The sequence below is a fragment of the Euleptes europaea genome, chromosome 18 (genome assembly GCF_029931775.1).
Source record: "Euleptes europaea isolate rEulEur1 chromosome 18, rEulEur1.hap1, whole genome shotgun sequence".
Taxonomy (NCBI): Eukaryota; Metazoa; Chordata; class Lepidosauria; order Squamata; family Sphaerodactylidae; genus Euleptes; species Euleptes europaea.
Genome location: NC_079329.1, coordinates 4,511,440 through 4,582,000, shown reverse-complemented (window position 1 = coordinate 4,582,000; position 70,561 = coordinate 4,511,440). Strand labels below are relative to the sequence as shown.

Below are 70,561 nucleotides of genomic sequence, written 5' to 3'. Positions count from 1 at the left end.
AATGGCGAGAATCTCAATTAGCCCTGAATTAATTTGTCAGGTCATCTCTCAGTCACGCGAGGCACCTGGGAAGACTCCAACTCAGAGATAACGTTTATGGCCCATTTGTTGTCAAGGAGATAAATCGTTGGTGCTGCCCCCAATGGCTGTAAAGTCAGGGCAGCTGTTTATCTCCAACCCCGAGACCTTTAAGGCGTACTTCTAAAAACGAAAGTACATTCCACTGTGATTTGTGAGAAGCCGGCTTGTTATTCCAGGCCCCTCAATCTTTAATGCTCCAAAGGTTAATATCAGAGAATACTAGGCCTGAAGCCTGAACCAGTGTTTCATAGAAGGAAAGCAGGGTGCTTTTCCTTCACAGACCCTGGCCACTCCGCTGACGGAGTTATGCAGAAAAAGACAACCCATTAGGCTCGTTTGGACTGAGGAGTGTCAAACAGCATTTGCTGCGTTAAAGCAGGCTCTTTTGCAATCACAGGTGCTAATTGCCCCTGATCCTAATGAACAGTTTGTAGTCCAGACGGATGCGTCTGATTTTGGCCTTGGAGCTGCCCTGCTTCAGAAGGATCCTCAGGGAGAACTGAGGCCTGTGGTATTTTTGAGCAAAAAGTTGCTGCCACGAGAAAGGAACCTGGCAGTAATTGAACGGGAGTGTTTAGCTATTTTTTGGGCCTTAAATAAGTTGAGACCTTACCTATGGGGACAGCAATTTGAATTGCAAACAGATCACTCACCCTTATGCTGGTTGGATAAAGTTAAAAATACCAACCAAAAACTTTTGAGGTGGAGCCTTGCTTTGCAAGATTTTGATTTTAAAATAGTTCACATCAAAGGGAGGGACAACAAGGTTGCTGATCACCTCTCTCGAGCTTATGTGGACTCTGATTTGATTTAAGCTGTTTTAACCCTGTTTTCTCTTCTGTATTTGTGTAGTTGTTTGGATATATAGCCATTTTTGCACAATGCTGCTAGTAAAACCTAATCTACCTCATATATGTTTAGTTTCTGTATTAAACTGTGTAGGTTGTTGTGTGGTTTTAATTGACTATGGTAGATTAGTTTTATGGTAAGATAAAAATAAGCAAACCGCGTATTTTCATCTCCCCGAAGGGAAGGATGTGAAGGAAAAGCACCCTGCTTTCCTTCTATGAAACACTGGTTCAGGCTTCAGGCCTAGTATTCTCTGATATTAACCTTTGGAGCATTAAAGATTGAGGGGCCTGGAATAACAAGCCGGCTTCTCACAAATCACAGTGGAATGTACTTTCGTTTTTAGAAGTACGCCTTAAAGGTCTCGGGGTTGGAGATAAACAGCTGCCCTGACTTTACAGCCATTGGGGGCAGCACCAACGATTTATCTCCTTGACAACAAATGGGCCATAAACGTTATCTCTGAGTTGGAGTCTTCCCAGGTGCCTCGCGTGACTGAGAGATGACCTGACAAATTAATTCAGGGCTAATTGAGATTCTCGCCATTTTATTGGCTAAGATGGCCATAGGCCGCTAAGATGGAGGGAATAAAATGAGCCCTGTTTGGACTTAGAAGCATGGAGGTTTTGGGATGCGCGGGCGCATCCTGGAATCTTTCATCATCTTTTGCTTTGTCCCATAGAACGAATCTATGCTTGACTGAGGAGACCAGCATGCTGACACCCAGATGCTAACTCTTGGACTGTGGTAACTCTTTTGCATATCCAAAAGCTTTGCCAATTTGCCTGATTGCCTAAACCTAAGCCAATTGCCTTTCTGATGAAATGTGTAGTTAGATTATTGAAGCTTTCTTGTTTTGTATGCTAACCTGCCTCACGTTTGTCTTTCTGTAACGAGCACAAACTTTTGAATAAACTTCTAGTTTATTATATTTGATGTGTCTAGTGGTTTCTGTGGTTTTCCCAAGCCTGAATCCTAGTGCCTAGATTGGCTTTGCTCATGCTATCTTTTGTGTAAACCTTTTGGACAGTGTGAACCACTCTGACCAAGTCTTAGCCTGGCAGAGGAAACTCACCTGTATTTGGAGCTTGGCAAGGGTTGCTCTGAGCCCTTTGCCTGGAGGCTCAACCTTTTGACTCAGAGCTGGTGGCAGCGACCCGTTCAACTCAAGGCGGAAGCCGGGAGTTGAACGTTTTGTTTTGCAGATTACCCCAAACCTAAACAAAGTGAGCCCAGCTGGTGGAGACCGGTTGGCGCTCTCTTTGACATTGACATCTCTAGCAACTACAACTACTGCTGTCACTGGATCAGGCAGTCTCCTGGCAAAGGCCTAGAATGGGTAGGAATTATATGCTCTGATGGGAGCACGAATTATTCACCCGCTCTCCAAAGCAGGATTACTATCTCCAAAGACAACGGCAGGAATGAGTACTACCTGCAGATGTCCTCCCTGACAGCAGCAGACTCAGCCACTTACTACTGTGCAAGAGACACAGTTAGAGAACAGAACAGAGAGCCCAGACAAAAAAGGGAAGCTGCTAGTAGACACAGGAAACCTCCAAATGAGTTTAGCAGCATTGTGTCCTCTAGCCTGCTTCACGTATGAACAGAGAATGTTCTTGTTCCTCATACAAAGACAAAGCCTTGTCTTTACAGGGAACTAGGAACATCTTTGATAAGTCTTCCCAAAAATGGGATTTTAGGTTTGGTATCATCACGGTTCTTTCCGTGCTGTGTGGAGTCCAGATGTGCATGTGATCCTGTGCAAAATCTACTCCCATCCACCCCAAAGAGGAACTGTGGTGAACTGTAAAGACGTTCCGATCAAGATGGCTTTTGGGAGAGTTTTCCCAGTGCACCCTTGTGGATTGGTAGCACAGAGGCGAACTCAAAGGATCTGAAAAAAGTCACAACAACTTTGATAAATTATCCATGCAGAGTGCCAGGTACAAAAATCTATAAGGTAGAATTCTCAACGTAGCTGAGCTGCTTGGGAAAGTAGACCAAGGAATTCAGAGCTAGAACATCTGGAGAGAAATTGGGAGGAGGAGAATTTCAGAAGAGTCCTTTTGGTGACCACTTCCCATGCCAAAGATCCATGCCCAATGTCCCCACATACACACACTTCTGTTTACATCTTCCTACTTAAGGCTCTGCTCTGTCTGTTGCATGTTGCAGTAGTCGGGCTTCTACTGATTTTTTTTTTTAAAAAAAGGTGATGTTTGGCCTTTGGATTAAAGAGAGGTTAGAAACACTGAGTTGTCTGACAATATGTTCTGAGGATTTGACATCTATCTTACCACCTGCAGCTGATGAACTGGAAACTGCATTAAGCCATAGGCTTCAGGGGAACGTATCTGGCAAGACACATGCTCCGCCCCGGCTTTATCTCCTAGTCTCTGCTGTTATAGGTAGGAAACTGCCGGGCTGGCTAGGTAGCGTAGAGCCAGCAAGGCCAGGCCAAAGGGGCAGTGCCAAACCAAGCAGAAAAAAAACTGGTCAGGTCAAAGCAAGGTAAGCCCGCAAGGGCAAAGAGGCCGGGGTGTGGCTCCAGCGCCAGCCTGGAAACAAAGGAGAGTTTAAATAACCTTTTTTCAAATGCCCAGACGGTATGCTCTCTAAGTCCAGAGCCATAAATCTAACAGCTCTGCTGGCGCTATGGTCTCTAACCTGACTGCTCCCAAGCAAGAGCTGATGATATCCGTTGAAACATTGTGGAGAGCTCAATTTGCGCTTCGGTTTTTTTCAGCCTTTGTCCATTCTCTAAATATTTTGGAGGGAGAGACCTGATTTCACTCATTGCTACTTTCTTTCATCTCCATCCCACTTTATTGTACCCCCATCACTATCCAGATCAATTGGATTGCATGTATAATTATATAAAGGTAAAGGTAGTCCCCTGTGCATGCACCAAGTCATTACTGACCCATGGGGCAATGTCACATCCCGACGTTTACTAGGCAGACTTTGTGTATGGAGTGCCTTACCGTGGCCTTCCCCCGTTGTCTAGACTTTACCCCTAGCAAGCTGGGTACTCATTTTAACGACCTCAGAAGGATGGAAGGCTGAGTCAACCTTGAGCCGGCTACTTGAAACTGGCTTCCATCAGGATCAAACTCAGGTCGTGAGCAGAGCTTGAACTGCAGTACTGAAGCTTACCACTCTGCGCCATGGGGCTCCTCGTATATGTATAACTATATAGCTATGTACAATGGGGTTTTATTGGTTCTCAGGGGAATTGGATGACATACCAAGTTGTTCCCCTCAATTCTGACCCCTGTGTATATGGGAAATCTTACCATCTTCACCACTTCATCACATTGTGTGAAATATGGAAACTTGCTACTTCCAGAAGAGTTGGATTCTGTGCCTTTTTTATGGCAAAAGACCCCGTGGTGCCTGCCCATGCCTTTCCTGGCATCCACCAAGGATTTTTAGAAAGTGAGCCAGACCAGGTGGGACTTTTGCCTAGCAGGACTTCTGGTCCTGGTTGTTGGAGATTAGATTGGCTGTGCAGATTTTATTTTTAATTGCTTTGGCAGCAGCTGCCAGCACAGCACAAAGATCTTCACTGAAAATGTACCGAGGACATTTTTAAAATTCTTTTACACCAGCAAGGTTCCTCCATGGAAGTGAGCAGAGTTGTGACGAAAGCAGCCCAGGAGTTCCTTTGCTGGGTGAAACTGGTGGGGACACAGATCACCAGTCTCCAGGTGGGGCCTGGAGATCTCCCAGATTTACAGCCAATCTCCAGACTACAAAGATCAGATCCTCTGGAGAAAAGGGATGTTTTGGAGGGTGGATTCTATGTGATTATACCCTGCTGAGATCCCTCCCAAAATCTCAGCCTCCCCGAGCTCCACCCCCAAATCTTCAGGAATTTCCCAACCTGGGGCTGGCAACCATATGGGCACCAAAGGGGTTAGAATCCCTACCTGCCCTCTGTAACTACCACCCACCTCTGAAAACACAGAATCATGGCCACATCCTTGCGTAATAAAAACACAAGCAAATACCCCATGGCAGATGTCCCCCTTTTTTACTAAAGCATCACTCTGCCAGGCCCTTTATCCTGGGGAGGAGATGCGGGGGTGGGGAGATGAGTCCCTTATGCAAAGCACAAGGCCTGAGCTATATCTTCTTAAAGGGGGGGTCTCTCCTAGAACCTCCTGTGTTCCCCAAACTGTCACTTCCTCAACCAGGTGGCCACCTATCTGCAAACATGAAATTCTCCTTTGCTTTGGTCTTGCTATTCCTCAGTCCATCATGTGAGTCTCTCTGGGAGGGAGACATGAAATAGTTCTTCTGCTATTCTTGTATGGATGGATGACAACTGCATTTTTTTCTTGTTCTTCTCACAAGTGTCCTTTCTGAAGTCATCCTGGTGGAATCCAGCCCAGGAACAGCCAAGCCGGGAGAGTCTATCAGGCTGACCTGCGCTGTCACTGGATATGACATCTCTAGCAACTACTACTGGGGCTGGATAAGGCAGCCTCCTGGCAAAGGCCTAGAATGGCTAGGATATATATATTACAGTGGGAGCATGTACTATGCACCCTCTCTCCAAAGCAGGATTACTATCTCAAAAGACAACGGCAGGAATGAGTTCTACCTGCAGCTGTCCTCCCTGACCGCTGCAGACTCAGCCACTTACTACTGTGCAAGAGACACAGTGAGAGAACAGAATGGAGAGCCCAGACAAAAAAGAGAAGCCAGTTGTAGACACAGGAAACCTCCAAATGAGTTTAGCAGCATTGTGTCGTCCAGCCTGTTTCACATATGAACAGAGAATGTTGTTGTTCCTCACACAAGGACAAAGTGTGGTATTTATAGCATACTAAGAACATCCATTTTCTTTTTTGCACTGTGGGGTGTCCAGATGTGCATGTGATCCTGTCCAAAACCTACACCAATCCACCCCAAAAGAGGAACTGTGGTGAACTATAAAGACATTCCGATCAAGATGGCTTTTTGGGAGAGTTTTCCCAGTGAACCCTTATGGACCGGTAGCACAGAGGCAAACTAAAATGCACGGGATCTGATGGAAGTCACAACTTTGATAAACTTTGCATGCATAGAAAACTAAGAACATCTTTGGAAATGATTGGGTTTGCCCTGTAACATGGTCTTGCTTTGCTTTAGCCTCCTTGAGTAGAAGGTGAGGCATGATTTTCATTTTTTTTTCAAAAATATTTATCTCTGATGAATACCATGAACAGGAACAGAAGCCAATAGCAGTCTCTCTTTTATGCCCTTTTCTCCTGAGCTGTATGTAAATGTTGGACCAGCTTCCTGTTTAGATCAGTCTCATGTTCTCCTTAACCTAGGTCCACCCAGAGACACAACCCTTCTTTGCCTGATCCCCTTCCATCTCAATCTGTCTCAAAGCATCGGGAAGACATGATGTTTTGGGTTCAGCTTGCTTTCTTTTTCATGCTCTTCCGAGGTAAATTCTCTTCTTTTAGATACTGAAGACCGAGAGGTGTAATTATGCTGCAGGTCTGGTTGTAATGTTTTATTTTCTTTCCAGACGTTCTGTCAGAAATACAGCTGGTGGAGTCCGGAGGTGGTCTCAGAGGACCCGGAGGCTCCATCCACCTCTCCTGTCAAGCCTCGGGGTTCTCCTTCAGCAGCTACTGGATGAGCTGGAACAGACAGGCTCCTGGGAAGGGGCCAGAATGGGTGGCACGGATATCTACATCCTCATCTAGCACCTACTACTCAGATCGGGTGAGGGGGCGCTTCACCATCTCCAGGGACGACTCCAAGAGCCTGCTGAAGCTGCAGATGAATAGCCTGAAACTCGAAGACACTGCTGTGTATTATTGTGTGATAGGCACAGTGAGAGGAAATGAATCTGCAGCCAGGCAAAAACCCAGCCCCTTTATCCTGAAAGGGGGTGTGAGGGAGGGGAGGGGAGATGAGCCCCTTATGCAAATCACAACTCCTAAGCTATATCTTCTTAAATAGTATCCTTTTGTTCACAAAACCGGCACTTCCTCAACAGCTGGAAGGTGGTAGCCTATCGGCAAACATGAAACACTCCTTTGCTTTGGTCTTGCTATTCCTCAGTTCTTCATGTGAGTCTCTGTTGGAGGAGAACATGAAATAGTTCTCCTGCTGTTCGTAAGTGGATGGATCTCAACTGAATTTTTCTCTCGTTCTTCTCCCAGGTGTTGTTTCGGAAGTCACCCTGGTGGAATCCGGCCCAAGAACAGCCAAGCCGGGAGAGTCAATCAGGCTGACCTGCACTGTCAGTGGATACGACATCTCTAGCAATTACTGGTGGGCCTGGATAAGGCAGCCTCCTAGCAAAGGCCTAGAGTGGATAGGACAAATACATTACGGTGGGAGCACACGGTATGCGCCCTCTCTCCAAAGCAGGATTACTATCTCCAAAGACAACAGCAGGAATGAGTTCTACCTGCAGATGTCCTCCCTGACTGCTGCAGACTCAGCTACTTACTACTGTGCAAGAGACACAGTGAGAGAACAGAACAGAGAGCCCAGACAAAAAAGGGAAGCCAGTTGTAGACACAGGAAACCTCCAAATGAGTTTAGCAGCACTGTGTCGTCCAGCCTGTTTCACATATGAACAGAGAGCAGCGGAGGCTAATCTGGTGAACCAGGTTGGTTTCCCCACTCCTACACACGAAGCCAGCTGGGTGACCTTGGGCTAGTCACAGCTCTCTTAGAGCTCACTCAGCCCCACCTAACTCACAGGGTGTCTGTTGTGAGAGGGGAAGGAAAGGTGATTGTAAGCCGGTTTGAGTCTCCCTTAAGTGATAGACAAAGTCGGCATATAACAACCAAGTCTTCTTCTTCTTCTCATCATACATGGTGGCGGTAAGGATTACAAGGTAATTCTGAAATGGGCTGCAAATACTTTTAAGCACACCCAGTGCCAGTGCTACATATTGTGTACATTGCTATGGAAACACCACACATATATACATCCTTAGTGATTCTTATCTCTGCATTAAACATGCTGAGGTTTCCTCCTTCACATGACATGGGGAAGGGAAAAAGAAAAAGAATAACTTGCATTGAGATGTAAAACAGCTTCTGAGTAGGGCGTTCCTCAAAGAAGGTTTGTGGAACACATAAAGGACTTGAGAAGTCATCCCACCGATGATGAGGTCACCTGGCTGATTCCACTCACGTGGAACAGGGAGGGCATCATTTGTGGGGCACTTCTCAGCATTCCCTTTGCATGCCACATGAGGTAGCAGAAGTAGCAACACTACTAACACCAACATCTGGTAGCAAAGCTTCTCTCGGGAAACAGATTGTCCTGTTCCCATCTCCATCCCCATGACTGCAGTGGTGAGAATTAACCAGGATAAAAGGGGCAGAAATGGACTTAGCCAAGATAATTCTTCGGGAGAACAACACCCTAGAATTTTACCTCAGCAAGGTTAGAAAAAGCCTGGAATGACAATCAGCTACACCAATTTGAAACCAGAGTTACACAAATCATGGGGGACTTCAACAGGATTCAGACTGGCAGGGCCTGGCCTACCTCTTACTCCTAATTCCAGTTTTGAAAGGCTTGTGGACTTGTTAATAACTACTCTCTAGTTTGTATATCAGTTATTTTTCTAGTAGCTTCTGAAATGCTGGCACAAAGAATAAATTACGGTGATTTAGAATATTTCAGAGGAACTAATTGCCTCTTCAAAAGTTGGGCTCTGAGTAGAATCACTTTTACCAAAGGGCTTTTCTTCTCCTCTGCTCTTTGGGTGGACCACTGGTGGGAGGTGGGTTTGATCTGGTCAGAGGAAGCAAACTCACAAGTCCCTCTGGTGACAGTAGACCACTACGTTTGTGGATCAGAAAAATCAATAATACAACTGGCCATCCTGTCCCCTCATCCATGAAAAGATTAGAAATGACCAAAATTGTTGCTAAATGTCATAGCAAATCCCTCGTTGAAAGTTTGTTCGGATCTCTGGGATGCATCCTGGCCTGACTAAATCCCAAGCCCCCATCACATTTTCGATGATAACCTTGTGGGTGGGGGGAATGATAATAAGACCAGTTGAAGATCCTGCCAAAAATACACCCTCTGAAACTGGCCCTCAGGAAACTCTGGAGTGCAAGCTTTATTCTCCTTAACCAAAAGATGGCAGCAAAATGCTCACGAGTTTGTCTATCTTCAGTTCACAGAATCCTAAACCTTCTTTCACATGCCCAGACGGTATGCACTCTAAGTCCAGAGCCACAAATCTACTCTGTTGGCGCTGCGATCTCTAAGCTGACTGTTCCCAAGCAAGAGCTAATGATTTCCTGTGAAGAGCTCAATTTCCTCTTTGATTTGTTTTTTTCACACTTGGCCCATTTTGGATGGAGAGACCTGAATTCATCCATTGCTAGTTTTTTTCCCCACCTTATCTCACATTTCCCACACTGTTCAGATCAATTGGACTTTCATGTATACCAATATACATGGGTTTTTAGTGGTTCTCACTGGAACTGGATGATATTCCAACTTCTTCCTCTTAGCTACCTTTAACTTTACCTTTATCCCTTAGAAGCTCCTTGATCCATTGATCTTGAGCAGCATATATCTAATGTTTGAGGGATATAAGGACTGAAACAAATCTTGCCACTGACAATGTAGCCTTGGGATCCCTGTCACTTAATAAAATAGGCATTATGTCAGACACCGAGGCATTAGATTTATATGTTAAAAGGGGAAAGATATAACGTGATCGAAGTTCCTCGTAAAAGCGGCATTCCAAGAGGGCATGGGCTAATGAATCGATAGAGCCAGAAGAGTAAGGACAGGTCCTGTCTGCATACGGTATATTCAAAATTATGTCCTCTTAGTTACAACCAATTTGTATATCCAGAATCTCATCTTCACCACTTCATCACATTGAATGAAATATGAAAACTTGCTACTTCCAGAAGAGTTTAATTCTGTGACTTTTTTCAATGGCAGAAGGCTATATCTAATATAGGGGTCCCAAACATGGCGTTCATGGGCACCATGGTACCTGCCAACAACTTTCCTGGCATCCACCAAGAGTTTTTAGAAAGTAGGGCAGACCAGGTGGGACTTCTGACTAGCAGGACTTCTGATACTGTAGATTGGAGGTTAGATTGGCTGTGCAAATTTGTATTTTAAATACCTTTGGCAGCAGCTGCCACCACAGCACAAAGATCTTCACTGAAAGGTTCCTCCATTGAAGTGAGCAGAGTTATATAGAAAGCAGCCCAGAAGTTTGTTTGCTGGGTGGAAATGGTAGAAACACAGTCACCAGTCTTCAGGTGGGGCCTGGAGATCTCCCAGAATTACAACCACTCCACAGACTAAAAAGATCAGTTCCTCTGGAGAAAAGGGCTGGAGGGTGGATTCGATGGCATTGTACTCTGCTGAGATCCTTCCCCTCCCCAAGCTCAACCACCAAATCTCCAGGAATTTCCCGGCCTGGAGCTGGCAACCGTATGGGCACCAAATAGGTTAGCATCCCTCCCTGCCCTCTGTAACTACCATCCACCTCCAAAAACACAGAACCATGGCCTAGGGATGCCAACCTCCAGGTACTAGCTGGTGATCTCCTGCTATTACAACTGATCTCCAGCTGATAGAGATCAGATGTCCCTCTTTTTAGCTAAAACATCACTCTGCCAGCCCCTTTATCCTGAGAAGGAGATGCAAGGGTGGGGAGATGAGCCCCTTATGCAAATCACATGCCCTGAGCTATATCTTCTTAAATGGAGTCTCTGCTAGAATCTCCAGTGTTCCCTAAACGGGCACTTCCTCAACCACGGGCAGGTGGTCACCTATCAGCAAACATGAAACACTCCTTTGCTTTGGTGTTGATATTCCTCAGTCCTTCATGTGAGTCTCTCTGGGAGGAAACATGAAATAGTTCTCCTGCCATTCATATGTGGGTGGATCACAATTGCATTTTTCTCTTGTTCTTCTCCCAGGCGTCCTTTCTCAAGTCACCCTGGTGGAATCCGGCCCAGGAACAGCCAAGCCGGGAGGGTCTATCAGGCTGACCTGCGCCGTCACCGGATACTCCATCTCTAGCACCGGCTACTGCTGGCACTGGATAAGGCAGCCTCCTGGCAAAGGCCTAGAATGGGTAGGATGTATATGTTACGATGGGAGCCTGTACTATCCACCCTCTCTCCGAAGCAGGATTACTATCTCCAAAGGCAACGGCAGGAATGAGTTCTACCTGCAGATGTCCTCCCTGACTACTGCAGACTCAGACACTTACTACTGTGCAAGAGGGAGAGAGACAGTGAGAGAACGGAACAGGGAGCCCAGACAAAAAAGGGAAGCTGCTAGTAGACATAGGAAACCGCCAAAGGAGTTTAGCAGCATTGTGTCCTCTAGCCTGCTTCATGCACGAACAGAGAATGTATCGAATTAATGACATTATATTACTTACCAAAAGCATCCTAACCATAGGTCCCTTGGTCTGATGTATGATTCTGCCCTGCAAATGTACCCTAGCCATTTTTAAAAAATTCTTTTTTTCCTCACAGAGCTTCTTTGATGGAAGCAAGCACAGTTTAGAATAAAGCAACCAAGGAGTTCATTTGCAGGATGAAACAGGAGGGCGCAGAAGGGGTTAAACACCCCCTCCTTGCCTTCTCTTGGGCCTTCTGTAACTGCCACCCACCTCTGCAAACAAAGAATTAGGACCACATATTTGTGAAAGAAAAACACAGGCAATGGCCAGTCATCCCAAGAGATGTCCCTCTTTTTAGCTAAAGCAGCACTCTGCCAGCCCCTTTATCCCATGAAGGGGGTGTGGGGGAGGGAAGATGAGCCCCTTATGCAAATCAAAACCCCTAAGCTATATCTTCTTAAATAGTATCCTTTTGTTCACAAAACCAGCACTTCCTCAACAGCTGGCAGGTGGTCACCTATCAGCAAACATGAAATACTCCTTTGCTTTGGTGTTGATATTCCTCATGCCTTCATGTGAGTCTCTCTGGGAGGGGGACATGAAATAGTTCTTCCGCTATTCCTGTATGGATGGATGACAACTGCATTTTTCTCTTGTTCTCCCAGGTGTCCTTTCTCAAGTCACCCTGGTCGAATCGGGCCCACAAACAGCCAAGCCGGGAGAGTCTATCAGGCTGACCTGCGCCATCACTGGACACTCCATCTCTAGCACCGGCTACTGCTGGAACTGGATAAGGCAGACTCCTGGCAAAGGCCTAGAATGGGTAGGACGTATATGTTATCATGGGAGCACAAACTATGCACCCTCTCTCCAAAGCAGGACATCTATCTCCAAAGACAACAACCGGAATGAGTTCTACCTGCAGATGTCCTCCCTGACCGCTGCAGACTCAGCCACTAATCTCTGTGCAGGAGACACAGTGAGAGAATAGAATGGAGAGCCCAGACAAAAAGGGGAAGCTGGTCATAGACACAGGAAACCTCCAAACCCTCCAAATGAGTTTAACAGCATTTTGTCCTCTAGCCTGCTCCACATAAGAACAGAGAATGTTCTAGTTCCTCATACAAAGGCAAAGCAGGGTCACCAGCATCCAGGTGGAACCTGGAGATCTACCAGAATTACGACCAATCTCCAGAGTACAAAGATCAGTTCCTCTGGAGAAAAGGGCTGTTTTGGAGGGTGGATCCTATGGTATTATATCCTGCTTAGATCCCTCCCCTCCCCAAACCTCACCCTCCCCAATCTCCATCCCCAAATCTCCAGGAATTTCCCAGCCTGGAGCTGGCAACCATATGGGCACCAAAGAGGTTTGCATCCCTCCCTGCCCTCTGTAACTGCCATCCACCTCTGAAAACACAGAACCATGGCCTAGGGATGCCAACCTCCAGGTACTAGCTGGAGATCTCCTGCTATTACAACTGATCTCCATCCGATAGAGATCAGTTCCCCTGGAGAAAATGGCCGCTTTGGCAATTGAACTCTATGGCATCGAAGTCCTTCCCCTCCACAAACCCCACCCTCCTCAGGTTCCGCCCCAAAAACCTCCCGCCAGTGGCAAAGAGGGATCTGGCAACCCTACCATGACCATATGTGAAATAAAAAGACAATCAAATCCCCCCTGATAGATGTCCCTCTTTTTAGCTAAAGCATCGCTCTGCCAGGCCTTTTATCCTGAGAAGGAGATGCAGGGGTGGGGAGAGGAGCCCCTTATGCAAATCACAAGCCCTCAGCTATATCTTCTTAAATGGAATCTCTGCTAAAACCTCCTGTGTTCCCAAAACTGGCACTTCCTCAACCACTGGCAGGTGGTCGACTATCAGCAAACATGAAACATTCCTTTGCTTTGGTCTTGCTATTCCTCAGTCCTTCATGTGCGTCTCTCTGGGAGGGGGACATGAAATAGTTCTCATGCTATTTGTATGTGGATGGATCACAACTGAATTTTTCTCTTGTTCTTCTTGCAGGTGTCCTTTCTCAAGTCACCCTGCTGGAATCCGGCCCAGGAACAGCCAAGCCTGGAGGGTCTATCAGGCTGACCTGCGCCATCACCGGACACACCATTTCTACCAGTGGCTACTGCTGGCACTGGATCAGGCAACCTCCTGGGAAAGGCCTAGACTGGGTAGGATATATATGTTACGATGGGAGCACGGGGAATGCACCCTCTCTCCAAAGCAGGATTACTATCTCCAAAGACAACGGAAGGAACGAATTCTACCTGCAAATGCCCTCCCTGACAGCAGCAGACTCAGCCACTTACTACTGTGCAAGACAAGACACACAGTGAGAGAACGGAATGGAGAGCCCAGACAAAAAAGGGAAGCCGTTCGTAGACACACAAAACCTCCAAATGAGTTTAGCAGCATTGTGAACTCTAGCCTTCTTCGCATAAGAATGGAGAATGTTCTTTTTCCTCATACAAAGACAAAGCTTTGTCTTTACAGGAAACTAAGAACATCTTTGAAACTGAGTGGGTTTGCCCTGTTCCATTCCAGTATAATTCCACAATGTGTTCAATTCCTAAAATCAGTTCCAGACTAGGATCACGTCAGCCTCACTGCTGAGTTCCTTCTGGGCATTCGTGTGATGTACATCTTACCAATACATGCAAAAGCTTTGATCAGTCTTTGCAAGAAATGTGACTGTAGGCTCGATTTCAACAAGACATGTTTTGTGCTGTGTGGTGTCCAGATGAGTATGTGATCCTGTGCAAAACCTACACCCATCTGCCCCAAAGAGGAACTGTGGTGAACTGGGCAGAAATTCCAATCAAGAAGGCTTTGGGGGAGAATTTTCCCAATGCACCCTTGTAGATTGGTAGCATGACGGGAAACTAAAATGCATGGGATCTGAAGGAAGTTACAACTTTGATGAAACTCGCGTGCATAGTGCCAGGGACAAAAATCTAGAATGTAGAAATCTCAATGTAGCTGAGCTGCTTGGGAAGGTAGACCAAGGAATTCAGAACTAGAACATCTGGAGAGAAACTGGCAGGAGGAGAAGGTCAGAAAAGTGCTTTTGGTGAACACTTCCCATGCCAAAAGATCCATCCCCACACACAGACAATTCTGTTAACATCTTCCTACTTAAGGCTCAGCTCTGTCTGTGGCTTGTTGCATTTCCAGTAGAAAATTCTGGTAACAGAAATGATCCATGGCATTTTTAAGCAAGCCCCATGACTCAATCATTCCTGGCCTTTACTAGGACAATTCAAGGACATTTTTAAAGTCTGATTTTTGAACGATTGGGTTTTGAATGGTTTGTTTATTTTAATGAATTTAGGCATATAATGATTAAAGGCCTTCTAGTGAAAGTGGACCACTACATTTGAGGATCAGAAAAGCCAATGATACAACTGGCCATCCTCGCCCCTCATCCATGAGAACACTAGAAATTACTGCTAAATTACAGCAAAATTGCATGCTAAATGTCATAGATAATCCCTCGTTGAAAGTTTGGGATTTCTGGGGTGCATCTTGGCCTGACTAAAATCCCTAGTCCCCATCACATTTTCTATGATGCCCTTGTGAGGGAAAATTATAATAAGACCACATGAAGATCCTGGCAAAAATACGCCCTCTGAAACTGGCCCTCAGAGTGGAAGCCGTAATCTCCTTAACCAAAAGATGGCAGCAAAGATGCTCACAAGCTTCTCTATCTTCAGTTCACAGCATCCTAAACCTTCTTTCATATGCCCAGATAATATGCTGTGTTAGTCCAGAACCACAGATCTAACAGCTCTGCTGGTGCTATGGTCTCTAACGTGACTGTCCCCAAGCAACGGTTGATGATTTCCGTGGAAAACATTGTGAGGGGCTCAGTTAGCTCTTTGATTTTTTTCCAGCCTTGGTTCATTCTCTAAGTATTTTGGGAGGGAAGGACCCACACCCCTTTTCCGAGCGACTTGGTGATTGTGGGTCAGGGAGTTTGGACACTCTTTGGCATTTTTTGGTAGATTGTAAAAAGCATGATCTCACCAGAGACAACTGGATCAATATATATTCAGGGGTGGAGACCTGCCCTAAAGCAGGATAGAGTCGAAAAGTTATTGGCTGATACTGATTCAAATTTAACCCTCTCTGTGGCAAAAAAATTATCAATGTGTTTTAATGATACCTCCTTTCAACTGTACTGTTTAGATATTATATTGTTGTATGTTTGGTTATTTATGTATGATGGAATGTATTGAATTTGTTTTGCTCATGACCTGTTGGTCCATGAACATAAAGAATGGAATAAAAGGAGCCACCCCTCCGCAAAAATAGAATTACGGCCACATATTTGTGAAAGAAAAACACAGACAACAGCCAATCCTCCCAAGAGATGGCCCTCTTTTCAGCTAAAGCCGCTCTCTGCCAACCCCTTTATCCTGTGAAGGGGAAGTGGGGGAAAGGAGATAAGCCCCTTATGCAAATCACAACCCCTAAAATAGTGTCTCCATTAGAGGCTCCCATGGTCAGAAAACTGGCACTTTCTCAACCGCTGGCACGTGATCGCCTATCGGCTAACATGAAACACTCCTTTGCTTTGGTGTTGATATTCCTCAGTCCTTCATGTGAGTCTCTCTGGGAGGGGAACATGAAATAGTTCTCCTGCTATTCGTATGTGGATGCATCACAGCTGAATTTTTGTTTTGTTCTTCTCCCAGGTGTCCTTTCTCAAGTCACCCTGGTGGAATCTGGCCCAGGAACAGCCAAGCCGGGAGAGTCTATCAGGCTGACCTGCACCGTCACCGGATACTCCATCTCTAGCGGCTACTGGTGGTGCTGGATAAGGCAGCCTCCTGGCAAAGGCCTAGAATGGGTAACATGTATACATTCCAGTGGGTCTAAGAGGTATGCACCCTCTCTCCAAAGCAGAATTACCATCTCCAAAGACGACGGCAGGAATGAGTTCTACCTGCAGATGTCCTCCCTTACTGCTGCGGACTCAGCTACTTACTACTGTGCGAGAGACACAGTGAGAGAACGGAACGGAGAGCCCAGACCAAAAAGGGAACCTGGTCATAGACAAAGGAAACCTCCAAATGAATTTAGCAACATTGTGTCCTCTAACCTGCTTCACGTACAAACAGAGAATGTATTGAATTAATGACATTATATTACTGCCTAAAAGCATGCTAACCATAGGTCTCTTGATTCTGCCCTGCAAATGTACTCCTGGTTGTTTGTTTGTTTTTGCGCTGTGCAGTGTCCAAAAGCATATGTGATCCTGAGTAAAACCCCAACCCATCGCCCAAAGAAAAACTTTACTCAACTGGGCAGACATTCTGATCCAGATGGCTTTGGGGAGTGTTTCCCCAGGGCACACTCGCAAATTGGGAGGTCAGAGGGGAACAAGAATGCACATGAACGGGGGGGGGGGGGACCTCACACCTGTGATAAACTTCACATGCTTATAGCCGGGTGCAAAAATCTAGAAGGTAGAATTCTCAATGCAGTTGAGCTGCTTGGGAAAGTAGACCAAGGAATTCAGAACTAGAACATCTGGAGAGAAACTGGGAGGAGAGAATTTCAGAAGTATCTTTTGGGTGACCAGTTACCATGACCAACATATTTCCCCTGCACTCCTATGAACATCTTCCTACTTAAGGCTCTGCTCTGCGTGTGGCAGGTGGCAATAGCCAGCCTTCTACTGATTTAAATAACCAAGATGATGTTTGGCGTCTTGATTCAAGACACAGTAGAAGCACTTAACAGGAGAGTGGACTCTGGTACCAAGGCATGCAACAAATCCAGGTGCTAGCTTTTCTCTCTTATAGATCCTATCAACATCATCACTGGGCCCAGCAATGTCAGCCATACTATCTCAGGTTCACACTCCAGTTCATCTTCTAACATGATTTATACCATTACATGCCAGCAATGCCCTTCCACCCTCTACATTGGACAAACAGGTCAGTCCCTGTGGCAAAGACTGAATGGACATAAGTCTGACATCAGAAACCACAACATTCAGAAACCAGTGGGGGAACATTTTAACCTTCCAGGACATTCAGTGGCTACTTTAAGAGTTGCAGTTTTCCTACAAAGGAATTTCAAAGGGAGATTAGAAAGAGGGACTGATGAATTACAACTAATAATGAAGCTCAAGAATGTGCATTCTCTGGGACTTCATAGAGATCTGGGATTCCTGTCTCATTACCAATGCTGATTTCTCCATGGCTGCTACCCCTCTGCCTATCACATTTAACCCAATCACACCTCCTAATGTCATTTACTTGCTTTTGACATTTACATTGCCATTGTGGGTCTAATTCACTCGTCTCTACTTAAGGATAGATGGAATCACATTCTAGCTGTATCTGAAGAAGTGAGCTGTGGCTCACGAAAGCTCATTCCCTGCCAGAAATTGTGTTCGCCTTTAAGGTGCTACTGGACTATGGCCCTTTTCTACTGCTAGAAACACGGAATTGTCTGGCAAGATACTCTCAGTATTTGACATCTATCTCAGCATCTGCAGGTGGTAAATTGGAAACTGCACACCACTAAGCCATAGGGTTCAGGGGAACATATCTGTCAAGACACATTCTCCGCCCCCAGATGTATTTCCTAGTTGCTGCTGCCACCTGAAGCAAACTGCTAGACTAGCAGGGCAGCGTAAAATACTTCCAATTACAAATGGCAATAGCAGTACATTATATTCTGGGGAAGGAGGGTTCTTCTGCATGTCCACTCGAAAGAAGAACAGCTGGTGGAATCTGGAGGGGGTGTGAAACAGCCTGCTGCATCCCTCCGTCTCTCCAGTCAAGCTCCAGAAATTCCTTCAGCAGATACTTCATGCACCGGGTGAGACTGACTCCAGCAAAGGGTCTGGAATGGATAGCATGGATAAGCCCTCATGGCAGCCAGCAACAATATCCTGCCCCGGTGAGAGGGCACTTCATCGTCTGCAAGGACAATCCCTTAAACAAGCTGTCTCTGCAAATGAACAGCCTGAAGTCTGAAAACGCTGCTCAATGTTGCTGCATTAAAGACACACTGAGAAAGAGTTAAGTCTACATCCAAGCCTGAAGCTGGCAACCATATGGGCACAAAAGGGGTTAGCATTCCTCCCTGCCCTCTGTAACTATCATCCACATCTGAAAACACAGAATCGCAGCTACATCCTGGGGAAATAAAAACACAAGCAAATCCCCCGTGACAGATGTCCCCCTTTTAAGCTAGAGCAGCACTCTGCCAGGCCTTTTATCCTGAGAAGGAGATGCAGGGGTGGGGAGAGGAGCCCCTTATGCAAATCACAACCCTTGAGCTATATCTTCTTAAATGGAGTCTCTGCTAGAACCTCCTGTGTTCCCAAAACTAGCACTTGCTCAGCCACTGGCAGGTGGCCGCCTATCGGCAAACATGAAACACTCCTTTGCTTTGGTCTTGCTATTCCTCAGTCCTTCATGTGAGTCTCTGTTGGAGGAGAACATGAAATAGTTCTCCTGCTGTTAGTAAGTGGATGGATCTCAACTGAATTTTTCTCTTGTTCTTCTCCCAGGGGTTGTTTCGGAAGTCACCCTGGTGGAATCCGGCCCAGGAACAGCCAAGCCGGGAGAGTCAATCAGGCTGACCTGCGCTGTCAGTGGATACGTCATCTCTAGCGGTTACTGGTGGGCCTGGATAAGGCAGCCTCCTGGCAAAGGCCTAGAATGGGTAGGACGTATACTTTACAGTGGGAGCACGCAGTATGCGCCCTCTCTCCAAAGCAGGATTACTATCTCCAAAGACAATGGCAGGAATGAGTTCTATCTGCAGCTGTCCTCCCTGACCGCTGCAGACTCAGCCACTTACTACTGTGCAAGAGACACAGTGAGAGAGAGGAACGGAGAGCCCAGACAAAAAAGGGAAGCCCGTTGTAGACACAGGAAACCGCCAGATGAGTTTAGCAGCATTGTGTCCTCTAGCCTGCTTCATGTACGAACATAACTTGTTCCTCATACAAAGGCAAAGCCTTGTCTTTATAGGAAACTAAGAACATCTTTGAAACTGAGTCGGATTGCCCTGTTCCATTACAGTATGATTCCAGAATGTGTTCAATTCCCAAAATCAGTTCCAGACTTGGATCATGTCAGCCTCAATGCTGAGTTCCTTCTGGGCATTCATGTAATGTACATCTTACCAATACATGCAAAAGCTTTGATAAGTCTTTGCAAAAAATGTGATTGTAGACTTGATTTCAACAAGATGCGTTTTGCGCTGTTTGGTGTCCAGAGGGGTATGTGATCCTGTACAAGACCTACAGCCATCTGCCCCAAAGAGGAACTGTGGTGAACTTAAGGCTCTGCTCTGTCTGTTTCAGGTTGCATTTCCAGTAAAAAGTACCGGTAAAAGAAACATTCCATGGCATTTTTAGGCAAGCCGCATGACTCAGTCATTTCTGGCCTTTACTAGGACAATTCAGGGACATTTTTAAAGGCTGACTTTTGAATGGTTGGGTTATGAATGGTTTATTCATTTTAATGATTGTTGGGTTTTGTATGGTTTGTTTGTTTTAATGCTGTATCCATGATTTTATTTTATCTAATTGTGTTAGCCAGCTCTGGAGCAGTCTCTGGAGAGATGGTATATAGCATTTTCTAAAAAAAAAAAAAATAATAACTTTGCTGAAAGATTGTCACTAATCATACAGTCATGATTTTCATTAACACTCACTAATCGTGCAGTTATAATCTTCACACATTTATAATTGAATACAATGTGACTTGCTTTTGAGTAGACCTGTTTAGGATTGCTCCTGTAGTCTTTAAACCATACTCCATATTAACTTGTCCCTCTTGTTCACCTCTGGTCTTAGTATAATAATGTAACATTTAGGGACAAATATACAAACCAGTAGCCCATAACTGGAAGCCAAGATAGAGAAAATCTCCACGGCTACCATATGTTTCCCTGGCTTTTCTTCTCCTCCGCTCCTTAGTTGGACAACTGGTGGGAGGAGGGTTTGTCTGGCCAGAGGAGGCAAACTCACGAGGCCTTCTAATGAAAGTGGACCACTACATTTGTGCAGTGCCAGATTTATATATAGGCTAAACAATCTATAGCTTTGGGCCCCACTCTCTTGGGGGGGCCCAAAAAATTTAAAGGAAATAATAATTATTTCACTGTTAATATACTTCTACTTAATTGTATTTCAGTTCAACAATTACTTTGATAAAATACATATTTTGTTATGTGCAAATGGCTTTATATACCTATTAGGTCCATAAATTACCATATAGCATATATTCAACACAAAAAACAGCGACTTGTTGTTGACAAAGGACAACTGGACATATAAAGGGCCCCATTACCTTCAATAGCTTAGGGCCTCATCAAACCTAAATCCGGCCCTGCATTTGTGGATGAGAAAAGCCAATGATACAACTGGCCATCCTCTTTCCTCATCCAAGAGAAGATTAGAAATGACCAAAATTGTTCCCAAATGTCATAGAAAATCCCTCGTTAAAAGTTTGTTAGGATCTCTGGGATGCACCTTGCCCTAACTAAAATCCCCAGTCCCCATCACATTTTCTATGATACCCTTGTGGGGGAAAATGATAATAAGACCACTTGAAGATCCTGGCAAAAATACGCCCTCTGAAACTGGCCCTCAGAGTGGAAGCTGTATTCTCCTTAACCAAAAGATGGCAGCAAAGACGCTCACAAGCTTCTCTGTCTTCAGTTCACAGCATCCTAAACCTTCTTTCATATGCCCAGACAGTATGCTCTATTAGTCCAGAAGCACAGATCTAATAGCTCTGCTGGTGCTATAATCTTTTAACTTGACTATCCCCAAGCAATGGTTGATGATTTCCATTGAAAACATTGTGAGGGGCCTTTTAGACTCTGGCTCTTTCCTATTGCTACAAAGACTGAATTGTCTGGCAAGATGCTCTGAGGGTTCGACATCTATTTCAGCATCTGCAGATGGTGAATTGGAAACTGCACACCACTAAGCCATAGGGTTCAGGGGAATGTATCTGTCAAGACACATTCTCCGCCCCCAAATGTATCTCCTAGTTGCTGCTGCTATCTGAAGCAAACTGCTAGACTGGCAGGGCAGCACAGAGTATTTCCAATTACAAATGGCAATTTCCAATACATTACATTCTGGGGAAGGAGGGTTCTTCTACATGTCCACTCGAAAGAAGAACAGCTGGTGGAATCTGGAGGGGGTGTGAAACAGCCTGCTGCATCCCTCCGTCTCTCCTGTCAAGCTCCAGAAATCACCCAGTTCTCCTCTGGGTCATTCAGATGTGCATTGGCAAACTGCAGACGGGCCTGTACATGTGCTGTCTTGAGCAAGGGGACCTTGTGGGCTCTGCAAGATCTCAGTCCTTCACGGCGTAGTGTGTTACCAACTGTTTTCATGGTGACTATGGTCCCAGCTGCCCTGAGATCATTGACAAGTTCCCCCCGTGTAGTTCTGGGCTGCTTCATCACCGTTCTCATGATCATTGCAACTCCACGAGATGAGATCTTGCATGGAGCCCCAGACCGAAGGAGGTTGAGGGTTAGGGTTAGGGTTAGGGTTAGGGTTAGGATCTGGCTGGTTGATAGGGGATCAAATACTTATTTCCCTCATTATAATGCACATCAATCTCTGACTTTTGTCTTCTGGGTTTCTGGGGGTTTTCCTGTTGTTATTCTGTCTCTCACAGCTACAACAAACCTACCATTAAAATTAAGGACTGGTCATTTCTTCGTCAGAGGGCAAACGGTCAAATTTAGCAGGGGATCAAATATTTTTTTCCCTCACTGTAGATGACCCCGGTGGTCCCTTCCAACTTACAATTCTATGTACTGGGTGAGACTGACTCCAGGGAAGGGTCTGGAATGGTATCATGGATAAACCCTCATGGCAGCCAGCAACAATATCCTGGCTCGGTGAGAGGGCACTTCATCGTCTGCAAGGACAATCCCGTAAACAAGCTGTCTCTGCAAATGAACAGCCTGAAGACTGAAAACACTGCTCAACATTACTGCATTAAAGACACAATGAGAAAGTGTTAAGTCTACACCCAAGCCTGAAGCTGGCAACCTTACAGGCACAAAAGGGATTCGCACCCCTCCCTGCCCTCTGTAACTATCATCTGCTTCTGAAAGCTCAGAACCACAGCCACATCTTTATGAAATAAAAACACAAGCAAATCCCCCCTGACAGACGTCCCCCTTTTTAACTACGCCATTGCTCTGCTTGCCCCTTTATCCTGAGAAGGAGGTGCGGGAGTGGAGAGAGGAGCCCCTTATGCAAATCACAAGCCCTGAGCTTTATCTTCTTAAATGGAGTCTCTGCTAGAATCTCCCGTGTTCCCAAAACTGGAACTTCCTCAACCGCTGTCAGGTGGTCGACTATCGGCAAACATGAAAAACTCCTTTGCTTTGGCCTTGATATTCCTCATGCCTTCATGTGAGTCTCTCTGGGCCAATCGGGAGAGGGCTGGGGGCAGGGCTGAGAGAAGCTGCGCTGGAGGAGAGTTTTCACACTGGTCCTGCAGCTCAGCATAAAAAGGGGGCTTGGGCCAGCAACAAGCTCCAGTCCATCTTCAACTTTGTCCCACCCACCCGTCCCTCTGTCAAAGATGGTTTAATGGGTTAAAAATGTTTCATCCCAACTTGGCAGTGTAGGCATGGGATTGGATTTGTTTAAGAGGGGCGAGTGGCCTGCGTGCCCCTCTCTGCTATTTAGGGGACCCCAATAAGGGGTTTTTGGGGAGGCTCAGGTCTGGTTACCCAGCTCGGGGGCAGCGTAGTAGGGCCTCCACCCAAGTGGCGGGGGAACCACCAAGTGGCTGAAGCCAAGGTGACTTCCCAGCTCCGCCATCCTCTGCGCCCCTCCCAGCTGGACTGCTGGGAGGACGGGTTACGTCAGTCTGCAAGGTGGCGGCTGATATCCATCCAGTTCCCATGCCATGCCAAGGCACAATACAGCTGTTTGCCAATAAAAAGTTGTGGCCATTCCTCCAAAAGTTAACAAGCTGCATCTGAGATGTCTTTATTGTTAAAGTTTGAAAATAGTAACTGTTAAGCTGCCACTGAAACACTGGTTAGCACTGGGTCAGCAACTAAGAACATCTTTGAAACTGAGTGGGTTGGCCCTGTTCCATTCCAGTATGATTCCAGAATGTGTTCAATTCCTAAAATCAGTACCAGACCTGGATCATATCAGCCTCACCGTTGAGTTCCTTCTAGGCATTCATGTAAAGTACATCTTAACAATACATGCAAAAGCTTTGATAAGTCTTTGCAAAAAATGTAATTGTAGGCTTGATTGCAACAAGACTCGGTTTGTGCTATGTGATGTCCAGATGTGTATTTATTCCAGTGCAAAACCTACACCCATCTGCCCCGAAGAGGAACTGTGGTGAACTGTGCAGATGTTCCGATCAAGATGGCTTTGGGGAGAGTTTTCTCAATGCCCACTTGAAGATTGGTAGCATGAAGGGAAACTAAAATGCATGGGATCTGAAGGAAGTCACAACTTTGATAAACTTCGCGTACATAGTGCCAGGTACAAAAATCTAGAAGGTAGAATTCTCAATGCAGTTGAGCTGCTTGGGAAAGTAGACCAAGGAATTCAGAACTAGAACATCTGGAGAGAAATTGGCAGGAGTCCTTTTGGTGACCACTTCTCATGTCACAGATCCATGCCCAACATCCCCACATACACACACTTTTGTTTGCATCTTCCTACTTAAGGCTCAGCTCTATCTGTTGCATGTTGCATTTCCAGTAAAAATGTCTGGTAAAAGAAGTGCTCCACGGCATTTTTAAGCAAGCCACATGACTCAATCATTCCTGGCCTTTACTAGGACAATTCAAGGACATTTTTAAAGGCTGGGTTTTGAATGGTTTGTTCATTTTAACAATTTTAGGCCTATAATGATTAAAAGCCTTCTAGTGATAGTGGGAGCCCCATGGTGCAGAGTGGTAAGCTGCAGTACTGCAGTCCAAGCTCTGCTCACAACCTGAGTTCAATCCTGATGGAAGTTGGTTTCAGGTAGCCGGCTCAAGGCTGACCCAGCCTTACATCCTTCTGAGGTCGATAAAATGAGTACCCAGCTTGCTGGGGGTAAAGTGGAGACGACTGGGGAAGGCACGGGCAAACCACCCCATAAAGTCAAGTCTGCCTAGTAAACATCGGGATGTGACATCACCCCATGGGTCAGGAATGACCTGGTGCTTGCACAGGGGACCTTTATACCTTTTTACTTTAGTGAAAGTGGACCACTACATTTGTGGATCAGAAAAGGCAATGAACTGGCCATCCTTGCCCGTCATCTATGAGAAGATTAAAAATGACCAAAATTGTTGCTAAATGTCATAGGAAATCCCCTATTGAAAGTTTGTTGGGATCCCAGGGAAGCATCTTGGCCTGACTAAAATCCCTAGTCCCCATCACATTTTCCATGATACCCTTGTGGGGGGAAACGATAATAAGACCAGCTGAAGATCCTGGCAAAAATATGCCCTCTGAAACTGGCCCTCAGAAAACTCTCAAGTGGAAGATGGCAGCAAAGATGCTCACAAGCTTCTCTGTCTTCAGTTCACAGCATCCTAAACCTTCTTTCCTATGCCCAGACAGTATGCTCTGTTAGTCCAGAAGCATAGATCTAACAGCTCTGCTGGTACTATGGTCTTTTAACTTGACTGTCCCCAAGCAATGGTTGATGATTTCCGTTGAAAACATTGTGAGGGGCTCAGTTAGCTCTTTGATTTTTTTTCAGCCTTGGTTCATTCTCTAAGTATTTTTGGAAGGAGAGACCCACACCTCTTTTCCGAGCAACTCTGTGATTGTGGATCAGGGAGTTTGGACACTGTTTGGCATTTTTTAAGTAGATTGTAAACAGCATGATCTCTCCAGAGACAAATGGATCACAATATACATTCAGAGGTGGAGACCTGCCCTAAAGCAAGATATAGTTGCAACGTTATTGGCTGATACTGATCCAAATGTAACCCTCGCCGTGGGAAAAAAAATAATCTATGGGTTTTAATGATACCTCCTTTTAACCATACTGTTTAGATATGATATTTTTGTATGTTCGGTTATTTATGTATTATGGAATGTGTTGAATTTGTTTTGCTCATGACCTGTTGGTCCACGAGCATAAAGAATGGAATAAAAGGAGGCACACCTCTGCAAACATAGAATTACGGCCACATATTTCTGAAAGAAAGACACAGACAGCAGCCAGTCCTCCCAAGAGAGGGCCCTCTTTTCAGCTAAAGCCGCACCTTGCCAAACATCCTGTGAAGGGGATGTGGGGGGAGAGGAGATGAGCCCCTTATGCAAATCACAACCCGTGAAATAGAGTCTCCATTAGAGGCTCCCATGTTCCCAAAACTGGCACTTCCTCAACCGCTGGCAGGGAGTCACCTATCAGCAAACATGAACGTTTCCATTGCTTTGATGCTGATATTCCTCAGTCCTTCATGTGAGTTTCTCTGGGAGGGGAACATGAAATAGTTCTTCTGCTATTTGTATGTGGATGCTTCACAACTGAAGTTTTCTCTTGTTCTTTTCGCAGGTGTCCTTTCTCAAGTCACCCTGGTGCAATCCGGCCCAGAAAAAGCCAAGCCAGGAGAGTCTATCAGGCTGACCTGCGCTGTCACCGGATACGACATCTCTAGCAACTACTGGTGGAACTGGATAAGGCAGCCTCCTGGCCAAGGCCTAGAGTGGGTAGGATATATATCTTATGGTGGGAGCACGAATTATGCGCCCTCTTTCCGAAGCAGGATTTCTATCTCAAAAAATGATGGCAGGAATGAGTTCTACCTGCAGCTGTCCTCCCTCACTGCTGCAGATTCAGCCACTTACTACTGTGCAAGACACACAGTGAGAGAACGGAACGGGGAGCCCAGACAAAAAAAAAGGGAACTATGTCGGGGACTTTTTTAAAAATGTGATTGCATGCTTAATTTATTAAGATGCTTTTTGTGCAGCGCAGTGTCCAGAAGCATATGTGATCCTGCGTAAAACTCCAAAGCCAAAAGAAAAATTTCACTAAACTGGGCAGACATTCTGATCCAGATGGCTTTGGGGAGTGTTTCCCCAGTGCACACTTGCAGATTTGGAACACAGAGGGGAACAACAATGCACATGAACTGGAGAAAAAAAAACCTCACACCTGTGATAAACGTCACATGCCTGTTGCTGAGTACAGAAACCTAGAAGGTAAAATTCTCAATGCAGTTGAGCTGCTTGGGAAAGTAGGCCAAGGAATTCAGAATTAGAACATCTGGAGAGAAACTGAGAGGAGAGAATTTCAGAAGTGTCTTTTGGGTGACCACTTCCCATGCTGAAGATCTGTGCCCAACATATTTCCCCCTGCACTGCTATCAACATCTTCCTCCTTAAGGCTCTGCTCTGCCTGTTGCAGGTGGCAATAGCCAGCCTTCGACTGATTTAAAAAACCAAGGTGATGCTTGGCATTTTGATTGAAGAGGCACTAGAAACACTTAACAGGAGCATGGACTCTGGTACCAAGGCCTGCAACAAACTAAGGTGCCAGCTTTGTTCTCATATAGATCCTAGCAACACCATCACTGGGCCCAGCAACGTCAGCCAGACTATCTCAGGTTCACACTCCTGTTCATCTTCTAACGTGATTTATGCCATCAAATGCCAGCAATGCCCTTCCACCCTCTCCATTGGACAAACAGGCCAGTCCCTGCAACAAAGATTGAATGGATATAAGTCTGACATCAGAAACCACAACATTCAGAAACCAGTGGGGCGGGGGGACATTTTAACCTTCCAGGACATTCAGTTGCTGCTTTAAGAGTTGCGGTTCTCCTACAAAGGAATTTCAAAGGGAGATTAGAAAGAGGGACTGATGAATTACAACTAATAATGAAGCTCAAGACTATGAATTCTCCGGGACTTCATAGAGATCTGGGATTACTGTCTCATTACCTATGCTGATTTCTCCACGCCTGCATATCGCACCTAATGCAATCATGCCTGCTAATGTCATTTACTCGCTTTTGACATTTACATTGCCATTGTGTGTCTAATTCACTCGTCTCTACTTAAGGATAGATGGAATCACATTCTAGCTGTATCTGAAGAAGTGAGCTGTGGCTCACGAAAGCTCATTCCCTGCCAGAAATTGTGTTCGCCTTTAAGGTGCTACTGGACTATGGCCCTTTTCTACTGCTAGAAACACGGAATTGTCTGGCAAGATACTCTCAGTATTCGACATCTATTTCAGCATCTGCAGATGGTAAATTGGAAACTGCACACCACTAAGCCATAGGGGTCGGGGGAACGTATCTGTCAAGACACATTCTCCACCCCCAGATGTATCTTCTAGTTGCTGCTGCAACCTGAAGCAAACTGCTAGACTGGCAGGGCAGCGTAGAGTACTTCCAATTACAAATGGCAATAGCAGTGCATTCTATTCTGGGGAAGGAGGGTTCTTCTACATATCCAGACAAAAGAAGAATAGCTGGTGGAATCTCCCTGCCCTCTGTAACTACCAACCACATCTGAAAACATAGAATCACAGCTACATCCTGGTGAAATAAAAACACAAGCAAATCCCCCCTGACAGATGTCCCCCTTTTAAGCTAGAGCAGCACTCTGCCAGGCCTTTTATCCTGAGAAGAAGATGCAGGGGTGGGGAGAGGAGCCCCTCATGCAAATCAAAACCCTTGAGCTATATCTTCTTAAATGGAGTCTCTGCTAGAACCTCCTGTGTTCCCAAAACTAGCACTTGCTCAGCCACTGGCAGGTGGTCACCTATCGGCAAACATGAAACACTCCTTTGCTTTGGTCTTGCTATTCCTCAGTCCTTCATGTGAGTCTCTGTTGGAGGAGAACATGAAATAGTTCTCCTGCTGTTAGTAAGTGGATGGATCTCAACTGAATTTTTCTCTTGTTCTTCTCCCAGGGGTTGTTTCGGAAGTCACCCTGGTGGAATCCGGCCCAGGAACAGCCAAGCCGGGAGAGTCAATCAGGCTGACCTGCGCTGTCAGTGGATACTCCATCTCTAGCGACTACTGGTGGGCCTGGATAAGACAGCCTCCTGGCAAAGGCCTAGAGTGGATAGGACAAATACATTACGGTGGGAGTAGTACGTACTATGTGCCCTCTCTCCAAAGCAGGATTACTATCTCCAAAGACAACGGCAGGAATGAGTTCTATCTGCAGCTGTCCTCCCTGACCGCTGCAGACTCAGCCATTTACTACTGTGCAAGAGACACAATAAGAGAGAGGAAAGGAGAGCCCAGACAAAAAAGGGAAGCCCATTGTAGACACAGGAAACCTCCAGATGAGTTTAGCAGCATTGTGTCCTCTAGCCTGCTTCACGTACGAACAGAGAATATTCTTGTTACTCATACAAAGGCAAAGCCTTGACTTTATAGGAAACTAAGAACATCTTTGAAACTGAGTCGGATTGCCCTGTTCCATTGCAATATGATTCCAGAATGTGTTCAGTTCTCAAAATCAGTTCCAGACTTGGATCATGTCTGCATCACAGAGTTCCTTCTGGGCATTCATGTAATGTACATCTTACCAATACATGCCAAAGCTTTGATAAGTCTTCCCAAAAATGTGATTGTAGGCTTGATTTCAACAAGTTGCGTTTTGTGCTGTGTGGTGTCCAGAGGGGTATGGGATCCTGTACAACACCTACAGCCATCTGCCCCAAAGAGGAACTGTGGTGAACTTAAGGCTGTTTCAGGTTGCATTTCCAGTAAAAATTACTGGTAAAAGAAACATTCCATGGCATTTTTAGGCAAGCCGCATGACTCAATCATTCCTGGCCTTTAGTAGGACAATTCAGGGACATTTTTAAAAGTTGACTTTTGAATGGTTGGGTTTTGAATGGTTTGTTCATTTTAATGATTTTAGGCATATAATGATTAAACGCCTTCTAGTGAAAGTGGACTACTACATTTGTGGATCAGAAAAGGGAATGATACAACCGGCCATCCTCGCCCCTCATTAGAAATGACCAAAACTGTTGCTAAATGTCATAGCAAATCCCTTGTTGAACGTTTGTTCAGATCTCTGGGATGCATCTTGGCCTAGCTAAAATCCCTAGTCCCCATCACATTTTCCATGATACCCTTGTGGGGGGAAATGATAATAAGACCAGTTGAAGATCCTGGCAAAAATACGCCCTCTGAAACTGGTCTTCAGAAAACTCTCGAGTGGAAGCTATAGTCTCCTTAACCAAAGGATGGCAGCAAAGATGCTCACAAGCTTGCCTGTCTTCAGTTCACAGCATCCTAAACCTTCTTTCATATGCCAATACAGAATGCTCTGTTAGTCCAGAACCATAGATCTAGCAGCTCTGCTGGTGCTATGGACTTTAACTTGACGGTCCCCAAGAAATGGTTGATAGTTGTCGTTGAAAACATTGTGAGGGGCTCAGTTAGCTCTTTTATTTTTTTTTTCAGCCTTGGTTCATTCTCTAAATATTTTGGAAGGAGAGACCCACAAGCAAATCCCCCCGACAGATGTCCCTCTTTTTAGCTAAAGCAGCACTCTGCCAGCCCCTTTATCCTGAGAAGGAGATGCAAGGGTGGGGAGATGAACCCCTTATGCAAATCACAACCCTTAGCTATATCTTCTTAAATGGAGTCTCTCCTGTGTTCCCAGAACCTCCTGTGTTCCCAAAAGTAGCATTTCCTCAACCGCTGGCACATGGTCACCTATCGACTAACATGAAACACTCCTTTGCTTTGGTGTTGATATTCCTCATGCCTTCATGTGAGTCTCTCTTGGAGGAGAACATGAAATAGTTTTCTGCTATTCCTGTGTGGATGGATCACAACTGCATTTTTCTCTTGTTCTTCTCACAGGTGTCCTTTCGGAAGTCACCCTGGTAGAATCCGGTCCAGGAACAGCCAAGCCGGGAGGGTCTATCAGGCTGACCTGCGCTGTCACTGGATACGACATCTCTAGCAACTACTACTGGGGCTGGATAAGGCAGCCTCCTGGCAAAGGCCTAGAATGGGTAGCAAGTATACATTACGGTGGGAGCACGTACTACGCACCCTCTCTCCAAAGCAGGATTTCTATCTCCAAAGACAATGGCAGGAACGAGTTCTACCTGCTGATCTCCTCCCTGACCGCTGCAGACTCAGCCACTTACTATTGTGCAAGACACACAGTGAGAGAATGGAACAGAGAGCCCAGACAAAAAAGGGAACTTTGTCAGGGACTTTGTAAAAATGCAGTTGCATGCTTGATTTATTAAGATTTATTGTGTTAGCCAGCTCTGGAGCAGTCTCTGGAGAGATGGTATATAGCAATTTCTAAATAAATAAATAACATTTTTGCTTAAAGATAGTCTCTAATTGTAAAGTTATAATTTTCATACAGTTATAATTGAATACAATGTGACTTCCTTCTGAGTAGACCTGATTGCTCCTGTGATCTTTAACTCTTAGTCCGTATTAACTGTTCCCTTTTGTTCAGCTCTGGTCTTAGTAGAATAATGTAACATTTGGGGACAAATATACAACACAGTAACCCAGCACTGGAGGCCAAGATAGAGAAGATCTCCACGGCTACCATGTATTTCCCTTTGGTGCTCAGGTAGGTTGGTACAAAAGATACCCAAACACTGCAAAACAGCAGCATACTGAAGGTGATGAACTTGGCTTCGTTAAAACTGTCCGGCAACTTCCTCGCGAGGAAAGCCACGGACAAGCTAATAATGGACAGAAGTCCCATGTAGCCCAGGACGGTATAGAACATGGTAACTGATCCCTCATTACATTCTGCTACAATCTCTTCATCCATGGAATATATGTCTAAATTTGGGAAAGGGGGAGATGTTCCTAGCCAGAATGCGCAAATGCTTGCCTGAATAAGAGAACCTGAAAGGACAATGGAGGTGGTCAGCCTTTTCCCCACCCATTTTCTCATGTTGGACCCTGGTTTGGTGGCCATGAAAGCTACAACCACAGTGATGGTCTTGGCCAAAACACAAGAAACGGCCACTGAGAAGATGGTCCCAAAAGCAGATTGATGGAGGAAACAGGTCGCCTTAGGTCGTCCAAGAAAGAGCAAGGGACAGAGGAAGCAGAGTAAAAGGCAGATGAGAAGCATGTAGGTGATATCCCGGTTGTTGGCTTTGACTATGGGGGTGTCTTTATACTTAATAAAAGTCCCTAGAACCAAAGCTGTGGTCAGGGCAAAAAAACCTGCACTGCAGGCTAAACTGATCCCTAAAGGTTCTTGATAAGACAGAAAAGTTATAATTTTGAGGATGCATCCATCTCGATTCTTGCTTGGATACTGATCATCTGGACATTTGACACAGTCTTCCATATCTGGGGGGAGAAAGGAAGAAGGTCCAGATGATGGGCAAGTCAAAATGACCTAGGAAATTTCCTACCTTGACGGTGGGGATTGCTTTTCATGTTCTTGTTTTGATTGATGGTTCCATAGGTGGAAATGGTCACTGTGGAGCAATCTCGTGCAGCATTTGTCCATTTGGATCCCATAACCCCTAAGGCAGCCTTGTTGGTCTAAAGAGTCCTCTCATCCCGCTTTCATTGGCAGAAAAACTTGATAGGAATGCCACTCCGCTCTGCTAAGTATTGTGATCAGTTTGGAGCACCACAATTTAAGAAGGACAAACTGGAATGTGTCCAAAGGAGGGCAACAAAGATGGTGAGGGGTCTGGAGACCAAGTCCAATGAGGAAAGGTTGAAGGAACTCGGTATGTTGAGCCTAGAGAGGAGATGACTGAAAAGTGATATGATAACTGTAAGGCTTTCCAGCCTGGGAAAGCCAAGGTCAGCAGGGAGGGGGGACAGGGAGAGGAGAGCGAGCGGGGCATTCCAGCCGAGGCCTACACAAAGAACACTTCAGTCAAAGCCTGAACCAATATACCAGCAAAGATCTGGACCACCGCTTTTACGGGCAGAACAGAAAGACAGACAGGGCAGTACCTCACAATAACCATCTTCAAGTACCTGAAGGGCTGTCATATAGATGGAGTGGAGTTGTTTTCTGTAGTCCCAGAAGGTCAGACCAGAACAAACGGGTTGAAATTAAATCAAAAGTGTTTTCAGCTAAACATTAGGAAGACCTTTCTGACAAAGATGTTTCTCGGTGGAACAGGCTTCCTTGGAAGGGGGTGGGTTCTCCTTCTTTGGAGGTTTTTAAGAAGAGGCTAGATGGCCATCTGACAGCAATGCTGATTCTGTGAACTTAGGCAGATCATGAGAGGGAGGGGAGGAACGGTTGTGTCTGTGCTTAGCTCTTGTGGCCCTTTCTTACATGCCCAGGGTAATGCTGATTGCCATTTTTGGGTCAGGAAACAATTTTCCTCTAGGCCACATTGGCCAGGGATCTGGAAGGGGTTTTGTTTGTTTGTTTGTTTGTTTGTTTGTTTGTTTTTTGTTATCTTCTGGGCATGGAGTAGGAATCACTGGGGCTGTGGGGGAGGGAGGCATGAATGTCCTGCACTGTGCAGGGGTTTCGACTAGATGACCCTGGTGGTTCCTTCCAGTTCTATGTTTCTATGATTTTATGTATTATCTTCATTAACCCTGAATTCTGGGAAATGTATTGCATCCCATCACCTACCCTTCTGACTTGAAATCTTCCCTGCCGGGCATGGAACACAATCATAGCAGCAAAACTTCTCTGTTTCCTTCCTCTTTATCCGATAACCAGGCTGGCAGGAGTCACTACACAGAGAAATGGGCAGCACCTATCATCAAACATTTTAGAATGGGGCATTTAGAATGGGGAAATGGGGGGGATTGGCAATTGTCCATCAAGGAACTCAAAAGCAGATATAGGATTCCCAATAGGGTTGCCAGCTCCAGGTTGGGAAATAACTGGAGATTTGGGGGGGGGAGTCTGAGGAGGGTGGGGTTTGGGGAGGGGTGGGACTTCAATGCCATAGAGTCCAACTGCCAAAGTCCAGTTGCCAGGGGAACTGATTTATATTGCCTGGAGACTGGTTGTAATAGCGGGAGATCTCCAGCTACCTCCTGGCCCCAAACATTCAGGGTAGCTTGGAGGAACCCTATTTGCCAGAACCCCCAAGTTTGGTGAAGATTTGGTCAGGGGGTCCCGAGTTATGGGGTCTGGAAGGGGCCCCCTCATCTGCCCATTGGAATGAATGGGAGCAGGCAATCCTTAATGTGCATCTAGAGAGCGACAAATCCAAGGCAAAACCTCCCATTGTTTCTCATTGGCTATTTATGCACGGGAGGTTTTGCTTTGGATTTTCCGCTTTCTAGATGCACATTTCCCCCAGAAAAATTCTCAAAACTCTGCAGGGGGGCTTATTGTTGAGATTTGAGAATTTGGATGGGGGAAATGTGCATCTAGAGAGTGGATAATCCAAGGCAAAACCTCCCATTGTTGCGGACTGATAAAATAGAATCGACACCTGGTTAAAACCTTTGTGCCACACCATTGTATCCTCATTGATAGCAAATTCTTGTCCTTGGAGTGCATTGGGATCCACCCTTCCCACTTTCATGTTCAGGAAAGATGCGTTTGGGAAGGTGACCAGATTCATGATATCAAATCCTGCTCCCATTTCCCTGTTGCCATTAAAAGACACCGTTTCGCCTGCCGAGTTGTTAAACAAGACGCCTCGCAGATATGGATGGAGCTAGTTGAAAGAGGAGATACCAAACAAAGGAAGAGCAAAATGTTGGAGATGATTTATAAGAAGATTGACAAATGTATTCCTTTGATGATACTTTTTTTTTCCAAGGGAGAGGGGGGTTAAGGATTCACAAGGGCGGGGAACTGCCATTCTCCCATTCACTGCTGGGCTTCCCCAGGCATTGGCTTTCCTCTGACTACCCTACTGCTGGCCTTTTGTTTCACCCCAAAGAAGAAGGAGGAGGAGGAGGAGTTGGTTTTTATACCCCTCTACCTTTAGGAGTCTCAAAGCGGCTTACAATCACCTCCCACCACCACCACAATAGGCACCTTGTGAGGCAGGTGGGCTGAGAGAGTTCTGAGAGAGCTGTGACTAGCCCAAGATCACCCAGCAGGCTTCACGTGGAGGAGTGGGGAATCAAACCCGGTTCTCCAGATTAGAGTCTGCTGCTCTTAAACACTACACCATGCTGGCGCCACCCCCACAACTGCTTCAGTATCTCATCTTCCCATGTTTGTTATCTCCTAATACGTTACCCCCAAATTGGGTGCTTTGCATTTTTTTAAAAAGCAGATTTTCTGCAAACATGGTGGAGCTATGTCTGGCTGCTTTGTGGAGATATATATCTATCCACCCAGGGGCCCATTCCCTGGGTATGAGACATTAGGATTTTAACATGCAGGTTTTTTGCAGAGATAAAACTAGACATTATTACAAAGGCTTCCAGAAGAAGAAGAATCGTGAACCCACTCAACTTTGTCAGTGAGGAATGTATAGAGTATCATTCACCAGTTGCTTGTGGAGAATTTTAGAAGGTATCCGTAAACTATTAAAGTGCTGGTGGTAATTAGGCTGTTTCATTGTGTAGACATTACCTGCCAGGGCTTCAGATCTTGTAGTTCAATCTTTTCACCTTTCAGCATTGCCCTGTGCCTAGAATGAGCAGAGTACATGGCATGGAAAGCATACACCACGGCATAAACAGCATTATAGATACTGTAGCTGTGGCCGGTCAGTCTCATTTCAAAAACAGGTCCTGGAAGGCTCTCCAACTTCTCTTCCCCGGTGCATGTCTCACTGATCTCCACAGGCTCCTGGGAATTTGGAAATGAACAGTCGAATGCTTGCTCCCAGAAATCTTTGACAAACCCATCTCCTTGGGTCCAGTCAGGTTTTATGTTACGGAGAAAGTTCTGGAACTCTGGAAGCTCACTTGAATGGATTTTGAAGGAAACGGTACCATGGAATGGCTGGAAATCAAGGCCCTTTTGGAGGCTGATGGCAGCTAAATCAATCTGGGCTGTTAAGATCCACACCTTTCCAAGAGATGTGATTTCCTTATATCCAGGAACTGCTAGGATCAAAGTTGTACTCAACCACATAAGGGTCATGGTTTCTCCATAGATGAGAAATGAACTGGCTTTGCTTTCTGTGAAATAAAGGTAAATATCTGAGGCCAAATTGGTCATTTCAGCCCCGTGATGCCAGTATGGTTGTGTTGGGATTCTCTGTGTGAAAGCTGAGCAGATCCCATTCTGGGAAAACAGTGGCTCCAGCACCTGCAAGAAATGCTCTCCGCTTTCATCCTCCACAACAAAGAGTCCAACCCACCTCCATCCGAAATGTAGAAGCAACTGGATAATCCCTCTATACTGGTGGGTTTCATTGGAGACCATGCGGAAGAAAGGAGGTGATGATGTCGAATCCTTCTCCTCTGGGGCAAAAGAGCCATATGTGAGCTAAAAGGAAATAGAATCATAGAGTTGGAAGGGACCACCAGGGTCATCTAGTCCAACCCCCTGCACAATGCAGGAAATTCCAAACTACCTCTCCCCTACACCCCCAGTGACCCATACTTCATGCCCAGAAGATGGCCAAGGTGCCCTCCCTCTCATGCCTAAGGTCATAGAATTAGCATTGCTGACAGATGGCCATCTAGCCTCTTCTTAAAAACCTCCAGGGAAGGAGAGCTTACCACCTCCCGAGGAAGCCTGTTCCACTGAGGAACCACTATAACTGTTAGAAAATTCTTCCTAATGTCTAGACGGAAACTCTTTTGGTTTTATTTCAACCCGTTGGTTCTGGTCTGACCTTCTGGAGCAATAGAAAACAACTTGGCACCATACTCTATATGACAGCCCTTCAAGTACTTGAAGATGCACAGCTTTTTGAGAGATGGGTTGAAAGGTGTGTCTGAGTGCAGGTGTGTTCCCATTTATGCAATAAGATAAAGTACGATACAATAAAGTTTATTGTTTGCAGCCAAAGGCCATCACAATCTGTCATATAAAACCAAGTCATACATGATAACATTAAAACAGTCTGACCCAAAAATGCTGGTCATTCAATGCATTAGATGCCCTGATTAAATACATCTTTAGCCCAAATGTTCTTGGCTGCTAAGGCAAAGAGTGACACCCCGTAGGAGACAACTGGATCAGCATCAGAGAGGAGAAAGAGCTGCTTCTCTGAATCTGAAAAGAGATTTAGGTCCTTTAGAAGCGCTGTAAGAAATTTAGTTCTGGTCTCTGCATAAAGAGGACAGAGTAGAATATAATGCAGTAGGTCCTCAGGAACTGTGGCTCCGCAAATGCATAGACAAGAGGTCCACGGTGTTTAACACACCCTTTCCCCCCCTAAGATGAAAATTTCAGTGGGTTGGATCTAGCCAGCATTTTCACTCACTCTCTCCCAATTCCACTCCTTACTAAGGCCCACAACCCACATGGCTTTTGTACATGCTAGTTCCATTATCCCCAGCATAGCCTTTCAAGGTGGCCAAATGGGGGATCTCCTTCCTTTTCAGTAGCAAAAACAGTTGGGTCGATTCTGCCCAGTATTGTTCATTCCCCACTTTCTGCCCTATCTTCTGCACTCAACCATGTTCCTAGCCAAACTAGCTAAGGGGGCAAGCTGACAAGGATGCCTGCCTCCAGGTGGGACCTGGGGATCCCCTGGAATTACACATCATCTTTAGACTACAGAGATCAGTTCTCCTGGAGAAAATTCAAGCTTTTGGGGGGGTGGATTCTATAGCACTGTACCCCACTGAGGTCTCCGTCCTTCCCAGACTCCATCCCCAAATTTCCAGGAGTTTCCCAACTTGGATCTGGCAACCCTGCTCCCCTGCCCCCTTCCAGTGGTCAGTGGGGACCTGGCAACCCTACAAGATAAGGATATTTCAAACTGCAGTAGAGGTGTTGCTTTAATGTATTTTGGTACTAGTTATCATTGTGGTATCATTGTTTTAAAAGGTAGAGTAAATCAGACCTCTAGTTGGGACACTGTACCTACTGGCCCCACTCTGGCTATAGCCCTGATTCTGAATTTTCCTTGTATCTCCCAGAACCTTCTGTAAGTGGGAATTCATTGGACAGAAATCTGATTGCCTGAGTTCCTGATTCTATTTTGTTCTTCCTCTTCCCTCTTTCTCTTTGAAGTCCCACTGGGCTTTGTTCTTTAATGATCGGACAAGACTTCTCTCACAATGATAAACTCTTCCTCTTTCTATCTTACAAAATCACTCCCAGAATGACAAGAAAAGGTTGCAACTTGTATAAAACCCTCATGTTCCCATGTACAGACTCTACCTGTGGGATCTTGTAGAGGTCTAAGGTATCTGCCATTCTGAAGGAAATATCAGAGCCAAGTCCTCCAATGATAGCAATCAGGTTTTTGAAGGTGATACACCTGTAATTGGCGACAAATCCATCAGATTTGAAGAGGAGATCCAGAGTAGTGCGATAGGTCATCATCACGTTGTAGTAGCTGTCATAAATGTGGAATCCAAGTGTGACATTGGGCAAGATCTTGGGATTCCTGTTGATCTCATTTACAGCAAATGCCAAGGCCAGGACATGCTGATATAGCTTTGTCACCATACTGGAAAGAGAGCAAAGAACATCAGAACATAAGAAAAGCCATGCTGGATCAGACCAAGGCCCATCAAGTCCAGCAGTCTGTTCACACAGTGCCCAACCAGGTGCCTCTAGGAAGCCCACAAACAAGACGGCTGTAGCAGCATTGTCCTGCCTGTGTTCCACAGCACCTCATATAATAGGCATGCATCATGACTAGTATCCATTTTTACTAGTAGCCATGAATAGCCCTCTCCTAGCTTATGGCATTGCCCTTTACAAAGAACAGCTGACAGACAAATGAATGTGTCCCAAACCTAACCACCCCAAAAGAAAATCTGTGAATGATTTTCTAACTGTAGAGAATATTATTTCTGCAATTTATTAACTGGGTGAGGGAGTTATGAAGCCCAGAAGAAGAAACTTGACCATTTGGCTTAATTCCTCATTTGTTTATTTATTTGTTCAACTTTTATGCTGCCCTTTAAGAACATAAGCAAACCCATGCTGGATCAGACCTAGGCCCATCAAGTTCAGCAGTCTGTTCACACAGTGGCCAACCAGATGCCTCTAGGAAGCCCACAAACAATATGACTGCAGCAGCAGCATTATCCTGCCTGTGTTCCACAGCACCTAATATAATAGGCAGGCTCCTCTGATCCTGGAGATAATAGGTCTGCATCATGACTAGGATCCATTTTGACTATTAGGCATAGTTAGCCCTATCCTCCATGAACATGTCCACTCCCCTCTTAATGCCTCCCAAGTTGGCAGCCATCACCACATCCTGGTGTGAGAAACAAGCCCAAGAATGATAGAAAACAAAGTATATAGCATGCCTTACAGGACATCAATTTTGGAGAAAGGGCAGCATTGATCTAAACACACCCCACACAGAAGTCTTTGATAACTGAAATTCCCACTCAACATATTTTAAGGTCATTAAACTTACATTGCCCACGACTGAGAAAATAATTCCTTACATGGGAAGGTCAAACAGTTTTTCAGATGGGTGTTCCTCAAAGGAAGCTGGGTGGAAAATGTAAATCATCTGAGAAGCAATCCCGCCAACAAGGAGCCCCCCTGGATGAAACCACTCATGTGCAACAGGGAGGGGATCACTCGTAGGACACTTAATGGTGTCTACTTTGCATGCCTTGTGAAACAGCAGAATCAGCAGCACCACGGAGACTGCCATCTGGAGGCAAATTTCTCTTGAGATTCAGGTTCTTCTGAGCAGGTCTACAGCCTTATTACTGCAACAGCCTGCATTCAACAAGCTACTCTGGATGGGAACAGACTATCTGCACCCTTCATCTGTTTGCCTTCTTCAGTCTATTCTTAAGTATCAGCCACTTCATACTAGCATGACTGGAATGAATGACAACCACGATAAACTGATCCAAAGCCAGAACCATACAAGCAAAGAGGGAAATTCTCAGTTGAATCCTATTGAGTTCTGGTTGCCTTTTAGCTCTCAGTGGCACAAATGGAGGAGAGCACAGCAATCTTCAGATCTGCTTATTGAGGGTTTTCTTATATGCCCTGGAAAGGTGTAGGAGCTTCAGCAAGAATAACCAATTATAGTGATGCAGATATAATTGCAGGGGTGCATAATTTCATCTGCAAAGGTTGGCCTCAAAGTGTGCAAATGGGTGTCAACCAATAGCGTTTTTTTCCTCCTCTGAGGAGAGCAATTGCCCACTTTTTTTTCTTTGTGAGACAATTCACAGGGAGTGGGCTTAGTGAGCAAGAGGAGAGCTATGCCAGGTAGTGACATCAGGTCGGGGGGGGGGGGAAGATAACCTTTTACTCAATGTGGAAACAAGACATAAGATTCTCAGTGTTTTCATCTGCATCCAAAAAGTTGCCACCAAAATCATTGATCTCCGGTAGTTCTGACCACCCCACACAGATTGAAATCCTTAATTTGATTTCCTCTTCCCTCGTGGGTCCATCATAAACCCCTCATCCTCACATTCAAAGCCCCCCCCCATGCCATTCCAACCTGGGTCCAGCAGGCCCCCTAATTATGAACTTGTTCCTTTAGAGGAATGCAACTCCATCCAGAACAAAAGATATCCCAGTTCCTGAATAAGCCCCCCCACATAGCCCTTCCATTTGTCAGGATTAATTTTCATATTTTTAAAAACAAGAAAACAAATCTGAAAATTGAATGTGCTTATTTGTATTAATATTTAGATACCCTTTCTCTCAGGGTAGAAGGCAATCGTAGCCTCTTCATGCAGCTCCTAATTGTATTGCTGGAGTTTCTCTGCATGTAGAATTGGGCCTTAGATCCTTTGAAGCTCGATTTAGGCCACAGTCATTAGATTCTAGGTTAAGATTATATTCTCCACTGATTTCAAACAGATACTTACACCTACTGCATGCTGATTCTTATCAGAGCTCATGTAGCAAATTGGTTGAAAGTCGTATCCAGATTTTAGGAATCTTTCTTTATGACTTAAAAGATCATGGGCCATCAGCAGCTCTTTCTTTAACCTTGAGCTGCTTCCAAAAAACTGGATTTTAGCAACACTATGATAAGAACACATGTACACATGAAGCTGCCTTCTACTGAATCAGACCCTTGGCCCATCAAAGTCAGTATTGTCTACTCAGACTGGCAGTGGCTCTCCAGGGTCTCAGGCAGAGGTCTTTCACATCACCTACTTGCCTAGTCCCTTTAACTGGAGATGCCGGGGATTGAACATGGGGCCTTCTGCATGCCAAGCATAGGCTCTACAAACTGAGCCACAGTCCCTTTATACCTAAGTTTAATGCTGCCACAATCTCTTCCAACATACTTTGAATTCCTGCTAGTTCCATGCTACAGGTGATTATTTATGTTGGCTAGATTGAAAGCCATTCCATCAGGAAATGTATTAAATTGTTTAAATAAGGTGCCATACTCTCAGCAAGTGTGACATTGTGGTTCTGGTTAAATAGACATCCTTCAACACTCTCTATTCAGCTGTGTCCTACTCAATGTGGCAAGAGAGAGATGGAGATAGATAGATAGATAGATAGATAGATAGATAGATAGATAGATAGATAGATAGATAGATAGATAGATAGATAGATAGATAGATAGATATTCTTTTCTTTAAGGCTTATCCATCTTTAAGTATTACCCATCAAAGTGTGACAGTGTTCAGCCGAATTAGCTGTGTGAGCAGTATCATTAAAATAATCCCTCTTCATGCAACTCAATACCCTATGTCCTTTGTCAGAGAGAACTGGAAACTATACCACTGGAAACTACAAACCCAATTATTAAAGAATAATTATGTAGCATTTAATCGTAGGCTTTATTCCATATTTTACTTTCATACATTTTCATTTCTCATTTTACACTGGTAAATTTTACATTTATATATTGGTTGTGGACTTGTACATAGAATGAAAAAGGCTGGTATATATATAGAAGGAGGCTATTAGGTGGAGCAGGATAATCCTAACCATGCCAGACCCAGCACAAAAAAAATATTTGTAAGAGGACAATCAGAAGGCTTAATTGTGTTTCCTCATAAGCTGCTCTCTCCTATTCAGCTCAGGCCTGAGCACAATAATGTAGCACTTGGGGGAAAACATACAAACCAGTAAACCAGCACTGGAGGCCAAGATAGAGAAGATTTCCACAGCTACCATGTATTTCCCTTTGGTGCTCAGGTAGGCCGGAATAAAAGACACCCAAACACTGCAAAACATCAGCATGCTGAAGGTGATGAACTTGGCTTCATTGAAACTGTCAGGTAACTTCCTGGCTAGGAAAGCTACAGTTAAGCTGATGAGGGACAGAAATCCCATATAGCCCAAAGCAATGTAGAACATGGTGATAGAGCCTTCATTACATTCAGCCACTATCTCTTCATTCAGTGACTGCATGTCCAAATGTGGGAACGGAGGAAACATTCCTAGCCACACCATACAAATGACTCCTTGAAGAATGGAGCAGGAAAGGACAGTGGAAATAGTCAGCCTATTCCCCACCCACTTTCTCATTTTGGATCCTGGTTTGGTAGCCATGAAAGCGACAACCACAGTGACGGTTTTGGCCAACACACAAGACACAGCCACCACAAAGATGATGCCAAAAGCAGCTTGTCGTAAGAGGCAGGTGACCTTTCTTGGTTGCCCCAGAAATAGTAGAGAAGAGAGAAAACAGAGGGAAAGGGAGACGAGAAGAATGTAGGTGATATTCCGGTTGTTGGCTCTAACTATTGGGCTACACTTGTGCTTAATAAACATTCCTAGTACCAAAGCTGTGATTACGGCAAACAAAATGGCAAGAAAGCCTAAAGTGATCCCTAAAGGTTCTCCATAAGACAGAAAGATGATCGCTTTGTGAACACATTGGTCTTGGTTAGTACTTGGATATTGGTCATCTGAGCACTTGATACAGTCATTCATGTCTGAAATAAAGAAAGAAAGAACGGCCACGTCAAGACAATGTGAAATTGATCCAATTCCCAAAAGTCAGAATTGCTATGTATGCTCTTCTAGGCTTGAATCTGGACTGGCATTTCTGTGGGGCAGGGGTTTCCACCCAAGGGAAAACAACTTTCTCACAGGAACAAGATTCCAGTGGCCATTTTGGCTTGCCACAGGAGGGAGGAGGCAAGAAAATTGCACTCCATGAGCCAGAATCTTCACACCAATGACATCACTGGATCGAAGAAGAAGAAGAAGAAGAAGAAGAAGAAGAAGAAGAAGAAGAAGAAGAAGAAGAAGAAGAAGAAGAAGAAGAAGAAGAAGAAGAGTTGGCTTTTTTATGCTGACTTTCTCTACCACTTAAGGAAGAATCAAACTAGCTTACAATAACCTTCCCTTCCCCTCCCCACAACAGACACCATGTAAGGTAGGTGGCAGAGAAAGTCGGTGTATAAAAACCAACTCTTCTTCTCCTCAAACCCCAGCCTCCCCAGGCTCCATTCCCAAATCTTCAGGAATATCCCGACCCACAGTTTGTAACTCTAAGGTCAGCAACTCTAAGGTCAGATTTATCTCAGCTGCCTAAAATATCAGGGAGAAGAGGTCTCTCCCAAAATGTTGTATTGGAGATGCCAGGGACTGAACATGAAACCTTCCATGTGCACACCACTGAACCACACCCCTTTCCCAGAGACTGAAATGCCCATCTACAGGGATCCACAGAATATGATAGTTATAGAGCGGTGCGTATGCCACACAGTATGCTGACCTTTCTGGTTTGACATTTTTCCCGCTGGGCACTGAACGCAATCATAGCAGCAAAATTTTTCCTGCTCCTTCTTTTTCTTCCGATACCCTGGCTGGCAGGGGTTGCTACACAAAGAAACTGGCAGCACCTGTCATCAAATGGAAGAAGAATTTAAAATGATTGATTGATTTTGCTTGTTAATCTGCAGATTGACAAAGAGCAGCTGACACAGACAAATAAATGTGTTCCAAACCAACCCAAAAAAAAACCCTGTGAATGATTTTCTTACTGTAGTGAATATTATTTCTACAGTTTATTAACTGGGTGAGGGATATATGAAGCTCAGAAGAAGAAACGTGACCACTGGGCCTAATCCCTCATTTATTTATTCATTTGGTCAACTTTTATGCTGCCCTTTAGGAACATAAGAAAATAAGAAAATCTCTGCTGGATCAGACCGAAGCCTATCAAGTCCGGCAGTCTGTTCACACAGTGGCCAACCAGGAGCCTCTAGGAAGCCCACAAACAAGACGACTGTGGCCGCATCCTGCCTGTGTTCCACAGCACCTACTATAATTGGCATGCTCCTCTGATACTGGAGAGAATGGGTATGCATCATGACTAGTATCCATTTTGAGTCTTGACTAGTTGCCATGGATAGGCCTATCTTTCCCTCCTAAAGCCTTCCAAGTTGGCAGCCATCACCACATCCTGGGGCAGGGAGTTCCACAATTTAACTATGTGTTGTGGCAAGGAATACTTCCTTTCATCTATTTTGAATCTCTCACCCTCCAGCTCCAGCAGATGACCCCACTTTCTGGTATTATGAGAAAGGGAGAAAAGCCTCTCCCTTTCCATACCATGCATAATTTTATAGACCTCTATTATATCTCCCCTTTCCCGACTTCCATGTCAGGCTCAGAGCGGCTAACAACATTTCAACACAGTTAAAATCCCAATAAATTACAATTTAAACCACAATATCTCTTTAAATTACCAAAAGCGTCCTAATCAATTCAGAGGGGGATATGGGAAAACAATAGGATACTCTCAGTAAGGAAAGGGATGGGAACTGAATTAATAGGATATAGGTAAATTGGGGGGGTAAAGGGAAGGGGGAGGGAGGCTAGCAAGATGGAATACGTCACTGTCTTCAACCATAGGAAACCAGGGTAGTCAACTGGTAGAGTGTTTTGTTGTGGCCAATGAACAAATTGTATCTGGATACCTTACAACACAACTGGATTTTAATCCACACAAGGTAAGTATATACCATGTTGAAACCATGACATCGTTTACAAATACTGCTTAAAAAGGAGATTCCACAGTGTCTCTCTTTCAGTTTGGAATACTATAAGGGGCATGCAGAGAGAACTTCATTGTCTAGCCTAAGGTAAGGGTTAAGGTTAGGGTTAGGGTTAGGGTTCAGCAGTAAGTGAACACTTCAAGTACTTGAATTTAGAATCCACACCTGGTTAAAATCCCTGTGCCACACAATTATATCATCATCAATGGTGAATTCTTGCCCTTTGACTGCAGTGGTATCCACCCTTCCAACTGTAATTTTAAAGAAAGATTTGTTTGGGAAGGTGACCAGGTTTGTGATATCAAATCCTGCTCCCATTTCTCTGTTCTTGTTAAAGGACACTGTTTCTCCAGCTGAGTTGTTATACGAAATGCCTTGTACAAATGGGTAGAGCTGGTTGAAGGATGAAAAAGAAGCAAAGGGATAACCACATAGTTAAATCTTTATGCCAAGAGGTACAAATATATTTCTTTGCTGATACTAGTGCTTCATCTCTTGGGCTTAGAAAGAGATTGTGGCTCCTCAAAATTGCAGCTGTTAAGTGGCGTGTGATGAAAATTACCGTGAAGCTTCATGAGGTTTTAAAGGGAAGAGACATTCAAAGGTGGTTTGCTACTGCCTGCCTCTGCAACCCCAGACTTCTTTGGTGGCCTCCCATCCTCATAATAACCAGGGACAACCCTGCTTAGCTTCTGAGATCTGTCAAGATTTGGCTACCCTGAGCTATCCAAGTCAGGGCATTAAGCACTGCAGCAGACTCAAAATGTACAGTTTATCTTTCAACCTCCAAATACAAAGGAAATATCTACAAAACATTGTTAATAAATAATGTCTCCCATTTTCCCATAAAGGAACAAAGAAATTACCTGCCAAGGCTGAACATGCTGAATTCCTTTACTACCCACTACTGCTCTGTGACTGAATCTGGAAGAGTACATGGCATGCAAAGTATGTGCCACAGCATACACAGCATTATATATACCATAGCTGTGGCCAGTCATGGTCATTTCAAAAAGAGGTCCTGGAAGGCTCTCCAGCTTCTCCTCACCAGTACATATTTCATAAGCCATCGCTGGTTCCTGAGGATCTGGAAATGAACAGTCAAAGACTTGTCCCCAGAACTCGTTGAGAAAACTGTCTCCTTCTACCCAGGAAGGTTTTACAATCTGAAGAAATTTCTGAAATCCTCGAAGCTCAACTGAGTGGATTGTGAAGGAAATGGAACCTTGGAACAACTGGAAACCCAACCCCTTTTGGATGCTCGCTATAGCAAAATCCACCTGGCCTGTCATGATCCAAACTCTTCCCAGTGATGCAAGTTCCATTCCTTCAGGAACTGCTAGGACCACAACAGCTGTCAGCCAAATTATGGTCATTGTTTCTCCATAGAGGACAAATGTATTGACTTTGCTGTCTGTGAAATGTTGATAAATATTCAGTGCCAAAGTGCTCATTTCATTTCCAGGATGCCAGAAGGATTTCTTGGGGATTCCTTGTGTGAATGCTGAGCAGATCCCATTCTGGGAAAACAGTGACTCCAGGACCCGCAGGAAATGTTCTCCAGTGTCATCGTCCACAGTGAAGAGCCCAACCCAATTCCATCCAAAATGGAGAAGTAACTGAATTAACCCATTATACTGATGCTCTTCACTTGAAACCATGCGGAAAAAGGAAGGGAGTTGCATGGTATTAGTCTCTTCTGGTGCAAATGAGCCATATGTAAGCTTTAAGGGAGAAAATAGCATTGAGATTAATTAGGAGTAAGTGTGTGTGTATATGCATGCGCTTTATTGTGCAGTGGGGTTTGGGGGAGTTAAAAATCCAGATTTGAATTATTACATGTGATGCTATCTACAATATTAAATTCCCTGTTGATTGACAGACAAATGTCCTAGATTCATTTAATGTCGCCTATTCATTGAATAACTGTTCACCTCAAATATTGGAGACAGCGGCACCGTTTTTAAAGTTTGTTTTAAAAGCCTGCCAAACAGTTAATTAGATGGCATTATCAACAATGTCATTCGATGTAACTGTCTACTAACTATTTTTTAAAGGACACCTTTTAATATTTCTATTCCTTTAGTATCCTTTTGTGCCGTGCATTTTTATGCCAATAAAGGAATCCTCACTTTCAGGCACTCCCCTCTTCAAGACTTCCAAGTTGGCAGCCTTCACCATGTCCTGGGGTAGGGAGTTCCACAATGTAACTATGCGCTGTGTGAAGAAAGATCCTACCTGTGAGATCTTGTAGAGAGAAAGGATGTCTGCTATGTGGTGGGAGATGTCAGAGCCGAGCCCCCCAATAACAGCAATGAGGTCTTTCTGGGAATCACATCTATAGTTGGCAACGAACCTATGCGATTTGAACAGAAGGTCCAGAATGGTGCGATACGTCATCTTCTCATGGTGATAGCTGTCGTAGATATGAAATCCTAGGGTTAGGTTGGGCAAGATATTGGGATCCCTGTTGATCTCCTTTACAGCAAATGACAGTGCCAGGGCATGCTGATAGAACTTTGTCACCATTCTGAAAATAGCAGTAAATGATCTTTGATTAGTGAATTCTACAGTTAGGTTCTATTGTTCTATCACGGTGCTGATCCACTCTTTCTTTAAGGCAGTCTAGTTTTGAAAGGCACTTAAGCATCAAGATCATATATAAGTCACAATGGGTTTTTTTAACCAACAAAGATAATTTGGACCATTGATATTCTCTATAGTACATTCAAACCAATACCTTTTTAAAGCATTTTTAATTAGTTTGTTGTACATATTTGCAAATATGTAAGTTTGCACCTAGACAACTTTGATGCCTTCTCCTCCATATTTCCTCCATGAAAGCAAGTGTGATGTAGTGGTTAAGAGCGGTGGTTTGGAGCGGCGGAGTCTGATCTGGAGAACCAGGTTTGATTCCCCACTCCTCCACATGAGCAGCAGAGGCTAATCTGGTGAACTGGATTTGTTTCCCCGCTCCTACACATGAAGCCAGCTTGGTGGCCTTGGGCAAGTCACTCTCTCTCTCAGCCCCACCTACCTCACAGGGTGTCTGTTGTGGGGAGGAAAAGGGAAGGTGATTGTAGGGCAGTTTGAGCCTCCCTTAGTAGAGAAAGTCAGCATATAAAAACCAACTCTTCTTCTATTACCATACCTTATAGTTTCCTACAGAGATTTTGAGTGATTGGTCAGATTTTTTAAAACCAATTATTGGTCCAGTAGAAGTTACACCAGGCCATTCAGAACAATTAAAGTACACCCTAAATCCCACTTCCTGAAAGAAAAGGAGCTTTCTTATTCTGGAAGGAAAGAATCCCATTACTCTGTAAGCAAAGGACGTGATGTGCTTTGAGAATTCTGTTTCCTGTACTACAGATCCTTACATTTCAAAGATAAAATGGTGGGGACTTCTTACATTGGAAGGTCAAACAGGTTATGAGAAGGGTGTTCTTGGAAGGTAATTGGATGGAAAATATACATAATCTGGGAGCTAATCCCACCGATAAGGAAGTCCCCTGGCTCATACCATTCATGTGGAACAGGGAGTGGATCATTTGGGGGGCATGTCACACCATCTGCTTTGCATTCCATATTTGACAACAGAAGTAACAAAATCATCAAGGCTCCCATCTTCCAGCTAGTCTTCTCCCTGTATGCAAATCTGCCACTCCTCATCAACAGGCCTAACATTTGAGTCCCTGCCTAGCTTCAACAAGACAGGCTGGATGGCAGCAGAGGCAGCCAATGAACTTCATAAGAAGAAGTACATCCTCATCATCATCAGTAGCAACAAGCTTAAAAATGGATCTCTTGAACTGCCACCAAAGTACTGTGACCCAGGATCAGGAGTATACACCAAAAAGGTGAATGAGTTTAAACCGATGCAACCGATGGCCCTTGTCCCTAATTAGATCTCTGAAGGGTACCATTTGTGAGGGATTATAACCCTTTTCAGACTTGCTTATTGATTGATTTTAGCCCCTTCTGGAAAATGGCTGGAGCTTTTACACAGAGAGTCAATTGCAGTGTTCAAGATAATTGCAGGGGAGACAATTACCTGTGCAAAGTGTGGCCTCTGAGGAACACTATCAACAGGCCTTCTGTCAGCAATGCTAATTCTGTGACCTTAGGCAGATGATGAGAGGGAAGGCATCTTGGCCATCTTCTGATCACTAGGGATGTGGGGGGGGGAGGTAGTTGTGAATTTCCTGCATTATGCAGGGGGTTGGATTAGATGACCCTGGTAGTCCCTTCCAACTCTATGATTCTATGATTCTAACTCCAAGAGGACTTTGGAGTCAGCAAACACAGAGAGCAAAGAAAAAGTAGGAGTAGAGCTAGGCCCTGTGATGAAAGCAATTTTATAATAGAACTGGCAATGATACAATTGGGTCCCTCCTCTTCCTCCATGAGCAGATAGCAAATGTCAATTAAGGGCACTGACAAAAGGGAATGTCATCCCTTAGATGCTTGTGCATATCTCAGTGTAAAATAGTGTTGCCAACTGATCTTCAGACTATGGAGATCAGTTCCTCTGAGAAAATGACAGTTTCAGAGGGCAAACTCTATGGTTTACCATAGATGGTGGTAAAATTATTCTCCAAGTCCACCCTCCACAGACACCACCCCACATTTTGAGGAACTTCTCATACAGGAGTTGGCAACTCTAAGTGGAAGACCTGGGTAGAATGAGTGATATTAGAGTTAGCCTCCCTCTAAAAGGGAGAGCCAGCATGGTGTAGTGGTTGAATGGTGGACTCTAATCTGGAGAACCGGGTTCGATTCCACGCTCCTCCACATGAATGGTGGACTCTAATCTGATTGTGTGTCCATTATTGTTGTGAGTCCATTGTTTTTTGGCAAAGAAGCTTAGGGCTGTTTAGCTTGGAAAGAAGGCAGTTAAGGGGAGACATGATACGTCAGAGAGAGTGGACATAATACAATAATATACAATGCGGGGTCATCTGCTCTAACTGGGGATAGTCAAAACAGAGAAAAGGAAGTATTTCTTCACACAATGCATAGTTAAATTGTGGAACTTCCTGCCCCAGGATGTGGTGATGGCAGCCAATTTGGAAGGCTTGAAGAGGGGAGTGGACATGTTCATGGAGAAGAGGGCTATCTATGGCTACTAGTTAAATCAGATAGTAGTAATGATGCATACCTATTCTCTCTAGTATCAGAGGAGCATGCCTATTATATCAGGTGTTATGGAACACAGGCAGGATGCTATCATAGTCAGTTTGTTTTGGGCTTTCTAGAGGTACCTGATTGGCCACTGCGTGATCAGACTGCTGGACTTGACAAACCTTGGCCTGATCCAGCAGGGCTTTTCTTATGTTCTTATCATCATCATTCTGAAGCTAGTGGCCAGTTTTGAGGGTCCTACCCTTATTTTCCAATGAAATGTGGCTGCCAGCAACAAATATAGCTCTTGATGCAAAAAAGCAGGGGGTGGAGGTTTCTGGGGATTGCATGGGCCAAGTTTTTCCAATTCCTTCCTTGTTGGGCACTGCAAATCCTGAAAGCTGGTGGCCAGTTCTGATGCACCTAGTTTTATTTTCTGAGGAGTTACATTTGCCACAAATGAAGAGATGTATGCTTTTATTAGACAGAAGATAATACAGAACTCATAATGTGATAGGGCAGCCAATCTTTAATCCTTTCTTCTTATTAGCTGCCCCCTCTTGTTCAGCTCAGGCCTTAGAAGAATAATGTAGCACTTAGGAACAAAGATACAAGCCAGTAACCCAGCACTGGAGGCTAACATAGAGAAGATCTCCACGGCTACCATGTATTTCCCTTTGGTGCTCAGGTAGGTTGGAACAAAAGATACCCAAACACTGCAAAACAGCAGCATACTGAAGGTGATGAATTTGGCTTCATTAAAACTGTCCGGCAGCTTCCTTGCGAGGAAAGCCACTGACAAGCTAATAACGGATAGAAGTCCCATGTAGCCAAGGACAATATAGAACATGATGTCAAACCCTTCATTACATTCTGCTACAATTTCTTCATCCATGGAATACATGTCCAAATCTGGGAAAGGAGGAGATGTTCCTAGCCAAAATGTGCAAATGCTTGCTTGAATAAGAAAACCTGAAAGGACCACGGAGTTGCTCAGCCTTTTCCCCACCCATTTTCTCATGCTGGACCCCGGTTTGGTGGCCATAAAAGCTACAACCACAGTGATGGTCTTGGCCAACACACAAGAAATGGCCACTGAGAAGATGACACTGAAACCTGACTGCCGGAATAAGCAGGTAATCTTTGTAGGTCGCCCAAGGAAGAGGAAGGAACAGAGGAAGCAGAGCAGGAGAGAGACCAGAAGAATGTAGGTGATATCCCGGTTGTTGGCTTTGACTATAGGGGTATCTTTACACTTAATAAAAGTTCCTAGCACCAAAGCAGAGGTGAGTGAAAAAGAAACTGCAATGCAGGTTAAACTGATCCCTAAAGGTTCTTGGTAAGACAAGAAACTTATCCTTTTAGGGACACATCCGTCTTGATTCTTCCTTGGATACTGATCGTCTGGACATCTGATACATTCTTCCATATCTGGATAAAAAAGGAAAAGGCTCCAAGTGACTGGGAAGTCATATGTGAGTTAGGGACATTCCTACCTACAGGATGGGAGTTGCTGTTCATGTTCTTGTTTTTAATGCTGCTTGCAAAGTTAAAGAGGGTCACTGCAATGTAATCTTATGTAGCTGGTGTCCATGTGGGTCCCATTACCCTGCCTCTAACATAGTCTTTGAGTGGTCAAAAGAAGCCTCTCCCCCTCTTTCATTGGTAGGGACACACCCAGTGTACTCCTACTACTATTTATCTAAGAACATAAGACCATAAGAAAAGCCATGCTGGACCAGGCCAAGGCCCAGCAGTCTATTCGCACAGCGGCCAACCAGGTGCCTCTAGGAAGCCTCCAAACAAGATGACTGCAACAGCATTACCCTGCCTGTGTTGCATATATATTAGGCATGTTCCTCTGATCCTGGAGAGATCAGGATTCAGAGGAGCATCAGTGATCTATGTCACTTCATTATGTTTTAGGGTTGCCAGGTCCCTTTCGCCAGTGGCGGGAGGTTTTTTGGGCAGAGCCTGAGGAGGGCGGGGTTTGGGGAGGGGAGGGACTTCAATGCCATAGATTCCAATTGCCAAAACAGCCATTTTCTCCAGGGGAACTGATCTCTATCAGCTGGAGATCAGTTGTATTAGCAGGAGATCTCCAGCTAGTACCTGGAGGTTGGAAACCCTACTATGTTTAAATGTTTGTATGAACATTATGTTTATGTTTGATGAACATAAACTTTTAAGCATTAACATTTGGAGTTTTAAGCATTAATATTTGGAGTTTTTTGTTTCCCTTTGTCAAGTTAAGCAGATAAGGGGAAAGTGGCAATTCAATAAATAAAGAGGCACACAAAGAAATTAGCATGCATTTATTCTTGCATGTAGAGTTGTATCCTTCCACTGCTCACCAAGGTGCACCACTTTTCTATAACCTAAGGTGGTTTTACACTGGTGGAAAAGCTTCTTCTGGGCTGGAGAAAGATTCCACATTTAGCTAAGCAGACAGCTACCATACAACGTGTCATTGTGAGCTGGGCTGTTCATGTATTTGCAGCAGCCTGATAAAAATAAACATCTCCAAGTCATATAATCTATTTGCCGGGGTGGATACAGCAATAAGAATAGTCTGGTTTCGAAGATGTTGGATGCATTTCCCCTGAAGGAGCACATTCGTAAATGGGGGAAAGGGGGAGGTGTTGGATCCTGGTTTACACCTGGGGGCTCAGGTTTCCTCTGTGGCACGTATCACCAAAACCACCTCCTCGACTGATGGAATTTATCACAATTGAATATCCTTCCTCATTCTGATATGCAGATCTGCCCAGGTTCTCCTAATGTCTGGGCAAGATGATAACGCCAAGTGTCTGTGTGAACAACTGAGTTACTGTAGTTGCCTCTTGATCATGTTTTATCTTTAGTAACCCTGTGTGCTGGTAAATGTATTGCATTGCATCACCTACCTGTCTGACTAGAATGAATACTATATGAAGGACCCAGCAGCGCACTCTGCCGCCTACCTCTCTGGTTTGAAATCTTCCCTTCTGGACAGGGAATACAATCATAGCAGCAAAATTTCTCCCTTTCCTTCTTTTCCTTCCGATAACCAGGGTGGCAGCGATCGCCACAGAGTGAAACAGGCAAGACCTATCAGCAAAGAGGTGAAGAGCTTAGAATGGGGGAATGAAAAAAAGTTGGCAATTCCCCCCCCCCAACAAAGAACTCAAGAAAGCAACTGATATAGGATTCCCAGCATGTTTCCCATCTAGGCAATGCAGCAGGAGATTGGCCACTCATTAAAGGGTCAAGTTATGAGAGCCAGCCTGGTGTAGGGGTTAGACTAGAATCAGTGAAGCCCAGGTTGGAATCCCCACTGCCATGAAAGCTCACCTGGTGAACTTGGGCCGGTCACACTGTCTCAAACTAATAGGATTGCCAACCTCCAGGTACTAGCTGGAGATCTCCTGCTATTACAACTGATCTCCAGCCAATAGAGATCAGTTCACCTGGAGAAAATGGCCGCTTTGGCAATTGGACTCTATGGCATTGAAGCCCTTCCCCTCCCCAAACCCTGCCCTCCTCCGGCTCCACCCCATAAACCTCCCACGGGTGGCGAAAAGGGACCTGGCAATCCTCCAAACCTAACCTACCTCACAGGATTATTGTGAGGAAAAAGGAGAGGTGACATTGTAGAAGGCGGAGAAGGAGAAGGAGAAGGAGAAGGAGAAGGAGGGGAAGAAGAGTTCGATTTTATATGCCAACTTTCTCTACCACTTAAGGAAGACTCAAACCGGCTCACAATCACCTTCCCTTCCCCTCCCCACAACCGACATCCTGTGAGGTGGGTGGGGCTGAGAAAGCTGTGACTAGCCCAAGGTCACCCAGCTGGCTTCGTGTGTAGGAGTGGGGAAACAAAGCCAGTTCACCAGATTAGCCTCCACCACTCATGTGGAGGAGTGGGGAAATCAACCCCGTTCTCCAGATCAGAATCCACCACTCCAAACCACCACTCTTAACCACTACACCACGTTGGCTGTAAGCTGCTTTGGGGAGGGAAATGTATTTTTAAAAATCTAAATAGATAAATAAACTATGCAACAAAGTAACCCTCCGCATCACAAATTGTTATTAAGAACATCCTAAAATCCACACCTGGTTAAAACTTCTGTGCCATACAATTAAATGTTCTTCGATGGTGAATTGTTTTCCATCAGCAGCGCCGGGATCCACCCTTCCCACTTTCACATTCAAGAAGGATTTATTTGGAAATGTGATCACATTGATGATATCAAATCCCATTCCCATTTCCATGTTATCATTAAAAGACACCATCTCGCCTACTGAGTTGTTAAACAAAATGGCTTGAAGAAAGCGATGGAACTAGTTGGAGGAGGGAAAGCAAAACAAACGGAGAACCGTATACTGAGGCTGAGAAAAAATCACAAACCCCTTTCTTTTTTTTAATTAACATTACACTTTCATAAATGTAATATAAAGTGTCTTACATCCAAGTAACATGGTTAACAAAATAATCCATAAGCCATAAAACAATTGGGGATTGTAATATGTTTTTTATTATTATTATTACTGAGGGGTATCTAGTCTTTCTGAAGCATGGCTCATATAGATCCTAATGCAAAAAAAATCTTTGATGAGAAACTGTCACTGATAGGAATCTGATGAGTTATGATAAAAGGTCTTGGAAAAACAGAAGCTTTCACTATAATGAAAAAGTGTATCAAAGAGATTGATTATGTTAGCACATCTTTTCGTGCTCGTCGTGTTTGCTCATCTCAGTTTTTCGGAATACCACCTCCTTGTGACTTGCCCACCTATATCTATTTTTTGACAATTCCTCGTCTCTCTAGAGCCTTCTTTTTAGCAAGATTAAATGCGAACCCTTCTCTGGTTTTGCAAGGTAGATTTTTGAACCTACCATATTCGGAAAGGACTTGTCTGTGCTCTTCTGGTTCCATCAATTCACTAGCTCATATGCTCTTGGACTGTCATTTCTATGAGGATCTTAGATTATGATCTCTCTCTCCTCTTTTAATCGAAAAATCTAATGCCTCTGTGTTTGATATAATGCCTTTTTTATTAAGCGATGAGGATCCCAAGGCTACACTGGCAGTGGCAAAATTTATCTCATGTCCCCCAAACATTAGATTTAAAACTATACTGCTCAAGATCAATCAATCAAAGAGCTTCTAAGGGATAAAGGAAAGGAACTGGAGATCGTTGTAAACTTTATAGTGCTTTTGGCTCTGAAGCTGTTTTCTTGTACCTGCCATGGCTGCCGATCTTGTAGCTCAGTCTTTTCACCCTTCCCCGTTGCTCCATGGTTAGATAGAGATGAGTACATGACATGAAAAGCATGTGCCACAGAGTAAACAGCATTATAGATGCTGTAACTGTGGCCGGTCATGCTCATTTCAAAAACAGGTCCTGGAAGGCTCTCCAACTTCTCTTCCCTGGTGCACATCTCACTGATCTCCCCTGACTCCTGAGAATTTGGAAAGGGACAGTCGAATGCTTGCTCCCAAAAATCTTTGAGAAAACCATTCCCTTCTGTCCAAAATGGTTTTATGTTGTGAAGAAATTGCTGGAACCCTGCAGGCTCATTGGAATGAATTTTGAAGGCAATGGTTCCATGGAACAGTTGAAAATCGAGGCCCCGTTGAAGGCTGATGAAGGCAAAATCAATCTGGGCTGTTATGATCCACACCTTTCCAAGAGAAGCCACATCCTTATATTCTGAATCTCCTTGGGTCAAAAGAATGCTCAGGAACATTAGGGTCATGGTTTCACCATAGATGAGATATGTGCGGGCTTTGCTTTCTGTCAAATGAAGGTAAATCTCGAAAACCCAATTACTGATTTCAAATTTGGGATGCCAAATGGGTTGAGTTGAGATTCTCTGAGTGAAGGCTGAGCAGATCCCATTCTGGGAAAACAGCGGCTCCAGTACCTGCAAGAAACGCTCTCCGCTTTCGTCGTCCACAACAAACAGCCCAACCCATGTCCACCTGAAATGCAGAAGCAACTGGATAATCCCTCTGTACTGGTGGGTTTCATTGGAAACCATGCGGAAAAAGTGAGGCGGTTCTACCATATCCTTCTCCTCTGGGGCAAAGGAGCCATATGTGAGCTAGAAGGAAATGCACAGATATTTTAGAGTTGGGTTGGAAGTAGGGTTGCCATGTCCCTCTTCACCTCCGGCGAGAGGTTTTCGAGGCGGAGCCTGAGGAGGGAGGGGCTTGGGGAGGGGAGGGATTTCAATGCCATAGAGTCCAATTGCCAAAGTGGCCATTTTTCCCAGGGGAACTGATCTCTATCAGCTGGAGAACAGCTGTAATAGCAGGCGATCTCCAGGTACTACCTGGAAGTTGGCAACCCTAGTTGGAAGGTGTGCATAAGTGCATGTATCTTGGGCAAAAGAAAAGATGAGGTTTTTTTTTTAAGATATGAATTTGCAAATTAAATGCAGTCGCTCTTCTAACCAGAACCATATTTAAAAGTTTCCCTCGCTAGATTAAGGCTTCCTCATTTACAGGTGGAGGATCAGAGATATTAATGGAAATGTGGTAGCTTCTTTTTAATCAGCAACAATCTGTATGCATTAAATGTTGTTGTTGTTTTTTTGTCGTCAGGTTGCAGCAGACTTATGGTGACCCCAAGGGTTTTCAAGGAGAGGAGTGTTCAAAGGTGGTTTGCCATTGCCTGCCTCTGTATAGCAACCCTGGGATTTCTTGGTGCCCTCCCATCCAAGTACTAATCAGAGCTGACCCTGTTTGGCTTCTGAGATCTCATGAAACTGAGCTAGCTTCGGCCCAAGACAAGTTCTGCCATATTATGTAAATGTTAGCAATTCATTGGAATTAAATATGTTCAAAGTTCCTGATCCAACCTTGTTCTTTCTAGTGTCTCTGTCTATCTAGACAGACACACACACACACCCCTGCATGGGGCTTTATTATTCAAAGATCCAAATACAGTTGGAGCAATTGATCTGGAGTACCGGGCTTGATTCCCCACTCCTCCCCATGAACGGTGGAGGCTAATCTGGGGAACTGGATATGTTTCCCCATTCCTACACATGAAGCCAGCTGGGTTATCTTGGGCAAGTTACAGCTCTGTTAGAGCTCTCTCAGCCTCACCTACCTCACAGGGTGTCTGTTGTGGGGAGGGGGAGGGAAGGTGATTGTAAGCTGGTTTGAGTCTCCCTTAGGTGGTAGAGAAAGTTGGCATATAAAAACGAACTCTTCTTCCCCTCCTTCTCCTTCGGCATATAAAAAACCAACTCTTCTTCTTCTCTTCCTCATTTCTCGGCCAATTAGCTCTCCCTCTGTCTAAACCACAAAATTGCTCCAGTAATGAAATGGGGGGGGGGGGAATCAGCTGGTAAATGTTCCTATCTTACCTGTGGAATTTTGTAGATACCTAAGATGTCCGCCATTTGGAAAGAAATATCAGAGCCCAGACCTCCGAGCACAGCGATTAAATTTTTCTGGGAGGCACATCGGTAGTTGGCAGCCAGTGTGTGTGATTTGAAGAGCAGGTCGAGAAGGCTTCGATAGGTCATCATCAGATTGTGGTAGCTGTCATAAATGTGGAAGCCGAGCGTGATGTTGGGTAAGAGCGCGGGATTCTCATTTATCTCTTTGATTGCAAATGCCATGGCCAGAACATGCTGGAATAGCTTCGTCGCCATACTGCAAAGATAGCAAGATGTTCCTTCACAAGCAAATTCTGCAGTTTCAGAAGTCATTTAATCATTCCAGGCTGAATTTAAAAAGGTAAAGGTAGTCCCCTGTGCAAGCACCGGGTCATTACTGACCCATAGGGTGATGTCGCATCCCAACGTTTACTAGGCAGACGATGTTCATGGGGTGGTTTGCTGTTGCCTTCCCCAGTTGTCTACACTTTACCCCCAGCAAGCTGGGTACTCGTTCTACCAACCTCATCGACCTTGAGACAATTCCCTGAATCTGACTTCCATTGGGATCAAACTCAGGTCGTGAGCAGAGCTTTTGACTGCAGTACTGCGGCTTACCTCTCTGCACCATGAGGCACCTTTACCCACTTCAAATGGTGGCGAAAAGTGCTGCCGTCACAGCCTACTTACAGCAATTGCATAGGATTATCAAGGCAAGATATGTTCAGAGGTGGTTTGTCATTGCCTGCCTCTGTGTAGCAACCCTGAAGATCCTCGGTGGTCTCCCATTCAAGTACTGACCAGGGCAAACCCTGCTTAGCTTCTGAGATTTGATGAGATCGGGCTGAGTTGGGGCATCCAACTCAGGGCACTGACTTCAAATAAGGCGAGCTATTTTAGAATTCAAGCCATAAAGGCATCATGTGCTTTTTGGCACTATGGGAATGTGAGAGAGAAGGTACAAAAGGAATGAGAGGCAATGCATAGAGGAGTGCAAAAAAAGACAGGAACGCTGAAAGCAATACCAACTTGAACTGTAAGTCAAAGGGGGTATGTGCAAAACTGTAAAGAAGTGAGAATGATATCAATAAAGCAAACAAATGAACAGAGTAAGCTAACATGAAAGTATATCAGAATGTGATAAATAGGATGATTGATCTAATAAGCCATGCAATAGGACCAGGAACTGCAGGAATTGAAATGTAGCTGCCATCGGGACAAAGCACAGGCATTATACATGACATGTTTAAGCAATATAGAACAGGGAATGCCATCCCCCTTTTTCCTTCCTAAAAATGCCCTTCTAAAGAATTTGGTTTACCACAGCTTGAGAAATGCGAGGAGCACAGGAGCCTTCGTGGCCTCCTCAGGCAGACCGTTGCATAGGATGGGGGCCACTACAAAGAAGGCAGGAGTACCGGCAGTTTGGATCTTGCCCATCGGCAGAGTGGCACCTGTAGAAGGCCTTCTCAGATGAGCAACATTGTCATGACAGGACATAGGCATAGTAGACTATTAATGTAGCAAGTAAATGAATAAGATTTCAATCACTATGAATTTTCTCTCACTGAATTTCTGTTGCCATTTTGTTGACGGTCCACACTGCCTGGAAAGATCCTTCTGGAACTGTTCACAATCTTGTTTGGATTTCAGCATCAGGAATCATTTGGCTCCCCCTGACACCACATTATTTATCAACAGATTAAATAGCAATAACCCCAGTACAGATCCCAATACTGAACTCCTAGAATTTTCCATATTGCAGTTTCCTAAAATAATGACTTTTCAAGGAATTTCTCAGATTTTTGTCACCCGTTATTGTGCCTAGAAGTTACATCCCATTATATGCACGTTCAAAATAATTAACAAGAGTACCAATCCTCATCTTTCAAAATGGAGTAAGGTACTCATATTATTGGAGGAAAATGTTCAGATATGCAATAAACAAAGGTAAATAACATCAGACTCACAAATGATCGACGCTCAGGAAAAGGCAGTGCTACTACAGAGCTACCCCATATATAAGTCTTTGACAACTGAATTGCCCATTCTACATTTTCTAAGGTTATTAAGGGTGTATCGCACAGCAAGGAGAAAAACAAATTCCTTACATGGGAAGGTCAAACAGTTTTTCAGATGGTTGTTCCACAAAGGAAGCTGGGTGGAAAATGTAAATCATCTGAGAAGCGATCCCACCAACGAGGAGACCTCCTGGATGAAACCACTCGTGCGCAAGAGGCAGAGCATCACTGACAGGGCACTTGACGGTGTCTACTCTGCACGCCTTGTGAAACAACAGGATCAGCAGTGCCACCGAGACTGCCATCTGGAGGCAAATTTTCTCATGAGATTCAGGTCCTTCTGTGCCGGTCCACAGCTTCACCACAGCAACGGTCTGCTTTCAAAAAGCTACGCCGGATGAATGCAGACTCTTGTCTGCATGCTTCAGAATGATAAGGAGCTGTTGCTCAGTGGTAGAGCATCTGCTTGGCATCCAGGTTCAATCCCCGGCATCTCCAGTTAAAGGGACTAGGCAAATAGGTGATGTGAAAGGCCCCTGCCTGAGACCCTGGAGAACCGCTGCCTATCTGAGTAGACAATGCTGACTTTGATGGATCAAGGGTCTGATTCAGTAGAAGGCAGCTTCATGTATTCATATGTGGGTAGCAGCCTCGCCTTTAGCAATCTTGCTCTGACATCCAGCACGCAAGCCTGGAATGAATGACAACCATTGTACACCGATTTGAAGTCAGAAGCCTACTATCGCAGAGCAAAATTCTCAGAAGTGAATCCTACAGAGCCCTGCCTGCCTCTTAGCTCTTCATAGCGCACATGGAGAAGTATAGCCATTTTCAGAGTTGCTCATTAATGGCTTTCTTATGGTTCCTACAACCCTATGGGAGCTTCAACAACCAGAAGAAATAACAGTGATTCAGATAATGGCAGGGGTACGTAATTGCTTCTGCTAAGTTTAGTCACAAAGGTCACACATGTGTCAACTCATGGTGTTTTCTTCTTCTCCTCTGTGGAGAATCACATGAACACATGAAGCCGCCTTCTACTGAATCAGACCCTTGGTCCATCAAAGTCAGTATTGTCTACTCAGACAGGCAGCAGCTCTCCAGGGTCTCAAGGTCTTTCACATCACCTACTTGCCTTACCCCTTTAACTGGAGATGCCGGGGACTGAACTGGGACCTTCTGCAGGCCTAGCAGATGCTCTACCACTGAGCCATGGCCCGTCCCCAGGCATTGCCCACTCTGTTCCTTTGTGGAATAGTAAGTGCAAAATAGGGTCAGTGAGCAAAAGGAGAGCTAGCCAAGGTGACAACAGACCACAATAGATACAGTGAGGGAAAAAAGTATTTGATCCCCTGCTAAATTTGCCCGTTTGCCCTCTGACGAAGAAATGACCAGACCTTAATTTTAATGGTAGGTTTGTTGTAGCTGTGAGAGACAGAATAACATCAGGAAAACCCCCAGAAACCCAGAAGACAAAAGTCAGAGATTGATGTGCATTATAATGAGGGAAATAAGTATTTGATCCCATATCAACCAGCCAGATCCTAACCCTAACCCTCAACCTCCTTGTAGCTGTGAGAGACAGAATAACCCCCAGAAACCCAGAAGACAAAAGTCAGAGATTGATGTGCATTAAAATGAGTGAAATAAGTATTTGATTCCCCCATCAACCAGCCAGATCCTAACCCTAACCCTCAACCTCCCTCAGTCTGGGGCTCCATGCAAGATCTCATCTCGTGGAGTTGCAATAATCATGAGAACGGTGATGAAGCAGCCCAGAACTACATGGGGGGAACTTGTCAATGATCTCAGGGCAGCTGGGACCAGTTGGTAACACACTATGCCGTGAAGGACTGAGATCTTGCAGAGCCCGCAAGGTCCCCTTGCTCAAGACAGCACATGTACAGGCCCGCCTGCAGTTTGCCAATGCACATCTGAATGACCCAGAGGAGAACTGGGTGATTCAGATGTGCATTGGCAAACTGCAGACGGGCCTGTACATGTGCTGTACAGGGGATGAAGAAGGGTGAAGAAGGACCCGCCGGGGGTGAAGAAGGACCCTAGTTGCCAGGTCCCTCTTCACCACCAGCAAGAGATTTTTGGGATGGAGCCTGAGGAGGGCGGGGTTTGGGGAGGGGAGGGACTTCAGTGCCATAGAGTTCAATGGCCAAAGTGGCCATTTTTTCTCCAGGTGATCTGGTCTCTATCGGCTGGAGATCAGCTGAATTAGCAGGAGATCTCCTGCTACTACCTGGCAGTTGGCAACCCTACTGCCCACCTTTATCAATGGGATTTGTGAGCCTGAGAAAAATAAATAATTAACAATGCCATCTTAAAGATTGGTTTTCTCTGGACTATCTCAGGAACCTCATTGGTAATGGTGGTAGTAATCCTCTGTTAGCGATAGTATCACCCTGAAAGGAAGACTAGGTGTTTTTTTCTCTCTACGTGTGTCATCAAGAAAAAGAGGGGTCCATCTTAAATTCACATACCAGTTATTTATTTATTTTAAGGGTTACAAGAATAGAGGGGAAAGGGGAATAAAAATTCATGAAAAAAAGAAAGATAAAAAACAATGAGTGGGTCAGTGTCGTATTCACATATCAGTTACGTACCGTAATAAAATTAAGGGCATCATCTTATATGTCTTACTTCCAAGTCAACATGGTATTTGGCTTACACCCAACTCACACTAACCTACCATTCCCAGAGTGCCCTTCTGAGGGCAGATAAGTAACAAACTAGCTAATGTCTGAGGGATAGATAGACTTCGTTCAGTCAACTTTCAGAAAACTCTGACATGAGCCATATTCTCCTTACCCATCAGATGGCAGCAGAGATGCCCACAACCCTTTGACTGGGCACAATGCCTCTGAGCCTTAAATCTCGGGACGGACAAATACATGCTGGATCAGGCCAAGGTCCATCAAGTCCATGCTGGATCAGACTAAGGTCCATCAAGTCCAGCAGTCTGTTCACACAGTGGCCAACCAGGCACCTCTAGGAAGCCCCCAAACAAGACAACCACAGCAGCATTATCCTGCCTGTGTTTTACAGCACCTAAGATATTAGGCATGCTCCTCTGATCCTGGAAAGAATAGGTATACATCATGACTAGCATCCATTTTTACTAGTAGCCATGAATACCTCTCTCCTCCATAACCATGACCACTCCCTTCTTAAAGCCTTTCAAGTTGGCAGCCATCACCACATCCTGGGGCAGGGAGTTCCACAATTTAACTATGCATCCCCTTCTCAAACACCTCAGACATACATATCTAACTGTGCATCCATCCCTACATGTCTCCATTACCTTCTCTAGGATTCCACATCACTGATCTCATCACAAAACTCATTCTCTTTTCTTCCACGTCTGTCTGATATACCTTCTTATCTCCAGTGATGGAAAGGATTTCCAAAATTTGGGCTGAGAAATTCATGGAGAGCAGAGGCTCTTCCACTGAGCCACAGTAGAAAAGTAGACCAATGCACTATGACCCAGCAGCACTTCATGACCGAATCTTAGGCAGATGATGACAGAGAGGGCAGGAAGGGCTGCATCAGTGTTTGGCTCTCATGGCCCTTTCTTATATGCCCAGGGAAATGCCAATCACCACTTGGGGTCAGGAAGCAATTTTCCTCCAGGCCAGATTGGCCAGGGATCCTGGAGGGTTTAGGAGGGGGGGTTGCCATCTTCTGGGCATGGAGCAGGGGTCACTGGAGGTGTGGGAAGGGAGGTAGTTGTTAATTTCCTGCATTGTGCAGGGGATTGGACTAGATGACCTTGGAGGTCCCTTCCAACTAGAGGAGTCTATGATTCTAGGAATCTAGTGGACATGGCAAAGATGCCTCCCCCTTTTTCTCAAATGTAGCCCTGGACTGTACACCCAGTATGCAAATTCCCCAGGCAGACTCCTCGTGTTTAAATACCATCATCCCAAGTGACTCTGTGGCTTGCCTGTGTCCTTTTCATTTGGTAGGAAAGAAGGAGTGAGCAAGAAGGAACAGAGATGGAACCCCTCCTGATTCTTCTCATTCTATTGAGCGTTGCACCAGGTGAGGATTTGTGCATTGTGTAAAAGGCAACTGAAGCCCCCAACAAAGGAGAATCTCAGCTCTCTTTTTTTTATTTTTTATTTTATTTATTTATTTTTTTGCAGTCATCTCTGGCATCCAACTGACTCAGCATGGCCAAGAAACTGTGAAGCCCGGGGATTCCTTCAAACTGACCTGCGCTGTCTCCGGTGCTCAAGTCAGTGGCTCTTACTGGATCTGGGTCCGCCAGCCTCGAGGGAAAGGGTTGTTATGGGTAGGGCGTATCTCGCCCTCTGGTGGCACCGAATATTATCCTTCGTTCAGGGGCCGAATCAGCATCACCAGAGACACCTCCAGGAACGAGTTCTATCTTCAGCTGAGCTCCCTCACAGCTGCAGACAATGCGGTGTATTTCTGTGCGCGAAACACAGAGAGGCAAAGCAATGGAGCATCCAGGCAAAAAACAGCACTCAGACTCCACCACCCACAAACATGTGGCTGGGTCTTGGTCTCCAAAAACCACAGTCCACAGGGAAATTCTCACCACCCACACAGAAGCCGTTATGTCTTCCTCTCCAGCCCTAAGGAGAGCCTGTGTGGTGTAGTGATGTAGAGGTTAAGAGCGGTGGTTTGGAGCAGTGGACTCTGATCTGGAGAACTGGGTTTGATTCCCCACTCCTCCACATGAGCAGCAGAGGCTAATCTGGAGAACCAGGTTGGTTTCCCCACTTCTACACATGAAGCCAGCTGGGTGACTTGGGGCGAGTCACACTCTTTCAGCCCCACCTACCTCACAGGGTGGGGAGAGGAAGGGGATTGTAAGCCCGTTTGATTCTCCCTTAAGTGGCAGAAAAAGTCGACATATAAAAACCAATTTCTCCTCTTCCTCCTTCTTCTTCCTCTTCTTCTTCCTCTTCTTTTTCTTCCTCTTCTTCTTCTTTTTCAGGACATAAGAGTCCTGGCGAATCAGTGGTCCATCTAGTCCATGTGGGTTGGTGGGCCTTGAGCCAGCCTCCAAACTTGGGTGGGGCCGACTCCTGGCCAGGTTTTCTGTCTTCTAAGGAATGCAACCTTACCTACCACTGCTACAGTAGCGGGACAATGGGACTGGGGGAGTTTGGGAATTCTGTGCAACTCCTAAAAATATATTTGATGAAGAAAAATAAGAGTTGGTTTTATCCCACGTTTTATGCCTGGTTTTAAATGTCACAGTTTCACTCAGAGAATTGCCATGTATTGAACCTTCATTTTTAAAAATCCCACTCACCCCACTCAGCTTCTGTTATGAGAAAGAATAACTTTTAAACTACTTGAAGTGTGAAGACTGACCTGCAGAAATTTCCCCCATGTAAACTGCACTTTCCATATCCAGCATAAGAACATCAGAAAAGCCCTGCTGGATCAGACCAAGGCCCATCAAGTCCAGCAGTCTGTTCACACAGTGGTCAACCAGGTGCCTCTAGGAAGCCCACAAGCAAGACGACTGCAACAGCACCATCCTGCCTGTGTTTCACAGCACCTAAGATAATCGGCATCCTCCTCTGACACTGGAGAGAATTGGTATGTATCATGACTAGTATTCATTTTGGCCAGTAGCCATAGATAGCCCCATCCTCCAAAAAAACATAAGGAAAGCCCTTCTGGGTCAGACCAAGGCCCATTAAGTCCAGCAGTATGTTCACACTATGGCCAACAAGGTGCCTCTTGGAAGCCTCCAAACAAGACGACCGCAGCAGCATTGTCCTGCTTGTGTTCCACAGCACATAATGTAATTGCCATGCTCCTCGGTTACTGGATAGGTATGCATCATGTCTATTATTCATTTTGACTAGTAGCCATGGATAGCCCTATCCTCCATGAACATGTCCACTCCCCTCTTCAAGCCTTCCAGAGATGCTCACAAACTTGTCCTCCTTACCCTGGTCACTGACTTAAATTTTGTGACTGACAAGCGCATGCAAATTCCCCTGAGAGAGCTTCCTTTATAAATTCAAAGTCACAAATCTGAGACCTGCAGGCTCTCTAAGAGCTTTATTCTCACTTCTTCTGATACAGGACGAAGTTCTTTACTGGGAAAAAAAATCATGAAGTGGTTCATTGTCTCTGTGATTTTTCTAATTCTTGGTCCATTCTGTAAGTACTCAGGTGGAAGGAACCTGTGTTCATCCATCCCTGTCTCCTTTCTCATTCTCAGCTTTCTATTCTTGCCAGCACATCTGAGACACTCTTCATTTCCACTGGAATGCAAAGAAATCCATAGGATCTGAATGCATAACTCTGCATTTAGGATTCTGTGGGTTTTTAATAATAATCAAAATTAGATTGAATGTCTTTGTTGATTCTATGACCATCCCCACCTACTGCATGCATCTTATTTTTATTTATTTTATTTTATTTGATTTGTATCCCACCCTTTCCTGACTATAGTCAGGCTCAGGGCAGCTACCAACTGGGATAACCATCAATATGAAAAAATAGACGCTATAAAATTTAAACATCATAACTCTCTTGTGAAATGGGCTGCTGCCAAAAAAAAAAAAAAAGAATGGGCCCCAATAAACCAGTTTCTCCCAATGACATTTCAAGACTGTTTCCATGAATGTGTGACTTTATTTTTCTCATTCTTTTGCACAGGTGTCCTGTCTGAGGTGCAGCTGGTCCAATCTGGATCAGGAGTGGTGACGCCAGGAGAGACCCTCCGCCTGACATGCACAGTCTCATTTTCTGACACTAGAGAAAGCATAGATAATTATTACTGGAGCTGGATCCGGCAGCCTCCTGGGAAAGGTCTGGAATGGATGGGACAGATAGATCCTGAAAATGACAGCACAGATTACGCTCCCGTGTTCCAAAACAGAATAAGACTCTCCACTGATTCTTCCACAAACCAGATCTATCTTCAGCTGAGCTCCTTGGCAGCGGCAGATACTGCCACATATTACTGTGCTAGAGAGCCACAGTGAGGACAGTAAAGCCGGAACCCATACAAAAAGGAAAGGGGAAGTGGTTCATAATAAGAGCCAAACCCCGTCCAGCCTACTCTCTAGGTTCCATAGCAAAGAGAAGGGAGAAAAGAAAACAGTATAAGGAGGGGACCAGAAAGAATAGGAGGAGGAAGAGGAGGAAGAAGAAGGAGGAGGAGGAGGAGGAGGAGGAGGAGGAGGAGAATGGGCTTTTATATGCCAACTTTCTCTACCACTTAAGGAAGACTCAAACTGGCTTACAATCACCTTCCCTTCCCCTCCCCACAACAGACACCCTGTGAGGTAGTTGGGACTGAGAGAGCTGTAACAGCTGTGACTAGCCCAAGGTCACCCAGCCGGCTTCTTGTGTAGGAGTAGGGAATCAAACCCAGTTCTCCAGTTCAGAGTCCACCACTCCAAACCACCACTCTTATCCCCTATACCACACTGGCTTAATTAGTCATACAAGAGAGAAACAAGGTCCAACCAAAATAAAGTAAAATAAATAAAATTAGAATGCCTCAAAACGGAGCACAGCCTCAAGATGTCCACTAGCTCGGAAGACTGGAAGTTAAAGCAAACCGACCTTTTATATCCCATATATAAATACTCTTGGGCTTAACTGAATTTCTCCTATTGTGTTTCCCTGTTTTTTCATGGGTTCACTCTGCTGTTCCTTTCACATTTCCTAAACTCTAACCCCCACCCCACCCACCATCATTGAACACATGAACACATGAAGCTGCCTTATACTGAACCAGACCCTTGATCCATCAAAGTCAGTATTGTCTACTCAGACCAACAGTGGCTCTCCAGGGTTTCTGGCAAAGATCTCACACCTGATCCTTTATCTTGGAGATGCAGAGAATTGGACCTGGGACCTTCTGTATGCAAAGGAGAGGCTCACCCACTGAGCCACAGTAGAAAAGGAGATCTATGCACCATGACCCCGCAGCACTTCACAATTGAATCTGGTGGACCTGGCAAAGTGTGCCTCTTTTTATCCCCCTTTCTCCTCAAATTCAGCCCTAGACTGTACACCCATTATGCAAATCCCCCAGACAGACTCCACCTGTTTAAATACCATCATCCAAAGTGACTCTATGGCTTGTCTGTGTCTATTTCCTTTGGCAGGAAAGAAGGAGTGAGTGAGAAGAAACAGACATGGAGCCCCTGCTGATTCTTCTCATTCTACTGAGCCTTGCACCAGGTGAGGATTTGTGTGTTGTGTAAAAGACAACCGAAGCACCCAACAGAAGAGAACCTCAGGTCTGACTCCCTTTTCCGCACTTCTTTGCAGACATCTCCTCCAGCCTCCAGCTGACTCAGTCTGGCCCAGAAATGGTGAAGCCAGGAGCATCCTTCAAACTGACCTGTGCTGTCTCCGGTGCTCAAGTCAGTAATTTTTACTGGGGCTGGGTCCGCCAGCCACCAGGGAAAGGATTGTTATGGGTAGGTCGTATCACAAGCTCTGGTAGCACTGAGTATAATCCAGCATTCAGCAGCCAAATCAGCATCACCAGAGACACTTCCAGAAATGAGGTCTACCTTCAACTGAGCTCCCTGACAGCTGCAGACACTGCGATGTATTACTGTGCAAGAGACACAGAGAGGCAAAGCAATGGAGCACCCATGCAAAAACCACACTCAGATTCCACCATCGACAAACACATGGCTGGGTCTTGGTTTCCAACAACCACACAGAATCTTCTCGGCACCCACACAGAAGCCGTTACGTCTTCCTCTCCAGCCCTAAGAATGTGAGTCCTGCTGAATCAGATCTGTGGTCCATCTAGTCCATCACCATGTGGATTGGTGGACCTCCATCCCTGGGTGAGGCCAGCACATGGTCAGATTTGTGCCTGTCAGGTGAATACAACCTTATGTGCCACCGCTTCAGTAACAGGACAATGGGATTGAGGAGTTTGGGATCACTGCTAAGAAGAAGAAGAGGAGGAGGGGGAAAAGGAGGAGGAGGAGGAGATGGTTTATATACACTGGTTTTGCACTGCTTTCCTTTTGTTGAATCAGAGGCCGCTGTCCATAAGCTACCCACTTCTGTCTTCAACATTTTGTGTCTAAAAATTCAACTCAAAGTATGATTTTTTAAATGCACAATGGCTTTAAAACAACAAAGTCAACAGCTACTAAATCAAAACGTTAAAAGTAAGTAGCACGAATCCATGGTACCCACTCCCCATCCCACTGAAAGGAAGGGAAAGGAATGAGGGGGGGGGAAGTCAGCCTCTAAGTGAAGGCAGTTTCATAAGCAGGAACCTCCAGTGAAAACGCCTCACTTCTGGCCATCTAGCTTCCATCTGAGGTGGCAAAAGAAGTGACAACCTGAACATGCAGATCTATTCATAGCCAGCGTGGTGTAGTGGTTAAGAGTGGTGGTTTGGAACAGTGGACTCTGACCTGGAGAACTGGGTTTGATTTCCCACCCCTCCACATGAGCAGCGGACTCTAATCTGGTGAACTGGATTTGTTTCCCCACTCATACGCATGAAGCCAACTGGGTGACCTTGGGCTAGTCACAGCTCTCTCAGCCCCACCTACCTCCCAGGGTATCTGTTATGGAAATGGGAAGGGAAGGTGATTGTAAGCCAGTTTCAGTCTCCCTTAAGTGGTAGAGAAAGTCGGCATATAAAAACCAACTCTTCTTCTTCTAGGTGGAGCAGGAGAGACTCAGCTTTTTGGCTTCTAGGGCTTCATCTGTTAAAATCAGCACTAGGTATTGTGCCCAGAAATTGGGAACCTTTAACAAATGTTTCCAAACTGGAGTCATATGATCAGCATAGTTGTGTGGTCAAGAATCTGACCACCACATTCTAGAACATCAACTGCAGGATGTTTTTATAATGGTGGCATCATGTCGAGTTCAAGTTAGGAGCATGAGTGGTGGTACCAAGCGCAACATTTTCCAGAGTGGTACACAGGGGTTGCACCAGTCCAAACTGGTGAAAAGTGCTCTCATCCAGGGTCATGAACAAACCCTCCAGGAACAAGTCCTGGTCCAGGAGCTAGTGGAGCTGACTCAGGAGAAGTCATCTTCACATGTTTGAAGCTTCTGTGAGCTACATAAAAATACTTGATACTTCTGTTAACACACCGAATCAGACCATTGACCCATCAAGGTCACTATTGTTTGCCCAAATTGGCAGCGGCTCTCCAAAGTTTCTGGCAGAGGTCTTTCACATCATCGTGTACCTGATCCTTTATCTTGGAGATGCTGAGAATTTGACCTGGGACCTTCTATATGCAAAGGAGAGGCTCTTCCACTGAGCCACAGTAGAAAAGAAGATGGATGAACCATGACCCCCCAGCACTTGATGACTGAGTGGACGGGGCAAAGAATGCCTCTTTTTATCCCCCTTTCTTCTCTATCGCAGCCCTGGACTGTATACCCATTATGCAAATCCCCCACACAGACTCCACCTGTTTAAATACCATCATCCAAAGTGACTCTATGGCTTGCCTTTGCCCCTTTCATTTGGTCAGGAAGGAGTCAGCAAGAAGTAACAGAGATGGAACCCCTCCTGATTCTTCTCATTCTATTGAGCGTTGCACCAGGTGAGGATTTGTGCATTGTATAAAGGACAACCGAAGCACCCAACAGAAGAGAATCTCAAGTCTCTCTTTTATGCAATTTTTTGCAGACATCTCCTCTGGCCTCCAGCTGACTCAGTCTGGCCCAGAAATGGTGAAGCCGGGAGCATCCTTCAAACTGACTTGCACTGTCTCCGGTGCTCAAGTCAGTGATATTTACTTGCACTGGTTCTGCCAGCCACCAGGGAAAGGGTTGTTATGGATAGGTCGTATTGCAAGCTCTGGTGGCACTATGTACAATCCAGCATTTAGCAGCAGAATCAGCATCCCCAGAGACACCTCCAGGAATGAGGTCTACCTCCAGCTGAGCTCCCTGACAGCTGCAGACACAGCAACATATTACTGTGGAAGAGAGGCACAAAGAGGCAATGCAATGGAGCATTCAGGCAAAAACCACCTTCAGACTCCACCACCCACACACACATGACTGGGTCTTAGTCTACAACAACCACAGCCGAAGGAGAACCTCTTACCACCCACACAGAAGCTGTTTTGTCTTCCTCTCCAGCCATAAGAACATAAGAGTTCTGCTGAATTAAACCAGTGGTCCATCTAGTCCATGTGGGTTAGGGGGCCTTGATCCAGCCTCCAACCCAGGGTGGGGCTGACTCCTGGTCAGATTTGTGCCTTATAAGAGATGCAACCTTACCTAACACTGCTGCAGTAGCAGGACAATGGGACTGAGGAGTTTGGGAACTCCATGAAACTCCTAAGAATGTCTTCGAAGAAGAGTTGGGTTTTATACCCCGCTTTTCTCTGCTTTCCTTTTGCTGAATCAGAGGCCACTCTCCGTAAGTTACCTACCTCTGTCTTCAACGTTTTGTGTCTAAAAATTCAACTCAAAGTATGATTTTAAAAATGCACAATGGCTTTAAAGCAACAAAGCCAACAACTATCAAATCAAAAATTAAAAAGTAAGTATTGGCAGAAAATAGTGAAGATTTGAAACGGCTACTGCTGAAAGTTAAAAAAGAAAGTGCCAAAGCAGGACTACAGCTGAACATCAAGAAAACAAAAGTAATGACTACAGAAGAATTACACAAGTTTAAGGTTGACAATGAGGAAATTGAAATTATTCAAGACTCTCTATTCCTTGGCTCCACCATCAGCCAAAAGGGAGATGGCAGCCAAGAAATTAGAAAGA

General features: G+C 45.0%; 4 protein-coding genes and 1 gene segment (V, D, J or C); 2 read left to right on the top strand and 3 right to left on the bottom strand.

Moving 5' to 3' along the window:
* The first annotated feature begins 25,724 nt into the window (after positions 1-25,724).
* Positions 25,725-30,683, top strand: LOC130489895 (uncharacterized). Its single transcript, XM_056863684.1, has 5 exons — positions 25,725-25,770; positions 25,864-26,037; positions 28,192-28,593; positions 30,212-30,465; positions 30,678-30,683. The coding sequence occupies exons 1-5, from the start codon at positions 25,725-25,727 to the stop codon at positions 30,681-30,683; spliced, it is 882 nt and encodes a 293-aa protein (XP_056719662.1).
* Positions 30,684-30,734: 51 nt separating this feature from the next.
* Positions 30,735-35,615, bottom strand: LOC130489894 (vomeronasal type-2 receptor 26-like). The gene is made up of 4 exons (XM_056863683.1): positions 34,815-35,615; positions 33,715-33,942; positions 32,898-33,024; positions 30,735-31,633 (listed from the first exon to the last, which is right to left on the bottom strand). Exons 1-4 carry the CDS (start codon positions 35,613-35,615, stop codon positions 30,735-30,737), a joined length of 2,055 nt encoding a protein of 684 aa, XP_056719661.1.
* Positions 35,616-41,312: 5,697 nt separating this feature from the next.
* On the bottom strand, positions 41,313-46,816 carry LOC130489893 (vomeronasal type-2 receptor 26-like). Its single transcript, XM_056863682.1, has 3 exons — positions 46,526-46,816; positions 43,003-43,129; positions 41,313-42,214 (listed from the first exon to the last, which is right to left on the bottom strand). The coding sequence occupies exons 1-3, from the start codon at positions 46,814-46,816 to the stop codon at positions 41,313-41,315; spliced, it is 1,320 nt and encodes a 439-aa protein (XP_056719660.1).
* Positions 46,817-49,940: 3,124 nt separating this feature from the next.
* LOC130489892 (vomeronasal type-2 receptor 26-like) lies at positions 49,941-55,439 on the bottom strand. The gene is made up of 4 exons (XM_056863681.1): positions 54,639-55,439; positions 53,507-53,734; positions 52,375-52,501; positions 49,941-50,842 (listed from the first exon to the last, which is right to left on the bottom strand). The coding sequence occupies exons 1-4, from the start codon at positions 55,437-55,439 to the stop codon at positions 49,941-49,943; spliced, it is 2,058 nt and encodes a 685-aa protein (XP_056719659.1).
* A 9,183-nt stretch (positions 55,440-64,622) lies between these two features.
* On the top strand, positions 64,623-65,808 carry LOC130489890 (immunoglobulin heavy variable 4-59-like). The segment is given in 2 exon segments: positions 64,623-64,644; positions 65,480-65,808. Coding segments are annotated over 2 exon segments (351 nt in total).
* The last annotated feature ends 4,753 nt before the right edge of the window (positions 65,809-70,561 follow it).

What these genes read in the sequence shown, in the direction of transcription:
- LOC130489895 (XM_056863684.1), top strand. Translation starts at nt 25,725, where the DNA reads ATGAACGTTTCCATTGCTTTGATGCTGATATTCCTCAGTCCTTCAT. An exon ending in GATATTCCTCAGTCCTTCAT is followed by an intron (nt 25,771 to 25,863) that starts GTGAGTTTCTCT and finishes TTCTTTTCGCAG; the next exon opens with GTGTCCTTTCTCAAGTCACC. An exon ending in ACAAAAAAGGGAAGCCCATT is followed by an intron (nt 28,594 to 30,211) that starts GTAGACACAGGA and finishes CCAAGCCGGGAG; the next exon opens with GGTCTATCAGGCTGACCTGC.
- LOC130489892 (XM_056863681.1), bottom strand. Translation starts at nt 55,439, where the DNA reads ATGGTTTCCAATGAAACCCACCAGTACAGAGGGATTATCCAGTTGCTT. An exon ending in AAGATCGGCAGCCATGGCAG is followed by an intron (nt 53,735 to 54,638) that starts GTACAAGAAAAC and finishes TCCTCCAACTAG; the next exon opens with TTCCATCGCTTTCTTCAAGC. An exon ending in GAAGATTTCAAACCAGAGAG is followed by an intron (nt 50,843 to 52,374) that starts GTAGGCGGCAGA and finishes TTTTTTATCCAG; the next exon opens with ATATGGAAGAATGTATCAGA.
- LOC130489893 (XM_056863682.1), bottom strand. Translation starts at nt 46,816, where the DNA reads ATGGTGACAAAGTTCTATCAGCATGCCCTGGCACTGTCATTTGCTGTA. An exon ending in CTCTCTACAAGATCTCACAG is followed by an intron (nt 43,130 to 46,525) that starts GTAGGATCTTTC and finishes ATTTGATGACAG; the next exon opens with GTGCTGCCAGTTTCTTTGTG. An exon ending in AAAAATGTCAAACCAGAAAG is followed by an intron (nt 42,215 to 43,002) that starts GTCAGCATACTG and finishes TCTTTATTTCAG; the next exon opens with ACATGAATGACTGTATCAAG.
- LOC130489894 (XM_056863683.1), bottom strand. Translation starts at nt 35,615, where the DNA reads ATGGTCTCCAATGAAACCCACCAGTATAGAGGGATTATCCAGTTGCTT. An exon ending in GGCACAAAGGTTTTAACCAG is followed by an intron (nt 33,025 to 33,714) that starts GTGTCGATTCTA and finishes GTTTGATGATAG; the next exon opens with GTGCTGCCCATTTCTCTGTG. An exon ending in GAAGATTTCAAGTCAGAAGG is followed by an intron (nt 31,634 to 32,897) that starts GTAGGTGATGGG and finishes TTCTCCCCCCAG; the next exon opens with ATATGGAAGACTGTGTCAAA.